This window comes from Salvia splendens, chromosome 1 (assembly GCF_004379255.2).
Source record: "Salvia splendens isolate huo1 chromosome 1, SspV2, whole genome shotgun sequence".
Lineage (NCBI taxonomy): Eukaryota > Viridiplantae > Streptophyta > Magnoliopsida > Lamiales > Lamiaceae > Salvia > Salvia splendens.
The window spans coordinates 34504463-34576551 of record NC_056032.1 but is presented as its reverse complement, the minus strand read 5'-3'; the positions used below and the strand labels follow the sequence as shown (position 1 = coordinate 34576551).

The window sequence follows — 72089 nt, the reverse complement described above, 5'->3', positions numbered from 1 at the left end:
TGGGCCCCACTGTACTTTTCATCTCATCTCTTAACTAAGAGACAACACCTGCAACTCTCAATCTCTTAACCATCACATCCCTTAACTATTCATTCAATTTCATTTTTTATTTTTATTTCCAACAAATTAAATTAATAAAAACACACTTCATTAAATAACATAAAATTACAACTTAAAATTTTAAAAAAACACATAATTAAAATCCTAAAAAAATAAAAACTACTCCCTCCGTCCCATGCTACTCGCACTTTTCATTTTAGGCCGTAAATTTGGGATTGATTTTTTTGTGTAATTAAAAAAGAATTTTAGGTGTAATGAGACATCACTTAATAAAAGAGCTTTTAACTTAAACTAACATATTAATTAAATGCATTAATTCTAACTTAAATTATAAATAGTGTAAGGACTTTGTGACGAGCCAAAAAGCAAACGTGCGAGTAGCACGGGACGGAGGGAGTACATAATTTAAAATACAATTTTATAGAAATTATAAAAACTACTCCGTCGGCGAATCATCCCCCGAAGGCGGTGGCGGTGCACTCAAGCTACCTGGAGGCGGAATACCAATTTGTCTTGTCATAAACTCAATTCCGGCAAGACGGGCTTGATATTGGGGAGACGTCATGTGGGAAGTGTCAGCCATCGTGGCGGTCAAGTTCATGGACAATAGGGTGTTAGAGCCCGAGCCCGCCTGGCTTGATTCGCCTCGGCCCCTCCTCCCTCTAGCTGCCTTCGCCGCCTTGGTCCCTTGCGGCCGACGGCGCCCACGAGAGGACCCCCCTGCATCGGTGGCCATGCCCTCAACCTCTTGTGAGGCAAACTCTTGTGAGGCGTTGCCTGACCCGCCCTCACTAGACGAGTATTGGCCACCCGCCGTGTGCTTCGTGCGTTTCGAGCTCGAGCCCGTGCTGGACTGGACACCACCAACCCACCTTTCAACGTCTCTGACCGCCTCCCAAACATCGACATGTTTGAATTCTTTGCAGTTGTCGTAAAAAAAGACTCACAAAGCCGCTCTCAGAATGTCGGCTCCACTGGCTCCGTTTTGGTAATTCGCCGCTTCATTCTTGTAGATTTCGCAAAATTTTTTGACATCTTTGTCGACTCGGTCAAAATGACTGCGGAGCATCTTCATGGTGCGGCGGCGGGCCCCCTTCGGCTTGTTCTCGTTGTAGGCGTCGGTGACCTTTTCCCAAAAACACTTGCGGGTTTGTTGATTCCCGACGATGAGATCGTACGAGACGCTGACCCAAGCGTTAAACAGAATCATCGTCTACTTGCGGCTTTATGGATGACGGCAGATATCCTCCTCCTCCGCGTTCTCCTCCTCCTCTTCCTCCACGACATCGAATGCGCGACCCCCGGAGCTTCCACTGCCTCGTGCTCCTTCCGGAGTGGGTTCATCCAGAAAATTCTCCCTAATTTGGGATAATCCCTGCGAATACCTCCGGGCGGAGGGACGAGCGTATGCATCCACATCAAAATGGGATGGTTGGTACGCCGCCGGCGTCGACGAGCCTTGGGTGGCCGGCTTCGACGAACCGGAAGCACCCAAGACATTGTACATGCCCCCCAGTCACCAAATGTGTTCAAGTCATAGCCGCCGGAGCCGCCAGAGTTTCCGTCGCCGGACATTTTGAGATGAAAATTGGAGAGGTGAGATGAAAATTGGAGAGGAAAGAGAGATGATTTGAGAAGAATAGATGTGTGTTTGTGTGTATAATGAGAATGAAAGAGAAGTATTTATAGAATAAAAAAAGGAAAACAACAAAAAAAATTACCGTTCAACGGTAATATTACCGTTTTTTTATTTTAATTTTAATTTTAATTTTAATTTTTATTAAAATTGAATTTAAAAAAATAATTTATTGCGTCAGGGGACGAGAGGGGACGAGACCGGGACGAGACGGAGGGCTGCATCGGTGTCTCGGTGCCGTCTCGTCTCTGCGAGACGAGATCAAGACGGGGCGAGACGCGTTGCGGACGCTCTAAACAAGATGACTATTCAATAAATTGTACTATATGAGAGCTGCTTTATGTGATTAGCAAGGGAGCGATACTGACAAACATATGGGAACATGCGTGATGCGACAATGTACACTCGGAATTAGTGCCTAACTACATGTTAACTTTAATTATTCCACAATAATTAGTTAAGTTTAATAATCCAAACTTCGTGCTATAGAGAAAAATATTGTTCATGATTGGTCCTATGACCAATGATCATAGGAAAAATGATGAATGGGACGTGTCCCTTTTTTTATTACAGCATAATTTCTAGAAATATTATGTGACTATAAAATAAGGAGTAGTAAATTTGGTCAAGATTTCTAAGAAGGTGGTATTATACTAAAAAAAACTAGGATCTTGTGGTGAGATATATTCAATTCTATTGCCAAGTCTACGAGAAATGAAATCGTTAATCAATCAACATATTGTGTTGGATAAAAAACATATACGTGTAGTAATATATATATCAGCAGGGGCGGACACATTAAAGGAAAGGGTAGGGCTTAAGCCCTTATCCAAAATGAGTGTTCTTATCTTTTTCATTTCTATTTTTTTTGAAATTTTCTAAAAAGTGTCTTAAGCCCTTACTATATAAACGTTATTGAAGACAAAATTATTGAAAATTGAATGATTAAAGGGCTGAACTTAATCTGGAAAAAAAATTGCAGAGCAAAGTTAACAACAATGGAAGTTGTGTCCGGGAAGAAGAAGAGTACCTAACAAAATATGATTAATATAATATTATTATATTGTGAAAATCCTTCGGAGATAGCGCCACATTATTTTGCTTTAAAAAAGTGAGCCACTCTTGGTCTTCAAATAAAACTGCTACTATTACTTGTTGTAAATAGTGCCGAGCAGTAGTATAATTTTTCAAAGAGTGAACTGCACCAAAAGGCCCTGACTGTTCGCCTTGTAACATCAGAGGCCCCTAACTTTTAAAAATACCACCACAGGGATCTGACAAAACATATAATCACAAATCGTGTATATTTTGCCATTTTCCGGACGAAAATGCCCAAATGGGGTGAAGGGCAGTTTAGACCTTTTGATTGCATTAGGCTGCACCCTATGACTGCATTTGCAGGTGCGGTCTTGTCAAGCACCTGTGTAATCATAATTCCATTTATATTTTTCAATTATGTTTCATTATTTCTTCCCTCCATTTTCGTTTCATCTACCCCTTTCAAGTTCTACTCAAATTCTGATTTCCCTCTCAAAACAGTATACGCGATTTTACCTTCTTCGGCATCGGGTAATTTAGGGGATTTCATATCTTCGCCAGCCGTTCGGGATCTCGAATTTAGTGGATTTCATCTGGATTTTGCTGAATTTAGGGTATCAAAGAGGGTTTTAGGCGATATCCGTTGGAATTTTATTTTGCAATTGTTGGTTGATTTTTTTTGGTTGTATGGTTACTGTCGGGCATTTGAAAATTATTTTTGCAATTCTTGGTCGATTTGATTTTTGTATTGTCGAACTGAATTCAGGTTGTTACGCAATGTCTTCTTCTTCTTCTCAATCGTTCGGCTCAAGCTTCAATTGGAATTGGCCTCGTCCAGAAATTGTGAAGTGTAATCACGATCTTGAGGTCGAGCTCGTTACATCTAGGACGGCTGCTAACCCGGGTAGACGTTTCTATCGCTGCCCTATATGGAAGGTTAAAACCATGTATTTTGATCGTGTTGTCCATTAATTTTGTTGGCATAAAGATTAATGAGAAATTATTATGCAGGACGATGACTGCAAGTTTTTTCGATGGTTTGATGCGAGTCTATCCCCAAGTCAAGACAGTTATTTTCAGAGAGTGAAACTTGAGCGAGACCAATTCGAAGCTGAACTTTGAAGCAAATCTCTACTCGAAGGTGTGCTGCACGAGAAATTGCGCTTGAAAACCGTGGAGTTTGAAGACTTCTACAACTGGGTATGAAAACTGAAGAGTGTGACGCATTGGCGGTGAAAATTGGTCAGATGGCAACAACTCTCTGACGCTTAAAAATCACAATCTTGTTCTTATGTATTGTAATTTTTCTACTGTTATAATAATGCTATGTCGTGTTCACTCTGTGGTTCATTTCTGAAATCACAAACTGAAATCCTGATCGACTACGCTTTGCTTTGTTGCTATTCATTTATGTCTGAAAGCACGAATGAGGTTACACAACTATGACTGAAATCACAAACCATGTACACAAATGAATACTACCAAACTGAAATCACAAATGAAGTTACTCAAATATGATTGAAATCACAAACCATGTACACAAATGAATACTACCAAACTGAAATCACAAATGAAGTTACTCAAATATGATTGAAATCACAAACCATGTACACAAATGAATACTACCAAACTATCACTGAAATCACAAATGAAGTTACTCAAATATGATTGAAATCACAAAGCGACGTACGCTATCCACAAAAATACCACCACCAAAATTTTTCCACAGAACTTTACTTCCACCAAAATACTAGTCTGTTACAAAATAGTTTGTACCATACAAATCATACTATTCATATCATCACTGACACAAATTGTTCAACCCATCCGAAACAAACCAACGTTAATAAGTAAAGGCCATCAATCTTGATCACCGCGGCGGCCGCATCTCTGAGGATGAGTCCTTGTCCGACTGCTTGGTCTCGGATTCGAAACATTAGGCTGCAACAATTAATAGTGTAGTAAGTATACATGCTTAAGCACTGTGTACAATTACATAATATAGTTGCATATGCTTACTGCATAGTACCTCTTGGCGTTGGGGATTGTTTGACGATTCAGGTAAAGTACTGTCACCATGTTCACGCGAAGTCTCCCCAACCTGAGAATGGGCATTTGTCCGAGGATCATTGCTGCATGTCCTCCTATTATGACCTTCTAGACCGCACCGACGACATTTCATCACGAAGGTGCGACGCAATGACTCACCTCCATCTGCATGAAGACGAATATGGGGCTCCTCACGTCTCAGTTTCTTCGGCCTACCACGCTGTCGCTTTGACCTCGGGGGTGCCATTTCCATTGAACCATCCGCAGTACTCTTCGGCCAACTGGCTACCCATCTGCTTTAACATAAATTCACAAATTAACACCATGCATACAATCATATATCACAACTCAATTACAATAGGTTAGGTATGCACTAACCTCAGTCATGCTATCAACATGGTCTACAATTGCATCGGTTTCATGATGCCCAATCTGAACAAATTATGAAATCACATATGAATACCAAACATAAACAACAAATCACAAACATGTACCACCGTCGTGTACTAACCTCTGCATGGCTAACCTGTTCACAAGTGTCTTCAACCTCAGCCTCAGGTTGTATACCGTGTTCACCATGGCTAACCTGTTCATTAACGTCTTCAACCTCAACCAACCTCAACCTCATGTTGTACACCGTGTTCACCATGGCTAACTTGTTCATTAACGTCTTCTACCTCAACCTCAACTCCACATTCGCATTCATGGACATCTCCTTGTCCAACAACACCAACCACTGGTTCATTCCCTTCAACATCAAACACAACAGCTTCTGCTTGCTCTGCACTACATGATGCAAATGCATCCATCAAATTCTTACGGGCAGCCTCCTCTTGCCTCTTCCATTCGCGATGTTTGTCTTCTAAACTCGTGGTCAAATACTCTTCAAACTCAAGATCCCTAGGGTACCACTCAAGCAACAGTAATGGTGCCGATGGTTTCCTCTGCTCCTCCTGGTGTTGTTTCTTCCTTTTCGGTTTACTCTTCGGCACAATTGGGTTCGGTTCGTCAAGTTCTTCAATGACCACAGTGGGTTTTTTTACTAGCATTCACAAATTTTAGCAACTCCTCCGCTTCTTCTTTTCGCTTATTCAGCAAGGCGGCCGCCTGTGTTATCTCGACAACATATATGTGAACTAGCTTTGTGCTAGTAGCCGCGACTTTGAGAAAAGGACCCAGATGTGCATCGTCAATTATGGGCAGCAATGGGCATCCTATTTCCACGCCACTACAACCAGCACTGTACGTTGGATGAACGTAATAGAACTCACATATGAGGTTCCTATTGTAACCCAACCGCACTACCATGCCTGCCAGATCTACGAAATCGAACTGACGAATCCAGCAATAGTCAAAGAATGTCAATTGCCCCCCAACATACTTCTTCTTTCCATTGATTTCGAAGATTGACCCTCCGTGATGAAAACCGACGGAAAACATCCCGGGATGGTCCCTTGTTATGGTTTGTACAGAGTTAGCAAACATCCAAATTTAAACCAACTTTTTTCACATATAAAGTCCTAAATCACAGTCCAAACAATTCTCCAAACGAGGACATCAAAATAGTTTCACAAATCAACCATTTTCGGAGCCCTAAATCACAATCAAAAACCTTGAAACCAATTTTAAATTTGAACTTACTATATTCTTCTTCCGGATAGAAGAAATCAAGCAGAGGATCGCGAATGCTCCACGTTTCTGGGTCTACGTCGATTATCTCCGGTCCCCGACCCCTTCTACTGTGTCTAGGTGATGTCGGAGGTGATTGTGACGAAGACGATGGCGTCGCCGGCTTCTTTTTTCGCCTAGAAGAACTACGAGCGGAGAACGCTCCAGCAGCACTTCGTCTCCGTTTTGGAGCCATTGATGAAAAGGATTAAAATGGCGTGAAAGGCAGAGGCTAATTATTTTGGCGAAATGGCAAATTGATGAAGTGGAGGTGGAATTGGAGGGAAAAAATATAGAGAAGCCTAGCGATATGTTTTGGAATGGCAAAAATTTGTGAAATTTCAATGCAGGTCCGATTGCAATTCATGCGTGTGAAAATAATAGGGGACAACAAGCAATGCAATCTGTCACACCAATTGCAATTCGATGTTCCGTCAACAGTGCTGCAACTGACACAGCACTGACGGCCATGCAAAAGCCCGATTTTGCCCTTACAGGCCCTGAGAGTCTAATGGTCCGAAAAAACACGATTTGTGATTATATGTTTTGTCAGATCCCTGTGGTGGTATTTTTAAAAGTTAGGGGCCTCTGATGTTACAAGGCGAAAAGTCAGGGCCCTTTGGTGCAGTTCACTCTTTTTCAAAAGTATAACTTCTTTGTACAAATTATAAGTGTAATTAAAAAATCCATATAAATTATGTAAGTAAAATTTATAATTCATCACTTAATTTTTAATATAATACTCCCTCCGTCCCCCAAAATTCATCCCGGTTTGACCTGGCACGGGTTTTAAGGAGTTGTTTGACTTTGTATTAAATGAAAGAGTGTAGTGGAGTTTGGGTCCCACATGGATGCATTTCTTTTATTTTGTTTAAATGAGGTGTGATTAAATATACTCCCTTACACCCAAATAGAATAATGCATTTGACCTAAAACTAAATATACTCCCTAACACCCATCAACCAACACCCTCCTTTAATTCACATTTTATTTTCTTCCCCAATTCCTCAAAATTTCCCAGACGAAACCCTAGCTCTTCGATCGGTGCCCCTTTTCCCGGCGACTTAGGGGACGCACGGTGGGGATTCCGGCTCCCCTGTCGCCGGTCCTCCTCTCTCTCGGATTTTCTCTCCACACCAGCCAGCTCGGACCTTCCCAACCTCTGGCCTATCGTCGAAAACTCGGAGGCAGTGGCGCCGGCTCTTGCTCCTCTCTCTCCTCCGGCGTGTTCGCGACCGTCGTTCCTTTCTCCGGCGTGGTCACTGCTGTTTCACAGCAGCCGCCGCGTTTTCTCTGCTTTTCCTCCTTTGTTACCGCCGACTGCTTGGTCGGGGAAGGCGTCGATTTTCTACCTCGCAGGGCAGTAGGTGGTTGTGCATTGATGAAGGAGGCGGTGGGTGGTTGTGTAGAGTGAAGGCGTCGGTGGAGTAATGAGGGAGACGAAAGGGTGGAATGCAAAATGCATCACCCGATTGTAATTGAGAGGGGCAAAGTGCAAATAACAAGAATGTGGAGGAGTAAATAGATATGTTCATTTTTAGTAAGTTTGAAGTGGGACAAATTTTCAGGGACGGACCGAAATGGTAAATTGAGACAAATTTTCAGGGACGGAGGGAGTATAATATATTGTATTTGTTCCATTTCAAGTGACTCATATTTTTTTAGCCATTTCAACTAAAGTGAGTATTATTTTTATTTGACTAATATCATACCTTTTTTATTGTACTTTATTTTTCAACCTATTTTTTTCTTATTCCTATTTTATTTTTTCTTTTTATTTAATAAATAAACAATAGTACTTCCTAAAATGTCGTGCTAAAAGGGGCGTTTCACTTGAGACGGGACGGACGGAGTTCATAGTAAAGCCCTTACTCGAAAAAAATTCTGCGTCCGCCCCTGATTCAGACTTCAGAGCATTTTCTAATAATGTTGGATTTAAATCACATACTTAATCGTCGACTTTGCAAATTGACTGTGAGCCACTTTGGGCCCTTTTGCATGCTAAATAAGATTGGGCCGAATCAACAACCAGACTGACCCACTAAACTTTTAACAAAGTACATGTGCACCAATATTCCAACTTTAAACCACCCCACGTATTTTGCCGGCAATCAAAACAAAAATATAAAGAAACCTTTACCAATAGGAAAAAAATTGATAGAACGGTCGTAATTATTGATATTAAAGTGTAGATGTGGCAAAATTACATCTCACCATTAATGCTCCCTCCGTCCCACAAGAATGTGCACACTTTTCTTTTTAATCCGTCCCACAAGAATATGCACTTTCTAATTTTGGAAACTATTTTCTCTCTATTGAGGTGAGATCCATTTTCCAATTACTTCTTTCTACCTCTCTCTTTTTTTTCCCTCAAACACCATCACGGCTGGGGGTTAAGGCTGACCCCCAACCTGTATATATCAAAAATCATCAAAAGAACATACATCAACCAAACCCAAAAGTGACTCGGTCCGCACGAGAGATACAAATCACAAGAGCTAACAGAGCTACTGTGGTATCCCCACAGACCGGGTACTAACCATCTAACTAACAAGAAAACAAACATAACAAAGCTATACATCAAAATAATAACAAGGATGATGGCCAGATGTTGGCCAAATCCAAAGGAAAATAAAAAACCATAAATCAAAACCACGAACCATGTGAAGTAGTCATCCATCTCGATATCTGAATCTGAAGTTCGGATAGCCCAACTGGTCCATCCTCACGAGTGACTTCAAATACCGAGGCGCTGAATCTACATCAAAGAAGGTGATGGCAGGGGTCTGGACCCCCCTACATGCCAAAAAATCGGCTGCCCGGTAGCCCTCTCGATAGATGTGAGAGAACATGACCTGCAGCTGTGAGATCAAAGTGCGAATGCGAGCCATGTGGTGTCTCACATCCGCCGCTCCTCCGCGTCCTGAAGTGAACACCGCAACCACTGCTGCTGCATCCATCTCGACCCAAACCTGCGAGAAGAACTGCATAGCCAATGTCAACCCGTGAAGAAGAGCTAAAAGCTCCGCCTCGAAGGCCGACCCAGCTACGAGAGGCGTACAAAAGGCCCCCAAGAGAGAACCGTTTGAGCCCCGAACCACTCCCCCACCGCCTGCCTGTCCCGTCGAGGTGATAAAGGCCCCATCGGTGTTCAGCTTCACCCAAGGATCATCGGGTGGATGCCAAAACACTTGCAGGGACCTCAGAACTCGCCGGCGAGGAGGAGCAAAAGGCATGAAGTCGACAGCCGGGGTGCAACCGCGCCTATGAAGGGGGACAAGTATGCCCGCCGCCACCAACGTCCGCAAATGCCGAACAACCTGCCAAATAACATGGGAAGAACGGAAAGAAATGCCGCGGTGCTTGCAGCTATTCCTCTCCGTCCAGATAAACCAGTATACCAAACAGGGAATAATGAAGCTGATGTCCAAGGCGGTGGCCCTGTGAGAGGACCTCCACCAAAAACCTAATCTAAGTGCAATATCAATGCATGTGTGAATGTGTGTACTAAGGTAAGGGAACCAGCCTTCGAAGTAATCCCAAACCGATCTCGCCAGAGGACTCGATACAAATAAATGCTGAAACGACTCGACTGAAAAAGAAGAGACACAACACAGACACTTGGATGCAAGAGAGATACCACGGGCCTGAACATAACACTCAACAGGGAGTCTATGGAGGAGGAGGCGCCAGATGAAGACAGAGATGGTAGGGGTCAGCCCAGCATTCCAGACCATGCAAAGTCCGAAATGTCTAGGGGACCGTGTCCGGATGAGCTCCCAAGCTGAGGCCGTCGAGAACTCGCCATCGCCAGTGAGGCTCCATTGCATCACATCCCGCCTGCCCACCTCAATCGGAACAACCCTGATAATATCCAACACATACAAAGGAACACCATACAAAGCCAAAAAATCATGCAGATTTTCAATATGCCAAGTATGATCATGCCAAAATCTAGAGACCTCAGCGGCAGGAAGATCAGTCCCGGGCGGACAATAGGTCCTAAGGGGGCGATCCCCGACCCACACGTCGTCCCAGAAACTAATCCGCCCTTCGCCTAGGGACCACCTGATGAGACCATGAACCTGACCCCTAATGTCCGTGAGACGATGCCAGATAGGACTATCATGCACAGAGTAAGGAGAAATGAAAGCACGGCCAGCATGGAAACAATACTTGCGCATGGTGAACTGCGCCCATAAAGAATCCTGCGCAAGAAATCTCCACCAGAGCTTGATGCTGAAAGCTTTGACGATCTCGCGGAAACGACGGATGCCGAGGCCTCCCTCATCCAACGGCAAGCAAATCTTCTTCTTCTAGCTAACCCAGTGAATCTTCCTCTGCTCCCCAACCGTGCCCCAAAAGAACCGTGCCAAGATCTGCTCCAACTCCCTCATCCAATACTCATACGGCTTGAGGACCTGAAAGATGTGAAGAGGGATGGTGACAAGGGTGCTCTTGATCAGAGCGAGACGCCCTCCAAGAGAAAGATGTCTGTGAGACCATCTTATGTCGGATATCTAAAAGGTAGCCGGCCTTCAGCCACCCCTTATAGATAGGGACACCGAGGTAAGTGAAAGGGAGGAATCCCTGCTGGAATCCACTCACCTCTGCCACCTCAGCCGCCCAAGCGTCGAACTTCTCAAAGAGGTAGAAATGACTCTTTCCCCTGTTCACCATTTGACCCGACACGGCAGAATAGTGCTCAAGACAATGTACCAGCCTCTCCACGGACTGTCTGTGCGCCCTGACAAAAATGATAATGTCATCGGCATAAGAAAAATGGGATATGGCCGGCGCGCGCCTAGCACATCTATACTCCATATCCCGTTCAAGCTCCTCGAAAAATAATCTGCAGCAAGCACGAACAACGACGGCGATAATGGATCTCCTTGGCGAAGTCCCCTCGAAGACTGAAAGAAACCTGCCGGAGCCCCGTTCACAAGCACTGAGAACCAGCAAGAAGAGATGCATCGGTCGACCATACTCACCCACCCCGGCAGGAATCCCATCATCTCAAGAACCAGGAGGAGAAAAGGCCACTCCACTCGATCATAGGCCTTTGCCATATCTAGCTTGAGGGCCAGATTAGGCGAGTTTGCCTTTTTAATGAGCGACCTGCAGATGTCATGAATCAGTTCCTGAGCCAAGAGCACATTATCACTAAGCAAGCGACCCTTTACAAAACCGCTCTGGTTCGGCACCAAAACTAGAGGATGCAGCGGTGCCAAACGCGATGTCAAGATCTTGGTGATGATCTTGTTGGTCACGTTGCAAAGGCTAATCGGCCTGTACTCTGCCCAGGTCGCCGGGCTTGCCTTCTTCGGCAAGAGTATGATGGTCGTGGCTGTGAAGCTGCGGGGCATGGGCGCTCCTAAGAAGAAGGCTGCCACTGCTGCCACCACCTCTACTCCAACGATGTCCCAACAGTGCTGGAAAAACAGGGACGAGAAGCCATCCGGTCCCGAGGCGCTGTCCCCACTGATGCCAAAGACCGCCCCTCTCACCTCATCGTAGTCTGGGACTGCACAGAGGCCATCGAGGTCCACTGTCTCTGGGAGACTGCGCAAGAGATCAAGGTCCGGGTGCTCCAAGTGCTCAACGTCTGTCGTGAGAAGCCGCTGGAAGTAGCCAACCGCCGACTGTCTGATGTCCTTACTTTACCAATTTTGCATTAAAATCCGTACCAAACCCAAGGTGCATATTCTTTGGGGACTGATGGAGTACTATGTATTATGATTAATTTATGATATTGAATCTCATAATTTAATTCTAGATAGATAATCATATAATAATCATCTCTTATTAAAATAATCACACAACTTAATCCTATATTGATAATTAGAGAGATGTAATTAAATGCAAACTCTAAATATTGTACAAACTCCAAACTATGATCTGGACTGTTAGAAAATGTCAACAGATAACAAAATAATAACAACAAAAAATGTTAACACAATGTCAACGATTGATGTTGCGTTGACATTTTTTGTTGTTGTTATTTTGTCATTTGTTAACATTTTCTGACGGTCCAGTTCATAGTTTGGAGTTTGTATGATATTTAAAGTTTGCATTTTATCATTATCTTTGATAATCATATGATAATGAATCATGACAACCAAACTTTATCTAAATGATAAACATTATAATACCGCCGTCAAAAAATAGTCTTAATTGTAAATAACATGAGTTTTAATGCAAAAATTTGTAAAGTAAAATAAAGGTAGAGAGAAAAAATGGTTGGAGTATTATTAATAGAGAATGAAACTAAGTAGAGAGAATAAACTTATTACAAATAGATTGACATTAATTTATGTGAATAGCGAAAAAAGAAATAAGACTAATTTTTAAAATAAAAAGCAAAATAAGACTAATTTTTTAAATTTAAATAAAAACTAAAATAAATCAATAAAGAATCCTTAATTACAAATTTATTATATTATACACTTTCATTACTAAGCCTATTCCATAGAACAAAATAAATACCTAAACTAGCAAATGCTCAATACATTAATTAAGTTTAAAATAAAAAGTAAAATATAAAGTTCAACAAAAATTAATCAAAGAAATTAAAATAACTCTATATTACTATACTCACTTCGTGACTTTGTCCTATATAAATAGCCTCTTTTTTTATTTTGACATGTCCCACAAAATTAGCTATTTCTTCTATATTTGGTACTGCTATATTTTTCTCTTTTATGAGGTGAGTCTCATTTACCACTAACTATACTTCAATTACATTTTTCACAATTATATATGTATTTGTTTTCTCTCTCTATTTTTAAAAAATTTTATGGGATTGGAGGCAGAATGTTGTGGATTAGAGGGCGACTAAAGAGCATTTCCGGCGACATTCACCTGATGTCAATAGGGTACATTGTTGTGATTCCTATGATACATATATGTAGTTCAACTTCACACAATATGGAGTAATTAAAATCTTTAAAATACAACTATCTGCATAGAAGAGAACATACATACACTGGAGTAATAAACTGAGAATCGAACCCATAAAGAAAGTGAGTACTTGGAAAAACTAAAGCAAACAATGAATTCATTTGATTTGAGGATTTTGACTTAAGTAGACAAAGTAAATGTAAATCCAACAAATAAAGACTTGAGATATGTACAGAAGAAAGAAGAACCACTCCTAATTTAGTTCGGATTGTTTGCTACAAATTAATGATACACATAAATCATACATGTGGAATACAATCGATAAAAATAATGTGGAAGCATACATGGATTTAGATCCATAATCTTCAATGTTTTTGATGAATTCGTAAGTGTGAAATTTGGTCTTCCAAGTATCAACGTTTAACATAGAATATGTATTCTGTATCCTATCATAAAATTGATAGGAATGAGATTCTATCTATGTATTTACATGTTATTATCTGGGGACCATAACTCAATTCTCTAACTTTATTATAGTCTAATTTTATATAACTCAATCCTCTAACTTTATTATAGTCTAATTTCATCTAATTGTCCATTCTCTCATTTTCTAACGAACTATGCACTGATGTGACAATCGGTTTAAAACAAGTGGATAAAACGATATTAAGCAAAAATAAGAACATACACTATATAGATAGATATATGTACTTTTTTTTAGCATTTGAACATATGAGTATTACTCAAAACAAAAAATGTAGTTATGAAAATAACATAAATGCATTATGCTAATAAAGATTTTTTTACACAATAATCAATTTCCATTGATAGCTTCAAATACAAAGATATAAGAACATATATTTAAGTTCAAAAGTCAAAATGATATTTTGTCTATGTGTTTTAATTTAGGGCTATCAAATCGTGCGGGTTGGATAATTATCGGGTCAACCCGTTATCAACCCAACCCAAAAAGGTCAAACCCAACCCAATCCAACCCAAAATCATCGGATTCTTATTGGGTCCTAACCCAACGGGTTCGTGTTGAATTCGCGCTGGTTATCGTGTATCCCAAAAAAAAGTCAACCCTCTGTTAATGATAGTAAGTTACTTACTATACAATATAGTTTGACACGACACGATAACAACTACAACATGATATTACACGATAAAATAAGATATTACAAAATTAAAATAATTATGTTCTTAAAAATAAAATAATAAATTTAAAGTATAATATTAAAGTATAGTAGTAATATTTAATCTAAATAATAAAATGAAATAATTAAAATAATTACTTTTTTATACACTAAAGTATAATAGTATTTTTAAAATTTATAAAAAATTAATAAATTTAAAGTATTATAATTTTTTAATTAATTAAAATATAATATTTTTAAATTAATAAAAATAACTAAAATTAAAGTTTAATATTTTTAATTAATAAAAAAATTAAAATAATTCTTAACAGATAATCCTAACCCGACGCAACCCTAACCCGAACCCAACCCAACCCGTTAACTTCGGATTCTTATTGGATCGATTCTATAAAGACCAAATCCTAAACGTGCGCGTTCGTTTCATGGTAACTACGTGCGAATATGTGTCGGATCAAAATTTTATCGAAAAAAGGGAAGGATGCTAATTGAGCAAATTTCACTTTTTGTAATTTATTTTTCAAACTTTTAAAAAATATAAGGCAGACTAGAATATGACCATCGTAATTTATTAAGCAATGAACCAATTAGGCCATCCACAATAGGAATAGCCCAGCAATAGCCCAGCCATAGCCTAGCCACAAACTCCTCCTGCCACATCATCAACACTAAAAATCCTCCTGCCACATCATAAATAGCTCAGCCATAGCCTAGCCACATCATAAATAGCCCAGCCACATCAATAGCCACATCACTCAAAATTATATAAAACAAATAATTAACAATCACACAAAATACGCAATTTAATTTACGATACATATACGAGAAAATTCAATAATATTATTAAAATTTAAAAAGTACATTAATTAAAAAAAATTACATAATTAACAAAAAAAACTACTGCCGTGCAGTCCTCCGCGCCCATAACTCTTCAATTAAATCCTTTTGGAGTCGAATATGAGCCTCCGTTTGGCGCATGTCGGCATGTGCTTGGAGGCGGCCGTCTTCATCGTGAGGTACCCCACTCCGTACGTTGGGGGCGGCCACGTCGTGGCTTGGACCGGCTTCATTATCATCGTTGGCCCAATCAGTCAGTTGTCCACCTTCATCTTCGACAATCATGTTGTGCATCATAATACAGGCGTACATTATATCTGCAATGCAGTCGACATGACACAAACGCGTTGGCCCCTTAACTACCGCCCATCGAGACTGGAGCACACCAAATGCGCGATCCACGTCCTTGCGCGCCGACTCCTGCCGTGCCGCAAAGTAGGCCTTCCGCTCATCTGATGCGCATCGGATCGTCTTCACAAAGACGGGCCACCTAGGTATATCCCATCCGCCAAGTAGTAGCCCATATCATGTCGGTTGCCGTTGGCGACAAAACTGATGGTCGGACCGACACCCTGACACTGCTCGTTGAAAAGTGGCGACGAGTTGAGGCCGTTGAGGTCTTTGTTCGAACCGGCTATCCCAAAATACGCATGCCAAATCCACAGCCGGTAATCAGCTACGGCCTCGAGGATCATCGTGGGATTCTTTCCCTTGTAGCCGGTAGTGTACATCCCCTTCCAGGCGGCGGGGCAGTTCTTCCACTCCCAATGCATACAATCTATGCTGCCTAATATCCCTGGGAACCCATGTTGTTCCCCGTGCATCCGCAGCAGATCCCGGCAGTCATCGGGGGTAGGGCTTCGAAGGTACTGATCACCGAATATTTCAATCACGCCCTGACAGAAATACTTCATACACTCCAGGGCAGTCGTCTCACCGATGTGGAGGTACTCGTCCCACATGTCTGCAGCGCCTCCGTAGGCCAACTGCCGGATTGCCGCAATGCACTTTTGAATAGGAGTGTGGCCAGGTCTGCCAGACGCATCGTGCCTAAAGCGGAAATACAGATATCGTTGCTCCAATCCGTTAACAATACGCATAAACAGGGACCTGCGCATCCTAAAACGACGCCTGAAAAGGTTGGCGTTGAACCGCGGCTCCTGTGCGAAGTAGTCTTCGTATAGGCGCTGATGTGCAGCTACGTGATCACGATCAATCACCGCTCGGCGGTGTACCACTGGTCGAGGTCGAGGTACCGCCGGCTGCAAGGCCCTCTGCATCCACTGATCAATCTCACGGTTCGTATAGGCCTCTAGCGCTTCGTTCATTATACGCTCGTACTCCTCAGCATCCCCACCACTCCCACCACTACCACCGGCGTTACTCATTTCTAGGTGTTGATCTTGTACAGAAATTAAGATAGAGAGAGTACTCGTTAATACAAGTGGTGCGAATGAAAATGACGGGCAAGTCGCGTATATATAGTGTTTCGGAAACAAAAAAAAATTAAAAATTCGCGCTAGGTGGTGCGCTAGGCGATCCGGACGCTGCAATAGCGCCTAGCGGATCACCTAGAGCATCGCCTAGCGCCACGGAACCGCCGAGTGCTAGGCGGTTTTTTTTCGCGAAAATCGCTGGGCGGCTGCAATAGACCGCCTAGCGCCGGCGCTCGGCTAGGCGGTGCGCTAGGCGCTACTGTGGATGCTCTAAAATGTTCCAACTTATCGGCTAGGCGGTGCGCTAGACGCTACTGTGGATGCTCTAAAATGTTCCAACTTATTTTGAGTTTGTGTACTCATTAGTCAAAACCACGCAAAATATCCCCAAAACAGCCAAAAAAATTTCTCCCTAAAATTAAAAACAAAAATACAAGAAAAGGAAGCTAAACGTGAATCGAATCCGATCTTGATGCAACTGGAATTTCCCGCTGACAAATTGATTTGGTGTTAGGGTTTGGAACTTCTGATTTGATCAAGCCACCGGCGATTGAGACCTCTTCAAAGTCATGTTTAAGAATTTATGGTAATCCGTCTGTGTCCAATCTTTCTCTCTTTTTTCTTTTGCTCAAATGAATCCGGTGACCTACCAATAAGTAAAGCATGTTAGAGATGCAATGATTGTTGGAGAGTTCTCCATTTGTTGAAATTTATCTGCCTCTATCGGTGAAAAGAACGGCCTCGAGGCCAATCGTTAAGGAATTTTTAGTTATTTTCATTTTCTAACACTTATTTAGGAATTAGGCGTATTTGTTTTATTTTTCCAGTATGCTTGCATTCGATTTTATAGATTCTCAATACAGAAGTACTATTAGGGTAGACAATCGGTCTTTTTTCTTTAATTAATGTTGTTATCTGTTCTGTTCCTTTTTTTGTTGGAGTTACAGTGTTTGTAATGTGATATTGCAGCATACCAGTTGTTGACTGTTTTCAGTCGAGATGAATATTTTCTAATTACTTGTGGAGATTTTTTGTATTTCGGCTCTTTTGGCTAAACATTTGTACATGGATTCGTTAAGTGTTATTATCCTCAATTTATGTCAAGCTAAGAAAAAGGAGGGAAGATATATAACTTTGATCTGTTGGTTACATCTCTCCGCAGGGGCTCTCAGGAGCCGCAACCTCAGTCCCGTCCTCAGGAAGTGCCCACAGACTCATGGTATCCACCTTCTGTCATTAGTTCATCCAGTTCCTCACGCCCCACAACACCTGGATCCAGTACATCTGGCAACTTTGGCATATCAAGACCAACAGACCGACAAAATTCTTTGTCAAGCGTTTCACCTGCTGAGGCCGCAGGCATTATTGCTATGTTGAAAGATAAGAGGTGACCACTCTATTTATTTTATTAGTATATGTTTATCAGTTTATGGCTGCCCTTGTATATGGCCTTATCTGCTAGGATGCTACATTAAAGGGGCACCCAATTTTTGATCGAAGATATCATGCTCCTTTTCGAATTTGGAAAATGTATGAGCTACTTGCAAAGGAATAATAATTTTTCTGCCATGAAACTGGTAAAATGTGCTTTCACGTTTGCAATTGGTCTGTCTGTATATATCTTGCACCGAGGTTCTAGCAAATGAATAAGAGGATCTTCACCTAAACTACTTTCCTTATCTATCTGCCCAGTAGAAGGATACATACAAATGTTAATGAATGGTTTTAGTTTATAGTGTGGGACAGTTTCTCATTGTTATCTTTGTTGACTAACAATGTCAGTGTTGATGAGCTGAGAAAGCTTCTATCAGACAAGGATGCTTATCAGAATCTTTTGTATTCTCTGGAACCTGTCAAAACACAAAATAGGGTGAGTTGCACTTCAGACTGTTTTCTAATGCCAAATTCTGCAGGGACTTTTTTTTCACTTTCAAGAGTGTAGAATGTTTATATTATATAGGCTGTCAAAAAGTATATGCAAAGTAGTATCTGAAGCAGTTGAAGCGTCACATCTGGTGCTTAGAATACTCCTTGTGTATGTTGTTATCACCTTGGGAAATAGTAAACATAAAGATAATATGGTTTTGCTATTTTGCATTTGATCATGTGTATCTTCTCATGATATATATGTTATGTACTCCATTTTTTCGGAAAGTTCTTCAACAAGTAGTTGGTATAGAGCCCATCCTATTTCTGTTTCCTTACTCTCTTGATTTCTACTTCCTGCTGATCTTGAAAAGTGGTAGGTCTTTATTTGCAATTTTGTGTGTGTGACTATATGCATATAATTAGAATATGAAATCTCATTCTCCACTCTATTTTTGTTTTTATCCACGATTATCCTTGTAATTAATCACAGCATGCTAAGTTATGCAATCTACTTATATAAAAGGCTCGTCATTTTGTCTTCCTTGCCTTTTGAAGTCTGCGGAACTGGACTTGTCTTTTAGGTTTTTTTACTTGTGACTAGATTATACTATGAGTTTCCTAGTTTTTGATTCAGTGACTTTATGTAGCTGTTCATTGTAGAAAATTTGTATAAATGTTCATGAAATTTCATTATTTCTAGCTCATCTAGTGCTCATTCTTTTGTGAGTGTCAATTCTCACTTCTTTGCCTTAATACGTGTTTCGTTTTTGTTCTGTTAAGATTGCCTTCTCAGCAAATTTTGGTTTTGCTTTTGCCCTTAATGACCTCCATCTTGTTGTATTTACTCAATCAGGTCAGAGATGAACTCAGGAATGAAACACTGCAGCTAGCAAGTAAGTTTTCTGTGCCCCACAATTTGCAGTAGCGTCATTGGACTTTCATACTACAAATGAAATTAATTTTCTGCGTCCAGGAGAGAATCTGGAAAAAGAACCACGTATAATGGAGCTAAGGAACCAGGTAAATTTTATAGCCTTAATTTTTCTGTTCACTGTTGCGATAATTGAATCAGTAATAAAACACACAAGTGCATGTAGTCTCCACATGGATTGCAAACTAAACTTTATGCTGATCTAATTCAATTACTTAAACTAAGAAACACTCCCTCCGTCCCCCATTATGTGTCCTACTTTTCCATTTTAGGATGTCCCTTATTAAATGTCTCATTTCGCTTTTACTATATTTGGTAAATGGACCCCAAAATGGTGGCTGACTTTCTCCCCTGCTTCAGCTACTCTTCCTTGATATCAGAGTGATGATGTGACTGATAACTAGATGGATTTGAATGTTGTGGCTTATTCCATTAGGCATAGGAGCTAGTTTACCTAATTTAGCTTGTAGAATGACCAAGTTGCTATTCTTTCTTTCACGTTCCAGGTGCAACTCTCCTCTCCTTAGGATTTTTCTGCAAAAACGTGTCAATTCTCCATCAATACTCTTTTAGCAAGTCGTCCCCTACAAATAAAATGTATATATAAGACTTCGGGTAACATGTTGCAGTGTATTTCCTGCAAAAAACCAGCCTACTCACTTCCTTTCTCCAATTATATGTGAAATAGCATGTTTTGTCCTCATTTTTCATAGATATCAAGTATCCAACCCACAGAGACGAAAAACTATAAGAGAAACACAAAACACAACAAAAGAAAGAATGAAAGAAAACAACAAAACTCACACACCAGTCTATTATAATTCCTTCAAAAGAAGTAAAATAACTCTTCTACAAGAGTTATCATTCATCATCATTTGTTCTTTAACTCCTAGCTTCCTAGTTTCAAAAGGGACTATATTCACCTATTTGGTTTCTGTCTTTAGTGTAGAATAATCCGAACTACAGAGTTGGCTGCTGCTCAAGAAAAATTGCATGAACTGGAAAGAAAGAAGGATGAAACTCTCAGATACTATTCTCCCGCATCACTCATCCATCGACTTCAAGGTACTCTAGACAATTGAGTTTCATCTGCTTTTCTTTTTTCCTTTATGCCTATGACATAGATATTTCATGTATATTGGTTCTAATCATCAATATCTTGCTTTATGTCTCATGACTTTGTTTTCTATGATTTTTTTCTCACGACACTAATTGGCTTGCTAAAGCAGAACAGTATATATTATTCAAGTCTTACCTCCTTGAGTATTAGTGCATTAAACAGAGTTGTTATTTTACTATACCAGATGCAATGAGTAAAACTGAAGAGGAGTCTGAAGCCTTGCACCAGCAGCTCCTTGATAGAGAAATTGATCTTTCAGCCTTTGTACAGAAATACAAGAAGATGCGACATACTTATCATAAACGCGCTCTTACCCACCTTGCGGCCAAGACTACTGCAACCAGCTGAAATGCTATGCTTTTGGAAGCTGGCCGCTTCTTGCCTCGCCCTCTTTGTACAATTGTTCTAGTAATGTAATACAATTGTTGCTTTCCCTTTTTTACATATGAAATTGCAAATTGTGGAACAGATGGTTTTGGACATTCCTCTATTAAATCTGCCAAAGTCCTGATAGTCTGTCAAATTCTCTCTTCAATAATGTGTAATCGGATATTGAACTTCATTTGCTTGTTTTTCTGCTTGTAACCTCAGTAAGTCGTGCTGCATTTATTCCTCTGATGTACATACTATGCACAATACATAAAATGCAAAAGGGTCGATTTATGTTACTTGTATTATGAGTAAATCATGAATAGGAGGCAGTAATATTTTCCAACAATTCGTATCAGACATTTTGACCACATCAGAGCTCTAGGTTTAGAAGGGACAATTGCGGCGATTGTTGATAAAAATATTTCAAACTGAGTTGGATTTTGGTTTATGGAATGTCAGATCAAAGATTCTCTACGGTAAAGACTGCCATTTACCATTGTAATTTTTTGCTTTAATAATACCACTCCCTCCGTGAATAATTGGCAGTGTTTTGAATTGACACAAATTTTAAGAAATAGGAGAATAATGGATAGTGGTATGTGAGGTTTATTACTAAAATTAGTAAAAAAAAACTGAGATATTTATTGGTTATGAATGAAAATACAAAATAAGACAATTATTGATAGAAGATGGGAGTAGAAATGAATGATAGTAATTGATAACACAAACCAACAAAGGAACATGGTAAACATACAAAAGGAAATGTCCAAATAAAAATGTTATAAGGCCCAGTATGTCACGGTGCTCATAAAAAGAACATACTATGAAACATATAGCAAAATAAATCAAAATCGAAATACACTATCTTCAAGAATATCCTAACGATAGACTTAATATATACTATCATATAAAAACAAAAAAAAAGGGATCCCCAGAAGATTATATTCATCATTCATGCCAAAGAAACGTTCCACATGGATATAAAGAATTAGAAAAAAATATTGGCCAAAACGTGAGTTGGGAACCATGAATTAAATAATAAAAACACACTAGCTTAAGATTGTACGGCAAGAAAACTAACCCCTCTTCAACTACCTCTACTGCAATTCATGTGGGTTTAATTCATAAGGGGACCCCAATATTTTTGAATAAAAGCAAAAGACGATGGAATGGAATAAAGGTCTTTATTGACTCATTCCTTTTTTCTTTTTTCTCGTAACATGCACAAGAAAATCATAGAATTGAAATACTACTAGTTTATTTGTTAATAATAAAAATTTTATGAATATTTTAATAACGTCTATAATTTTTTATTGAATTTATTACAAAATTAATTTGTACCCCCTTTTGCACATAACTTGTGATGTCAGATATATATAATCTCTACTGTAGTCTGTATATACCTATTTACATATTTTTATTAGAGTTTGTGTATGATATTTATTCTCAAGAAAAGTGTCCATAATTTTAACACGAAATAGAGTAGGTCAATACATATAGTATTATGGAGTATTAAACATGAAAACGTGCGCTACGACACTAGCATGGTCTTTAATGATTACTTCAAATATTTCAAGAATAGAGACACGCTGTCACAATGTGATTGACCGTTTTAAATTTGTTAATTTTAGTGAAAGAAGAATAATTTATCATTAGTTTCAATTAATGTCAATTTTTTTTTTATTTTAGTTACTTATTTTTACTTATTCTCTAAAGAGACGACTATTTGACCTCGTTGAAGAGTATATATAGTACTCCCTCCGTTCAATAGTAATGGAGACGTTTCTTTTTTGCACGGAGATTAAGAAAATTTGTGTTAGGTGAGTTAAGTAATGAGAGAATAAAGTGGAAAATGAAACAGGTAGAGTTATGAAGAGAGAAAAAAGTAACAGAGAGTAAAGTAAGTATGAAAAAATGTGTTAATTTTTACTAAAAAGTGAAATGACTTTATTACTATAGAACGGAGGAAATAGTAAAAATATTAGGTGAAATAAACATTTTACTAATCCACAAATAAATGAAATGATTTTTAGTTGAAAAAGATTAAAATTGTTAGGTGCAAATCTATGTCATATATGGGAACAAGTAATATTGCTACTTGCAAGCAATATATATAAGTACTATTCCAATTCTATTATAATGAGGTCATTTGGAAAGTGACCCAAAAATAAAATCGTGAGGTCTTGGCTCAAAGCGGACGACGAACCCTCATAGTGGTATCAACGTGATGTTCGGTCTATTGTTTTGCATGTTCCCTGCATTCCAAAGTGGTCTGGGTTTGTTGGGGGTGAAAATGCAATCAATATAAAATTGCTATCCTTATTCAATTAGTATGAGATCTTTTAGAAAGGGATCCAAATTCTAGTGTGCATCGATGGACCCTCATAGTAAAATCAACACAAGGTATCGTCAATTATTTATGTGTGATTTTAATCAAGAATTGTGGTGACTTGTTTAGTTATGGTTTAAGAAGATGTCTTTTAAGGTGCAAACCATCTCATACAAAAAAAATAAGTGAAGTTGCAAAGTGTATTTCAACTCTATTAGTGTAGGGCTTTTTAGAAAATGATTCAAAACAAAATTACAAGAACTTAATCACGAATGGATAATATAATATTACGTTGTAGAGTTCGATTGAATTTCGACATTATCACGATGGCAAATCACACTAAGACTGCTTAGCATCAATCTTATTTTTAAATGGAATGTGTCCAAAATATTAGTCCAAATACTTATATCGATCGATCTCCGGGAAGAAACAACAATCCTTGTGATGTAAGAATAATAATAAAAAATAATATATTTAAGGGTGCGTCATAACTGATAAATCGACAAGCGTGTTCATGAAATTAAGTCATTGTCTTACGATATCCGTTACTAGATAACTTGAGATGATTAGCTTAAATGAAACAAAACTTATCCCCATTCAAGTTGCGTTTTTTCTTAATTTTTTTCATATAATTAATTATAACTAGATGAGACGTGTTTGTTAATTCTAACTTATCTCCGCTAAAGTCATTCAATGTTTATGAGGATGAAACAATCCCGTGTTTTACATTTATTTGAAAAATATTTGAAAATTCAGATTTTCCAATCCATCCTTACTCCGGTTAAATTCATAATAGTAGTAATTTTTTTTGGTTAATGAAGGCCGTGGTATTCTGGTCATTTAATATTTACACATGGTAGTAAATTACTAATTCTGTCCCACAATAGAAGTCCATATTTAACGAGTTTTAAAAATATAAAGAAAAATGAATTGAAAAAGTTAGTGGAGTATGTGTCCCACTTTTATATATTGTTAGTATTAGTTTTATAAAAAAAAATATGAGTATAATGAATTAATGGAATATGAAGCATATTTATTATTTATAGTAAAAGTGAAAGCGAACTTATATCGTAAGATATTAAAATGGTAAAAGTTAATTCTTGGAATGGAGGTAGTAATCGATTAAATAGCGTCAATCATTTTCAATAACAACATTTATTGAAATATTGCTCCAAATTGATTGAGTATCCACTAACAACATTCAAGTTTCCAAGGTATATGCTGAAAAATAAACGTCTAAGAAAATTTTATATTTGTCCACTAAATGTATGCAATGATTAGGACAAGACATGGAGGTGGACTGTGGAGCATATAAAATTATAAATAGACCTTAAATTTACATCAATCTACACTATTTAATTGCAAAACGAAAAGGCCAAGTAATTTACGTTAAGGTGCATGACAATAATACGTGCAAAGCCAAATAAATGGAAGTCCACTTATTTTATTCTCATTTTTCTATATCAAACTTTAAAGTTATTGACTTTTTTATAAATACCCAACATCTCCACTTTTTGGTCATGAAGGTTCCAGAATTCAATCTTTCTTTCAATTTCCTATTAATCTATAGACTAGTTTATCCTAAGCACTCTTTCTGCTGTATGATTTTGAATAATAATTAATTAGTTTAATATAGTTTATATTAAATAGGGCAGCGAACTCCGGGGTTTATATGTCCGAGAATCTTTAATATTTTAAAATGAAACTGAAAACTAATATACTACTGGCATATAGTATAAATGTGAATACTAATTAAATACTAGAGTAAGCCATATATTTTTATCTACCAGGGCAACGTAATCACTGGCCATTGGAACACTGCAAGTGATTTAATTAGCTTTATATCAGTTCCAAAACTTTAATTTAACATACCTATTTGGATATTTTTTACACGAACACTACTAAATTGATTTCTAATGTTAAGAAGTCAAAGTATTTCAATATATTCCATTTATAGATTCCTCACCCACACTACCTTTAATATAGGAGTATGATCAATTTAATTACACTACTATTTCAATAAACTACTTTCTTTACTCGCAGTACATTTATTAATTATTGCTCCATTAATAATATCCGTAATCTTACAACAATCACTATTAATTTTTTAATTTCTTATTTAAAAAAAATTAAAACTGAAATATGCAGCACGTGCCACATGGTTGATCTGTGCAGGCACGTGACATGCGCGCTCACAGTGTCCACGCGCAACTGTGTTACATGCTGTGTCGGGGACTAAGCACTACATTGAATGTAATACACCCATTTTCAAACCCACAAGTATGCACATTGCTAAATTTACCGCTAGGCTGCTGTGAAGGGCTCTTAAATAAATCTGCAAAACACACTTATCAACTTTTTTATAATGAGAGAGAGTGTAGAAATTGTTTAGGCCATCCACAATAGGAATAGCCCAGTAATAGCCCAGCCATAGCCTAGCCAATGCCACATCATCAGCACTAAAAATCCTCCTGCCACATCATCAAAACAAGCAAATAGCCCAGCAATAGCCCAGCCATAGCCTAGCCACATAATATCCACATCACTATTAACAAATATATATAAAATGAAATAATTAACAATCACACAATATACGAAATTTAATTTACGAGACATATACGGGAAATATTAATAATACTATTAAAATTTTAAAAAGTACAATAATTTAAAAAAGTACAATAATTTTAAAAAAGTACAATAATTAAAAAAAAATTACAATAATTTTTAAAAAAGTACAATAATTCACTCCTCGTCGCCGTCGTCGTCTCCTCCGTCGCTGTCGCCACCATCGCCTCCGCTTCCGTCGCCGCCGCCTCTACTCCCGGCGGCTTCCCTCCGTGCCGCCTCCAAATCCTCCTGCATGCTCAGGAGCAATCTTTGAAGCAAACTCTTCTCCACGGGGTCCACCGCCGCCCGCCATTCGGCCTTCGTCTTGACCATCTGAGCGCGCGTTTGTTGACGCGCGAAGAATTTGAGATCCGCTGTGGATTGACCAAGGGGGGATGCCGACTGGACCTCCTGTGAACCCCCGGCGACCTCCCTCGCCTCCCGTTGAGCCCGTTTGTGCCCAACCGGGCGAGTACGACGAGCAAACGAACGAGGGGTCGGGACCTCCTGGGCCGTCTCAGGGAGGTCGTGGGAACCACCGCTACTGCCGCTGAAATCACCGGAATAGTTCAACCGTTGCTTCTTCGGCCAGCCAGAGTCGACACCTACTCGGAACTTCTCGGAGTCGTTCAGCAAAAGATAGCAGTTCCAGTAGGTGAATTCCTTGTACACCCCCTTCAGGGGGAAGGCTTTCTCCGCTATCCTCCTGCAGTCGTCCTCTGTTTGCCCACTGCTCATCATGCGGAGGGCGTTGGTGTACAAGCCCGAAAATCGAGAGACCGCAACCCTGATTCGGTCCCACTCCTTCCGGCAATCCTCCCCATTGCGTGGTCTCTCCTCCGGGCAAAACCTCTGGTAGGCTGCTGCTATCTTGCCCCACAGACGATCCTCTGGTTGTTCGAAACGAGAGGATCGTCGCAAACACTCACCCACGCCTTGGACGGCGCGACGTTCTCCGCGCCCGTCCACCTCCTCCGTACCGAGTTGTCGTCCTCACCCGGCTGCGAGGACTCGCCGACCCTTTTCCCCTTGCCTTTCTTCTTTGGGGCGCCCCGACCCCGCCCTGCGCCCCCCGTTTGAACGGGAGCATCCGGAACACCGGAAATATCTATCCCCAAGTCATCGAAGGAGAAAGTGTCAAACTGGGCCGGAGGCGCAACCTCCGTTGGCGTCGATGTGTGCGACGAACCAGTCGAAAAATCAAAATTGGGGCGATAGACGTCCCCCGGCGTCCCCTGTGTCGCGGGCGTCCCCTGCGTCGCCGGTACCCCCCGGGCATCATCTGCATCCCGGGTGCCCACCCCGACATCTGGACACTGGGTGCCCACCCCGACATCGCCGAAAATGCCCCCGGCGGACTCCCCCCCGCTGGTATCCCGGGCATCATCTGCTGCCACGGGTACATGCTGTAGTATGGGTGCATCTGACTCCATCCACCTCCCACGGGGATCGGGGGAGTTTGAGATCCGCTACTCCCTGAAGTAGGCTCGTTGTTGAGATCCATTTACCGTTATTGATCTTGTACAGAAATTTAGATAGAGAGAGTACTCGTTAATACAAGTGGTGCGAATGAAAATGACAGGCAAGTCGCGGGTATATATAGTGTTTCGGAAAAAAAAAAAAAAAAAATTCGCGCTAGGCGATCTGGACGCTGCAATAGCGCCTAGCGGATCGCCTAGCGAACCGCCTAGCGCCGCGGAACCACCGAGCGCTAGGCGGTTTTTTTTTGCGAAATCCGCTAGGCGGCTGCAATAGATCGCCTAGCGCACCGCCTAGTGCCGGGGCTCGGCTAGGCGGTGCGCTAGGCGCTATTGTGGATGCTCTTATGAAGTCCGAAACCATTACTCCTCCATCTCAGCAAGCTAGTCATCCAAACACACGAACCGCACCACTTTTCATTTCTCCGATTCGTATTATTTCACCTTTTCTTATCACACATTTCATAAAAAATTTGCACAACTATAATCTCTCACTCTGTGCGGCCTTTTTGAGCGCCGGCAATGACACCGGTGGCGGTCGCAATCGCTATTGCAGCAGCTACTTTTCTGTCGACGGTGCGCGGCGGCGCCGGAGTTGAAGGAGTGCTTACTCTGCAGAGAACCTTCCCGATTGATGAGGAGGTGGAGCTCGACGTTATTAAAGCTCGGGACCGTGCTCGCCACGCGCGTATTTTGCAGAGCTTTTCCGGCGGGATTGTCGATTTTCAGGTCGTCGGCTCTTTTGACCCTTACGTCGTTGGGTAACTCTCCAATTTTTCAATTCTCTCCCCTCGCCCGCCCTCTTTCCTTTTGTTTTTGTTTTGGAACTAAGTTAACTCCGTGTTTTTTTGTTTGATTTGAATTTGCTTGATTCTTTGGAGTTTTGTTAGATTTGTATTTTGGCGATGCTGAATTTTAGTTCGTTATACACTTATGCATTTGCTATCTTTATTTGTTAAAATATGGAAGTTGGGGAGTAAGGCATTTCACTAATAGTACTCATTATATATGGCTGCATGCTTAACTTTGGGGTCAATCAGTGTAACATGGTGTTACAGGCCATGTATGGTTATGTCATTCAATTGGCTCAACTTTATGTTTGATGATTGACTGAGTGCGTTCATTTATGCAGACTTTATTTTACAAAAGTGAGATTAGGAACTCCACCACGTGACTTTAATGTGCAGATTGATACTGGAAGCGACATCTTGTGGGTTGCTTGCAGTTCTTGTACGGATTGCCCAAAGAGTAGTGGATTAGGGGTAAAGCTCTTACTCTTTATACAAGCTTCCTTTGGCATTTGATTAGAGTAATTTGTGTTACGAATGCTGTGTTGTGCTTGCAGATTCCTCTCAATTTCTTCGACCCCGGTGCATCTTCAACTGTTTCCTCTATTTCCTGCTCAGATAATATATGTGCTTCCATAGTTCAAACTTCAGCTGCTGAATGCTTCGGTGAAAGCAATCAATGTGGCTACTCATTTCAATATGCAGATCAAAGTGGCACAGCTGGTTTTTATGTATCTGATATACTATATTTTGACTCAATTTTGACCACTTCTCTAGTCGTCAATTCCTCTGCTCCTATCGTCTTTGGGTGAGCTTGCATGCTACTCCCCTGCATGACTAATAGATTCTTTTAGTTGGGACTACTCTCTAGGGGTTACAATTCACTTGACTGATTTGATTGGAGAATACATTAGAACATCTTTGCCCCAAGGAAAAAATGTTGATTGAATTTAATCTATTATGCTTTCCATTTGTTGCTAGCAGTGAAGTTTATGTTTAACAGGATTTCCATGTGCTGATATGTGGAAACAGGTGTAGCACCTCTCTGTTTGGAGACTTAGCCAAATCCACTAAATCACTTGATGGAATATTTGGGTTTGGCAGGCAGGATGTTTCTGTAATATCGCAGTTGTCATCGCATAAGATTACTCCTAAAGTATTTTCCCATTGCTTGAAAGGAGACGGTAATGGTGGAGGTATATTTGCTCTTGGTGAGGTATTGGATCCAAGAATCGTTTATACTCCCCTTGTTCCCTCACAGTACGTATACCTTCTAACATAGAAATTTTATCATTTTACTGACTTTAAATCACTTACACATGACACATAGCATTTACCATGCCAATTGCTTTACAATCCAACAAAATTGTCTTGCAGTTGATCGGCTTGAAAACTAGTTGGTATTTCTTCCTATAAAAATGCATTTATGTTTGGTTTGATGTATTTATAGGCTTATAGCTATAATCCATGGGTATATTTGTTCTGTTAGTCTTTGGCTGACAATATTGGGATCAGAAACATGATTGAAGGTCCTATATCTGTCTTTTCCCTTACATGTTACAGTGACATTTTTTATTCAATGAATTATTCTGTCAGCAAAATTTAAGAAGCATTAACATGCTTTTTATATGTCCCCTTAGGTTTAACTTATGATCATGCTGAACTATTTAGGGTCTCTGTTATGTATTCATGCTGATAAACCTCTTTGGTTTAGGTACAATTTATATGCTTTATACTGTCTAAATAATCAGCACCATTAATATGAAATTATATTTCAGATGGCATTATGAACTATTCATTTGTTGACAAGAAGGGTGTTGCATTGTGATATTGGTTGGTTTCATTGAGTTGTGTGGATCTTGCAGTAGAGCCTTTGCACTTGATACTATATGCATTATGGTAGTCCTGAACTAACAGTGGAGAAACAAATCATGAGCTGAAACTGCATTGATGTTTTATATCGTTAATCCATCTACGGTTATTCCATAGCATCTGATTTGTATTACTGATGTTACAGGCCTCATTACAATTTATATCTGCAGAGCATCTCTGTTAATGGGGAACTGTTGCCTATTGACCCAACAGTTTTTACAACATCAGTAAATCAGGGAACAATTGTTGATTCTGGAACAACTTTGGTCTACCTTGTGGAAGCAGCTTATGAACCTTTTATTGCAGCTGTAAATATCTCCATCCATTTGGATCCAATTGAAGTTCATGATTTTTTGTGGCACCAGCCACCAACTAGACTAGGGTCTACAAGTTGACTAAAACAAATCCTTCGGATCCAAAACTGCTGAAACATTCTAGCTGTTATCTTAAATTGTACAGTATAATAGGACAAGACTTTCCAGCCACTAAAAACTACTAACATATATGCAGCAACTGCAAAATGCTATTTCCTGTTTGTTTTTTTGCGTGCGTCTGTTGGCTGTTCTTTTGTGCTTATCCAAATGCATGCATATTAAAGAAACAAGTAAGGATTCAGACACTAAGGGGAGTTTATCCCTTAGTCATATTGTTTCCTTTTTCTTTGTATGTAAGTTCAGCAAATGTTGGGAAGTGATACCTTATTCATATTTTTTGAAATTACAAGACTTCCTAAGGTGTTGGTTATTTTCTATTGCATGGATGTATAGATATGCAGACTACAATATTGCGAGATTATGATGATGTGTTTGAAAATAAGATCTCATAAAGTTGATTTATTTTAAAAACCTACTGTTTTTAGCCAACTTTAACTTAGATAGTCACTGGCCTCGCAGATAGCAGCAGCTGTTTCTACATCCGCCTCCTCAATTATCTCTAATGGAAACCAATGCTATCTAGTCTCTACCAGGTTTGGCTTTTGACAGCTATTATTGTGAAAAGTTTTTGGGTAAAGATTCTTGATCTGACTGGTACAAATGTGATCTAGATATCTTTTTTTGTTATTTAACCAGTGTAGCTGAGATTTTTCCACCAGTTTCTTTCAACTTTGCTGGGGGTGCATCCATGTTTCTAAAACCAATCGACTACCTCGTGCGCTCAGGCTTTGTTGTGAGTATTCCACTTCTCTATATGTTTTAATGTATTACTATTTCCTCACATTTTTGAAATAATACTTTGACAATGAAAGAATTAACTTTTGTATTTGATATCATTTTGTTTGCTATCATTGTCATGGGTTAATTACTGTTTATATTGTTGCTACCCCTGCCCGCCCGGCCCCCTCAATAGAAGCTATATTGGCCTATTCGTCACCAGGATAGTAGTTATTATTGTTTCTGTTGCCCTCTGTAGTTATTGTCAGTGCCTAAATTGTTATTTCATGTCACAAAATTTGTAAAACTTCTAATTACTTCCATTTTTTAGGATGGTGCTTCGATGTGGTGTGTGGGCTTCCTTAAAGCTTCAAATCAAGGCACTACAATTTTAGGAGGTTGGTTTTCTTTAAAGAAAATTATCTTGTGTAAATATGTATAGTGCCTGTCATCTTATTGGCTTTCAGGTTTCAATTCTAGTCATCTGAGCTTATGATCTTTGCAAGCAAAACAGAACCCAAACCAAAATTATATACTGCCAAAGGAAACCTCAAAGCAGATTACCATTGTCTCATGGAGTTTTCCCAAAACTTCAATTTTCATTTCACACTACCAATCTTACAGTCTGCACAAAATGCACAAGCTAAACATAGATTATGTACTGATCAAGAAAATCATAAAATGAATTGCATCTATGCTGTAGTTTTTCCTAAAGCTCTGCCCTAACTTGATAAAGGGGTTTGAACTGATAGTTAAAGCAACAGGGAGCTTCATATAAGTATAGGCCAAAATATTGCTTGAGCCATGCCTAGAGCAGGTCCTGGAGTTCTGTAAGTGGAAGGTCTCGAGAGGGGCGCGAATTTGGACCAAGTTATATTGAAAATAACTGAACCGATTGGATCAGTTAGCAAATGTCATTGCCACTTGATCGATTCAAACTCGCTCTCGCTCGTTTCCTACCAATGTAATTTGTAAATTCCCAATTTTGCACTACTTTAACAGTAAAGCGGCAAGTTCGGTGTCGGTCCCACAGAGAAGTTGGTGTGTCGAGAGTGTGTGTAGTGAACAGGGGGTTGGCTGCTGCCACGCTTTAACTTGGGAGTTTTTAACTACTGTTTTTACTCTAGGCAGAATTAAACTTACTAACTTGATCAAGGTAAAGTTAACTACTGGGTCAAGTGAATTGTAGGTGAAAACGTAACAGTAAATGCGAGGATGAAAACGTAATAACTTTGATTAAACTAAACTGAGAGCAGTACAGCGTGAAATTGAAACTAAGCTAATACTTCGGAAAATAAGAAAGCAAGTAAAACCGAGAAGAATCTCGGCAGGTAATTTAGGAATACGCCGACAGATAACAAGTATTCTGCAGCGCTTCTTTAATTCTCTTTTCTAACTACGCATTACTTTAGCTAAGCTAAGTTATTCTAGAGAACTGGACTAAGCTAGAGAACTAAACTAAGCTAAACTAGACGGAAAGTAAAAGATCGGATTCTTTTTTGTGATGACACACCCTCTATTTATAAGCTCGATTCGGCCTCCAGCTGGATAACGATCTTGACAGGGAATATTCACTCATGCTGAGAATGAGCGACTCATTGATTGCTACGTGCCCTTCTTCTAGAATGACGACGCTTTTGAGTAACAGATTCGTGACTCAGCTCCGTCCTTGCGTCTCATAAGCTAGCACGTGTCCCCTTCTAGAACGTCTTCCTTGATAACAGAATGGTGCGCCACATCCAGCTCATTTCCTCACGTGTTCTTCTTCTAGAAGCCAGCGGTCCCCGCCTAACTGCTTGATCACTCCCCCTTGATCAACTCCCCTGATTCTTGGCCTTTTATCGCCTTTTGTACTTGCTTGATCAGTTCGGCCTTGCTGCCTTGGTCAAGCGGCATTCCTGCACATTTAACACTTGTTTTGCACGATAAACCGATCAAGCAGCGTACATTTTACCCTTAAACCGATGCATGAAATGAGCCTTATCAGTAAGACTACTAGTATAGATGCACACAATTAGATATCCCATGAACCATTTTTGTGCTTAGACAACTAAGGAGCACTCATCTCTGTTTCTGGCTTGTTGCACTGTGGCAAATTCTCTTGACATTGGATCCTTGCCTCTAATATGTTGTCTGCTGGTTCTGCTGCTATGGCACCAAAATTTGCAATAGTTTGTTATGAATTAGGAATTATTGTCGTGCGTCTAAATTGCATGATTGTACAGTTGATTGAATTATTATATCAAATTAGCTCTCCATTCTTCAGTTACCTTTCCTTTTAAATCATATCCGGATTTTATTTTCTTAAGTCCAAATTGTTATAAAGATTTTTCCTCCATATGCTATCAATTTTAAGTATTACTCCAAATCAGCTGTTGGAAGAAACACTTGTCTTGGATATTAGTGACGTGTACCAAACCGGATATTTTTTCAATTAATTTAGAACTTAAGGTAAGTATGCAGTGTTCTTTTGCCAGAATGTTATGAATCCACCTCATAATAATCTCAAACTTCCATATGTGAGAATTGTACGAATTATGTGCTATTTTCTTCGTTACCAGATCTTGTTCTCAAAGATAAAATCTTTGTCTATGATTTGGCTCAACAAAGACTAGGATGGGCAGACTATGATTGTAAGTTTAATTTCCCAACCATATTCATTCTCTCTTTTGTGTGTATCTTGCTGATGGTAACTTCAATTTTTCTTTTTCCAAATATTTGCTCTTTTCAGGCTCTTTATCAGTGAATGTTTCATTAACTCCTAGTAAAGACGAATTTATGAATGCTGGACAGCTGAGCGTGAGCAGCAGCTCATTTTTATCAACTAGCGCCGCCGCACTGTATATATTTGTGGTCATTCTTGTAAATCATTTTTCCTTGCCATTTTTCTATTTCATATAGGTGTGTTGCTCATCGTTTCCTATCAATTGGCAGCAAATGTGTCTTTCCCCCTTTCTAAGAAAGGATGTATTAGGAATATTTTACCATCTCTTCATCTAGTTTGTTCTCCCCTTTTAGGGATTAGTCTAGTTAATTCATTTTTTCACGTAGCTCGATGTATATATACCGCAGATTTTCAGACCTGATCTGCTAATGTTTGGAGATGAAAATCCATCTTTATGCTGGAAACATAATCCATCACTTACAATTATTTCAATGAAAATGACTCATTTTCCTTTTTGATACGACCTACTCTAGTTAAGATGAATCATTTTTACATTAATACACTATTATCATTAAACGCTTCTAAATAACTACCACGACATCCAGTGAGTTAATATGGATCACATGAATACAATGTATGAAACTGCGAGAAATACAATAGTATCTCTGAAAATGAAATCCGTAGAAATGTCCAACAATACATCATAAAATCCTGAAAATCTATAGAAACTTCAACTAGCTTCATCAGTCCAAAATTTAGTGCAATGGGAAAACGTATGTCACCACCGATCACAACATTATGCGTTGGTGTTGACTATAACGGAAATCAAGCCTACTCTTTCTATCTGTTTCTGATTTCCTGTCATTCTGTTTTACAACATTGGGTAGGTAGATCTATCTAACCATCACGACTGGAATTAGTTCAACCAGACTACCAGAGCGACCATGTTACAAAGGTGACTTTCTCCATGATCCAAGACAAAGTGTCGGAGGACTAACATGAACTCCAAAACAGTTCCACTCACCTCCACTTCTCCTGAAGCTCTTTCTTCTCGGACCAAACCCAGGTAATAAAAATTGCAATAACAAGGGCACCAATAGTGATTAGAAGCAGAGCGTAGCTGAAATCCTCAGTAAGAGAATCATATGTTCTAGAAGGTGCAAGCCGAGTGAAAAAGAGATCTGTGCCATAAACAAAAACAAGGGTGGTTGACTCCAGCTTTGCCGGAACTGTTACAATGCCTCTGAGACCTTCCACCTTAAGAGTATGAGTTACATAAGACTGCAGAGATGGAAGAAATATCGTTAGAAAATTATGATGTGCATCAATGAAAAAGGTTAAAGTTCCAAGGAAAGAGAGAAATCTTCCTATCCTAGAAAATTGTATATCTACCAACTTCGATGATTGTCAGCTTAAATTGAGATTCAAAATACTTAAAATTTTCTCACTTTTGACCCAAAACAAAAAATACAAGTTCTTGGTAAATAATGTAAGCAGCCATAGAGGCATAGACAGTAGCCACAATCAACCTGTATGTGCCTGAGATAATAAATAACAACCTGAGAACATGTCCTATGATCTGGAATTCCCGTGTTAGTTGAGCTGAATCATAACAGTCTAAACTGTCATACTCATGCTAAAGTATAACATAGCCATGAAAGAAACTAACATTAATTCCAAGAATAGCTCTATTCTATAAATAAAAAAAATCCTTGGCCATGATGGCTGACCAATGTGCAATGATAAGATCATCAAATATACCCTACTACTCAAGACAGGTAGAGACACACATTCAAACAGATTATATTACTGTATACACATCCTGACATCCATACTTGAAAAATAAAAATCATATAGTATAATATAGATATATAGATATATGGAGTATATCACAAGCAACAAGTATCTAACTCAGTAATAGAGTGTCTCTTTATACACCAGCACAGTTTAACTGCCAAAATGCAAATATGCACGAGAGATTTAGTGATGCAGAGTAATGAAAAAGATGCTGAAAATTAAGAATATTCCAGTTTTAGCCATAATCTCTAAATTTCACCACCTGAGGTATAATTGATAATGAATCAGTAAGAGGAATAATTCCTTCTTCTTTCTCGGCTTGAGTAGGATTAACGGTTCTCCGGGGGTCTAAGAACCGCTTATCAAGAGCCAACACCTAATAATCAAAGACAAGGTGGAATGTTATCAACTGATTCCAGGTCAACCTCCTATAAATAAGAAATAGTGAAACTAGGCATGCGACATACAGAATAAAAGCTCACAAAGATAAAGCCACAAATAACAATTACTACTGATTCCCATTAGAACTGACCTGATCACCAATTGTGCCAAGAAGAACCTGCTTGGAAGTTATACCTTTGGCCGTTAATGTTACCGCCATTGTTTTCAGAGAATGTGCAAAAAAATACGATTGAGACTTTGTGGAGACTTCAGGGCGGGAGAAAGCTGTTATAGGAGAGGTGAGATTATGCGTCCCAAGAACAAGCTTCAACACATCTTTGTTCTCCTGTATGTCACAATAATTTATTATACCACATATCTACAGAAATATAAGAGAATCAGAAGATCAGAAATGAAGGAATACCGCACGAGCTTGGTCATATATTTCAATTACAGACATCTCATACCGATGTGCTCTTAGGTTGAAATAGTGATACACAACCCAATTTTCACTGAACACCTTTATAGAGATCAACAAGTAATGGTTAGTGTGAGCAATGTAAAGAAGTTTTATTTATTAACTTTGAGGACAAAACTATGAAGCTTGACTGCAGCAAGAAAATTCTGTGCTCAGTTCAGTTTCTTTTCTACAGTTACAGCAACAGAAAGAGACTTACAGCATGAACAGGGCCTACAGAACCATGATGGGTCACTCTGTGCAAAATACGACCAGTTACCGTATCAATCAAATAAGCAATCAGATATGATTCATCCGGGGTAACAGAACCAATAGGACCAACATCTTTGGGTGCAACAGTTGCCAAAAACAGTAGATTTTTTGAAACATATTTGTACATGACTTCCTGGTCTTCTGTCACCTTTGCTTGTGTATGAACTACCTGAAATAAACATAAACCAGAGGAAATTTTATCAACTACTGAAACCAGCAAAATAATTTCACAGTATAACTCTCTTGAAGGAAAATCAAAAGTTTCATAAACCTAAAATTCATGTTGTCACAAAAAAGAGGATAAACGATAAAAGGAGCACCTCATTTAAACTTCTTGTTGCAGTTGCAGCAATCTTTTCTGACTCTGAGGGGAACACAATTGACCATAAGTCCCTCGAGTCAAAACAGAAGTTATCTGCCTCCTCTAGAACACAATTTTTATGCACACTATGACCCCTTAGAGTACCCTCTTCAGTTTCAGCAGAGTACCAGTATATGTTCCCTGATTCTCGCTGAAAAATATCAAGAGCCTCAGCAGTTCTCGGATATAAGTGAGCACGCCTGTTAGCATCTAATAGCAAATGCAATCGCTGCTCCAGTGAATCAGTAAAAGACAATGGAATAATGTGCACAATGGAATGAACAGGTTCCATATGATTGCGCTCCTCCCCAGTGTACGCATCAACAATAGATAGCAATCCAGCAGAATCTAGACTGTCTCCACATCTTCCAACAATCAGAACAGATGGATTCTGGTCCAAAGCATGATGATGAGGGTCCTGCCACTGATGTAAACTAATCCCTCTAGGACTCTGACACGTCTCTGACTTGCGAAGAGTCCTAAGTAACCGAGACCACACAATTCTCCCATCTCCAGTGTGCAGTGCAAAAAGTTTTCCTGCTCGTGTAAGTACTATAAGAAGCTTCCTGAACCCATTGCGATCCCGAGTCATCTTGCTTTTCCCAGAGCTTAGTAACCTCATCTTCTGTATGGCGGCCACATCATCAGGGGTGGTTGCTATCATTAGAGTTCCTTTAAGCTTCAGCAGATGACCCTTCCATAAGAAAAAGAATATAAAAGAGAAACCATTAGCGCACTGCTCTGCTTTTTCTAAGAGTAGAAAGGATAGATCAGCAGATGCAATATCATACACAAACCACCCATTTTTCAACAAGCTAAGGTATTTACTTTATCCATTTCATCCATGATGCACACAGGGTATCCTTTGGGATAGCACATGAAGTTGAAACATGTTCTCAGCTTACCCACAGTGTATAAAACAAACATACTGTTAGTTAGAGTTAAATAGTTTACAGTAGCATGACAAATGACTAAGAGGTGCAAATTCTATTAAATCAAAGCAGGGGCTTATTATGCTTTTTTCGAACTATTGTTCCTATAGCATAAAAAGATTTTAACCCCCAAGAAAGGTGAGTAATGTGGTCAACAAGTAAAATCTGAACCCATATGAAACTCTATAGGCTTAGCCATCTTTGCGAATAAACAAAATATATCATAGAAAATAAATCTACTAATGCCTTAGTGTTGTGAAGTTTCACCTTAAGCCATTCAAAAAGGTTGTTCTCTACTTTTGCCACTGATACACCATCCTTTTCAACGGGTAACACTACGGGTTTTACATCTACAATGGAAGCAAGTCCATCTTCTCTACTCCAGACGATCTCGCCCTGCTGTAACAAAAATAACGAATCGTCTTCCATGACAATCAAAACCCTGAATCCATTTGACCTGTCCACCCGGACATATGTATTGATGAAAACCTTTTGTACTTTTCCCCTTTGATTATCCAAATGAATTGTTTCCTCAAGTAAATTGGACGTTCCATCATCACTATCAAGCTTCACAGTCAGCAGAATCTTACCATCACGATGCTGAACCAAAGCAAATGCTTGCTGGCCTCCTGGGAGAAAGAGAGCATCACTCACAGCAGTTGCATGACCAAGTTCTTCAACAACCTTCAACTCGCCTCTACTTATAACTTTAATAAGGGTTACAGAATTATCAGTTTCTAAAATAAACGCTCCTGGAATATTTGATGGTGATATAACAGCTGCCCTTCGAAAATCTTGGATGAGATGAGAGAGAAGTGTCTGGTGGAAGCTAATCAGCCCATCGTGGAATTGTATAGTAACCAAGCTTGTACCAATAGAATCTATTGCTACTGCTGTGTCGTCTGTCACAAGTGACAAGTCCCCAGAAAAACCATCGGTAAACTCCATGCTCTTATATTTCAACAGCTCGCCACTCTTAACATCTAATATATAAGCACCGAACCGGTGGGTACCAACAAAACCCACTGCAGAGATTGTATCACTCCCATCTGTATAAATTAATTGTTGGATATTGATCCTGGAAAGCATCAGAGAAAAATTCAACCATATTCTAGATAAAGAAAATATAAAAGATGTTGGTATTTCGAGTTTATAGGTGATCAAACCCTTCAGAAGCTAATTCCTTTTTCCAGATAAATTCACCATCAATGCTTGAGATAGCATGAATAAACCCGTTTCCATAGATAAACATTACATTCTCCCTGTCAACCTTAAAATTAGCCTGCATCAAAAAGATATCATGTTATACCAATTCCTGCAAGTCTATTTAATGATTTGAACCAAGGAGCTGAATGGCCAACCAAAGTTGGCAAAAAAAGCATAAATTATATTTGAATCTGATATTGATCAGGAAGTATAGCCACTGTTAGCTTTTACTTTTGATTTGTTAGTAGATTTATTTCTTTATTAGTAGGAGTCCTTTTCGATTCAGTTTCAGTAGTACTCCCTTTGTCCAAGTTAAGATGACCCCTCTTTTTCGCACGTGTTATGGGAAAATGATAATAAATAGTTAAAGTGAAGAGAAATTAAAGTAAGAGTCAGAATAATGTAGAAGAGACTCTCCTTTATATTATTCGCCCTCTTACTTTACTTTCTCTAAACTTTAACTATTTATTACTACCTCCGTCCCACAATAAGAGTCACATTTTGCCATTCCGGTCAGTCCCACAATAAGAGTCACATTTCACTTTTACCATAAATGGTAAGTAGACCCCACATTCCACCATCTTATTCCACTCACATTTTATTATAAAACTCATACTTCCACCTGTCCGCGAAGAGGAGTCTCATTTCTTTTTGATACGGGTTTTAAGAAATGTTAAGAAAAGTGGGTGGAAGAAAGTTTGTGGAATATGGGTCCCACTTGTATATATTAGTTTTAAATGATATGGTAGTAGAATGAGTTGGTGGAATGTGGTGCATTTTTACTATTTATGGTAATTATGAACCGGAACTCCTATTCACTGACGGACCAAAATGGAAAAAAGGGACTCCTATTCGCGGACAGAGGGAGTATATATAAGTGGGACTCATAGTCCACTAACTTATTCAACCCTCTTTTCTTTTCATTTCTTAAAACTCGTGCCCACACCAAATGTGACTCCTATTGTGGAACAGAGGTAGTATAATTTTTCCAAAACACGTGTGGAAAAGAAAGGGGTCATCTTAACTGGGACGGAGGGAGTAGTTGTTATCTTTTAGAATAAGTTGTTATCCTTTTGTTATTTAATTATTCTATCCAATTCTTTATCAGTTAGGACTCTTTGTAATTCTCTATAAATACCTCCTTCGAGATTGAAGAAAGGTATCCAAAGGGACAAGATTTTGTGAACAGCAGTTCGCCATGGCCTTGTTAAGAGGATTATTTCTCTGTTATTTTATTTATGTCAATAATATGGTTATTTTCTGCTTCGTTTCTGTTTCTGAGTGTTTACTATTTCGTTTTCAGCCCTTGGTGTTATGCTTTTCACTCCATATCAGAATCATGACTAGAATCATGGCGTAATGGAGCCTCTGGATTAAACATAATTCCTTCATGCTTTGCTGCTTAAAATTTGTAATTCCTTCATATTCTAGAAATACTTGAGCAGTAATCCATTATCTCAGAATAAATCAATTCAATATTAAACCAGTAACAATTAACAAAGAGTGATATACTGGTTCAGTGAGTAGTAAAAGTGAGTGTGTGGAAACACTTAACATAACAATTCGCAAAGATCATACAGTTTGGCCCTTCTGCACTTAATGATCCCACACCAGAGCAGTAACTACATATAGTGTAGATTGAACCGAGTTGGGTAACAAGCCAAGGGATGTGGGCTCACACCAAAATGACAACAAGAATATATCCTTTGTAAACCTTGAACACTAAATTCATTTTAAAATGGATCACGTTTAGGGAAGCATAGTTCCAATATCTTACGTTTCAAATCAACTGCATAGTCACTTAGTCAGGAATGTCCACATTCATGTCAACAAAAAATCATTTAATGTGATGCTAATCATCCCACAAAAAAACTGACTGTTTAGTATTTAAAGACCCATAGGACATCACTTTAGGATAGTTTAAGCAACTTTCACTAACCGGCACTAGCAATAATGGCTTCGAAGCGTTTGGGCCAAGAAGAGTTGACTCCCACACCATCTGACCATCAGGAAGGTTCCAGGCTCTTAAGATACTTCCCCCAGATGACAGAGTAATAACATCTGCAAAGAGTTGAATGTAACTTAAAAGATAAGGGATCTACAGCAGTTTATTTATTTAACCGAACAATGGGCAAATAAAAAACATTCATGATATTATTTGAGCGAGTTATAGCAAGCTGATCAACCAATCTCCAACACCAAAAGGAGGTAAATATATCCACTCTAAAGCTAACAAATTACTATTATCATATCATGTACACTAGAGCTAACAAACAAGCATAAATAAGGGCCAGGCTTACACTTTCCGAGAGCTATATCGATTTGATCGATGACGTCAGTGGGTGCCAAAACATGCCTCCAAACTGCGCCACAGTCAAAACATTACTCAACCGATGCGGCACATTACATTGCAGAGTGAGCAACGGTCATAACTTACAGAGCTAAATATAATTTGAATTTGAATAAAAATACACTCACAAATGTCGCCATGGCGAAGATCAAGCGAGGAGATGACGTTTTCCTCAGTGGATACGACAACGCGCTTTCTCGCCGCCTTGTGTGTGTGGAAAACTGCGTGCTTCACTTTGCCTATATACTGTTGATGCCTGCGCAATTTCGAAAAATTCAATCGTCAATTACAATAACGAGAAAATCGGGTTTCTAGGCCAATTGGCCTTTAGAGCATCTCCAATGCTGACGGACGTCAAATAGCCGTCAAATAGCCTTCACACTGCCACATCATCAGCACTACAATTCTCCTGCCACATCAGCTTGCCACATCAACTGGACATCAAATAGCCATCAAATAGCCTTCACACTACCTATCCACATCACTAATAACAATTATATAATTTAATTTACACTTGTATCAACATACGGAATTTAAATTACGAGACAAATACGGAAAATTCGAATAATAATATTAAAATTTTTTTATTACATTAATATAAAAAAAAGTACAATAATTAAAAATATTACATTTAAAAAATTACATAAATTTGCATAAAAACTACCGCCTTGCAGTCCTCAGCGCCCACAACTCTTCAACTAAATCATTTTGCAGTCGAATATGAGCCTCCGTCTGACGCATGTCGGCATGTGCTTGGAGGAGGGCTTCTTCATCGTGCGGTACCCCACCTCGTACGTTGGCGGTGATGACGCCGTGGCTTGGACCTGCTTCATTATCGTCGGTGGCCCAATCAGTCAGTTGTACACCTTCATCTTCGACGATCATGTTGTGCATGATAATACAGGCATACATTATATCAGCAATGCAGTCGACATGCCACAAACGCGTTGGTCCCTTAACTGCAGCCCATCGAGCTTGAAGCACACCAAATGCGCGCTCCACGTCCTTTCGCGCCGACTCCTGCCGCGTCGCAAAGTAGGCCTTCTTCGGCTCTGATGCGCACCGGATCGTCTTCACAAAGACGGGCCACCTAGGGTATATCCCATCCGCCAAGTAGTAGCCCATATCATGCTGGTTGCCGTTGGCGACAAAACTGATGGCCGGACCGACGCCCTGGCACTGCTCGTTGAAAAGGGGCGACGAGTTGAGGACGTTTAGGTCGTTGTTCGAACCGGCTATCCCAAAATACGCATGCCAAATCCACAACCGGTAATCAGCCACGGCCTCGAGGATCATCGTGGGATTTTTTCCCTTGTAGCCGGTCGTGTAAAACCCCTTCCAGGCAGCGGGACAGTTCTTCCATTCCCAATGCATACAATCTATGCTGCCTAGCATTCCCGGGAACCCGTGCTGATCCCCGTGCATCCGCAGCAAATTCCGGCAATCTTCGGGGGTAGGCTTTCGGAGATACTGATCACCGAATACTTCGATCACGCCCTGGCAGAAATACTTCATACATTCGATGGCAGTCGTCTCACCGATGTGGAGGTATTCGTCCCACATGTCTGCCGCGGTGCCGTAGGCCAACTGCCTGATTGCCGCAGTGCACTTTTGAATAGGGGTGTGGCCGGGTCTGCCAACCGCATCGTGCCTGAAGCGGAAATACAGATATCGCTGCTCCAATTCGTTAACAATACGCATAAATAAGTCCCGCCTCATCCTAAAACGACGCCTGAAATGGTTGGCGTCAAAACGCGGCTCCTCTGCGAAGTAATCTGTGAACAGGCGCTGATGTGCAGCGTCATGATCACGATGCACCACTTGTCGACGGTGGACAACTGGTCGTGGGCGAGGTGCCGCCGGCTGCATATAACTCTGCATCCATCGATCAACCTCACGGCTCGTATAGGCATCAAGCTCTTCGTTCATCATACGCTCGTACTCATCCGCATCCCCACCACTACCACCGGCATTACTCATTTCTTAAATTGATCTTGTACAGAAAGTAAGGTAGAGAGAGAGTACTCGTTAAAACAAGTGGTGCGAATGAAAATGAGGTTCAACGCGCGTATATATAGTGTTTTGCGAAAAAAAAAAAAAATATATTTAAATCCGACGCCGGTTTGGCGCCGATCCGGGAGCCACAATGGCGCCCGTGAGGATCGGCGTGGGAACCGGCGTCAGCGCGGGAATCGGCATGGCGACGCCGATTTTGACGCCGATTTCGCCCACGCCGGTTCCAATGGTTCGGCGTCAAACCGGCGTGGGCGAAAAATCGGCGCTCCGGTGGTGACGCCGACCATTGGAGATGCTCTTAAAGTTACGCAAATGTACCCACTCTGTTATCTATTCCAGTTATAGGAAACACGCCAACCTCATTGGCGTTTTGTTTTAGTGAAAACGCCAACTAAGATGGCGTTTTATAATGTCTCGTATTTTGCCCGTATTGTCTCCCATTACAGTTACGTTAAAACACGCCAATTGTGTTGGCGTTTACTACCTAAAAACGCCAATTGCGAAGGCGTGTTTATGAAATAAAAAACACCGACGGAAATTGCGTATTTTCTAAAAGACGCCTTCGAAGTTGGCGTCTTTAAGTACAGAAACGCCAACTACATTGGCGGGTTTACGTAAAAAACGCCAACCCCAATGGCGGGTTTTTACAGACTGTTATAGCAGCCCCTCATCTTCCAAATCGCGAAAAACACACACCACACACCATTCGCGATTTTCCATAGTAGCAGCGCCTCTCGTCGGGAATTCCTCCTACTCTCCGTGATTTCGCCCTCCATTTATCAATCGGTACTAGTTTTCCCCAAAATCTTCCAATTTATTTGGTTAGTATACTTATCTTTTACATTATTAGAGTAATTGTTGGATACTTAGCTAGGGTTTGTAATGGGTTGCAATTTGAGTTGAAATATTGTGCATATGGATTATTTGTATGACGTTAGTGTTGATTATTATGTTGGGTTGTTTGGATTTAAGTGAATTTGTGTATAAATTTGATTATAAACCAAAATCGTAGGGTTTTAAAACTTGAAAATTGGGCAAATTGATTTGGTTTATGTGGGTGTTGGTTAGTGTCTTTGTTTGTAGTTTGAATTGTTAATATTGTGTATATTGTTAGGTTGAAATTGAAATTGAAATGGTTAGGTTGGTCAAACTAAAATTGGGTAAGTTGAATTTGTGGAGAATTGATGTATATTGTGCATTTGAACGGTTACTTTTGTGTAGGTGAATTGTGTTATGATGTTGAAGTTGTGTATTGTGAATTATTTGATATAGGTGTTCCATTTTGTGATATTGTATAAAATTGTTTGTAATTATTGAATTTGTTTAGGTTTGTTTATTGTTTAATTTGGAATATGAATGTGTGTAGGTAATTTATGGCATCTTCTTCAACTTCTCGTCGTCGGCTCTTATGTGGTCCTGAGGACCCCTCCGTATTATATCTGCAGAGACAACACGTCTCTAATAACATATGGGCAGGAGTGCCATCGGAAGACGTACGGTGTAGAAGATACGAAGGAATCATATGGGATGTTCCCATAAATCCTCGTGTTTTGGCGGTTATAGATGAGATGGGGTTCGGCGGGATGTTGAGGTGTGGTCAACCGAAAGACATTGACCACCATCTTATCACCGCTTTGATCGAACGTTGGAGGCCTGAGACTCATACGTTTCATTTTCCAGTCGGTGAAGCGACTGTGAGCTTAGAAGACGTGGAGGTCTTATGGGGCCTCAAAACTGACGGTGAGCCTCTGACGGGTTACATCCCCACTAAGGATGTCGGATATTGGAAGGATGTTTGTTTGGATTTTCTTGGCTTTATTCCAGATGCAGTTGATCTAAAAGAAATGAACTGGAAGCAGACAAGCTTATCAAACCAACTGCGGATTGAGCTGAGTGATGACCACGAGCAATACATGTACAATCAACGTGCTCGTGTGTATTGTCTGCTGTTACTGGGTGGTCTACTGATCCCGAACGCCACCGGTAATAAAATTCCCTTCTTCTACCTTCAGTTTTTCATGGATATAGAACAATGTGGTAGCTATAGCTGGGGAGGTGCGACTCTTGCCTGCTTGTACCACAATCTATGTGAAGCTGCATTTGGTAAGAGGACCGATGTCGGGGGAGCTCTTACATTGTTACAGCTGTGGGCTTGGGAGAGAATCCCAATTATTAGACCGCAGATGCTGAACCCCACGCCCGTAGACTACTTACCATGTGCAGTCGCGTAAGTTGTCCACTAATTACTTTTTTAAGCATAATTGTTATTGATTTTTGTGTTGTTCGCTCATAATTTAATTTTTGTAGGTGGACTGGTCGGGCCTCTTATGTAAAAGCACCCGGACATTGCATTGAAACTTTCAGAGATCAGTTCTCAACAATGCATGCCAATCAGGTAATTTACATAACCTAAATTATTGCTAGATTGCTGTTTTTGATTGAACTTGTTTTGACTAAATAAGTTTCATATTTAGTTTATTTGGAGGCCGTACGTCAATCGAAATCTGGCGGATATTTGTGTTGCCGGTCGTCCTATATGGACGTCGATGACAACACTAATCTGCTGGAATATGGTTGAGCCACACATGCCACAGCGAGTGCTGCGACAGTTTGGGATTGTCCAACCGTATATCCCGCTTGTCGACCGGTTCCACGGAACTGATTTTACGAAACAGGATCGCCGTGGCAAAGCAGGTCGGAACTGGGTTGAGTGGCACGCCAAGCATATACAAGATTGGCATAATAGGCACGACACGGTGTATGTTGATTTGGAGTACTCATTCGAGCCTGTTGCTACTGATGAGTACATGGATTGGTTTCGCCGGATAACCGTGGTGTACCTAACAAAACCCGGCGTGCATGCTCCTGAGGGCTTCCATGAAACGGCGGCCTCTCATCACTACGCGGTAAATTTCAACAACTATTCTTTATTTATATTCATATGATGAAATGTAATTAACACTGAAAATTGTAGGTGGATACCCTTCACAAAATACGCCACTTTCTTAGGGAGCAAGACATGTCAGGACGGCCGGATTTATTCACCATTTCGAGGATGGTTGAACATGGCCTCCAGATATGTGGGGAAGCTGAGACGATGGACTACCGTCCTTCCCAGCGCTCTGAGATGGACATCGAGGTGCCCGTGCGGCAAAAAGCGAAGCGGCGTGGAAAGAAGAAAGTTGGTGGACAGTCGTCATCATCAAGGATGGATACTCAATTGGTTGATGATTCTGATGACGATTTTGAGGCTCCTCCTCCACCAAGATCTGCCGTGCGGGGTCGTCACTCTGTCAGCCACACGGGTGGTACAGGAGAAGATATCGGTCTCAGCGATCAACAATCTCCACCTCGGTCTTCTGTGAGAGACGACTTTTTTGATGTTGATTTAGAGAATGCTGTCGTTGAAGATACTCCTCCGTCCAGAATCCCTAAGACCAGTATCGGGAAGGGAATCCGTAGTCTGTTTATGCGGAAAAGGCGAGACGAGTGATTTTTATTGGTGTTGGTTGTAATTTGATACATTCTATATAAATTGGTGTTTTTTTATTGATTTGACCGCTTCATATTAGTAATTTGATATATTCTATTGATATTGGTGGTTTTCATTGATTTCCCGTATTTATATTGTAAGTTGATAAATGCGCGGTTTTTATATTAGATAATTGGGCTATTTGCAAACACGCCATTCAAGATGGCGTTTTTAAGTTGGTAAATAAATTGTGCAAATTTTGCACACGCCGTGGCTGAGCTACTGAACAAACACGCCAACCTGATAGGCGTTTTTTTGATAACACGCCACTTATGATGGCGTTTTTAAATAACGCCACTCACAATGGCATTTTTATAACTAAAACACGCCAACTCCATATGCGTTTTTTAATCACGCCACTCACAATGGCGTTTTTAAGATGGGCAAATTTTTGATGGCGTTTTTCCAACGCGGAGGTTGAGCTACTGAACAAACACGCCAATACCAGTTGGCGTTTTTAAAACACGCCACTTAGGTTGGCGTTTTATCACAAACACGCCAACCGCATAGGCGTTTTTTAGTAAAACACGGCAATCGCATAGGCGTTTTTACCAAACCACGCCAACTTCAATGGCGTGTTTTAGTTAAAAAAACAGCCCAAGCCAAAATATAAGTATAACATTTCGTGTGTTTCGATTCAAGCCAAAATGTAAGTATAACATTTCGTGTATTTGCAGATGTTGGTGGAGGTGGAGGCATAAAATCGTGAGAGGCATCATCAGTGTGGCTGATAGAATGACGACCTCGAACTGCAGATCTTGATGGAGGTGGAGGCATAAAATCGTGAGAGGCATCATCTACCAACTGAGTATCCATCCTCGAACGAGCATTCGGGCAGTTGCGTCTGTCGTGCCCTGGTTGACGGCAATGTTTACATCGGCGTTGGGTTCGTGGCTGGTCAGTTTCACGGACATCCATCTGATTACGAATCCTAGTAGTACGGTATCGACCGCGACTTTTAGGCATTAACTGAGCTCGTGAACATTGCAAAGTCCATTCAGGCACGGCCCAATAATCTTGGTGTCTGATTGGATTGAACACCGTAGAATATTGGTGTACCCAAACACTTGTGCGGTATACGTTATCAACAAGCGACAGCATGGGCTCGTTTCTAAACCGCGCAACTGCCGCTGCATGTGAACATGGAAGTCTCCACATCTGCCACTTTTGACATTTGCAGTTCGACTCCAAGTACTTTACCTTCCACTTATTACCACCCTTTCCACCAATTCGACTCTTTGTTCGAACCACATAAAGCCCTGCAATTGTGTTTGGGACTCTCACATTATGTAATTGACCTTTTACATCAGATTTACACACCTTTGCATGGGCCCACGGGGTAAGTGGTGTGGCACACTGTGTTGCTGCAAGTGACCGCTCATTAAACCATTCTATTGTCCTCCAAAATATCAGATCAATGCAAGCTTTAATTGGGAGTTGTCTTGCGCCTCTCAACACATTGTTGTAAGATTCCACCATATTAGTGGTCATCTCACCCCATCGTTTGTGTTTGTCATACGCCAAACTCCATTTTTCTAACTCCACGGCATCAAGGTACTGCACGGCCTCGTCGTTGATGGTTCGAAGTAAACGACGTCTGTTCTTAAACTTGCGTTTCTTGGTAGCAATACCAATTTTCCAAACAAGTCTTTTTACCATGATGCCTTTATGATTCTGCAAAACATTCTTTCTAACATGTACCAAGCAAAATCGGTGATGCCCCACATTGGGTTCTTCTTTCCATATGGGAGAATTCATTGCATCTATGATTCCCACATGCCTATCTGATATTACACATATTTCATGCTTTGCCACGTGAAGTCTAATACGTTCCATAAACCAATTCCAACTTTGTATGGTTTCCTCATCAACAATGGCATATGCAATAGGCAAACATTTCTTATTAGCATCAAATCCAACGGCAATAAGAATTTTACCTCGAAATCGTCCACGTAGATGAGTTCCATCAACGGTTAAAACTGGTTTGCATAGTTGAAAAGCCTCCACAGCTGGACCAAAAGCCCAAAATACGTACTTGAAAACCTTGTTCATACCGTTGCTTGATCTGTCATCATGCAACCATTCGACAATTGTGCCAGGATTTTGTCTTTGCACCTCATTCAAATAAGCTGGTAAAACTTTGAAATTCCACTCCCACGAACCATACACAAGCTCAATAGCTGTCCTCCGAGCATACCATGCTTTCTTGTAACTAACTTTCACATGAAATCTATTTTCAATATCCGCCACAATTGCTTTTACCTTGTAGCAAGGATCGTTTTCTATTTGATTGCGAACACTCAACGCTATCATACCCGACGTAAGATTAGCGTGCCCATTATAATTACGATCCCCCATGCAAGTATGAGCAGTGCTAAACACTCTAATTTGCCAGTGTTCATCATGCTTCCTCAGTGTTGCTCGGCACTCCCACAAACATTTAGGTAAGGACTTATCTTTCGGATTTCCTTGTGGCCACTTACAAACTGCATGCCATCTCTTTCCTTTACTTTCAACGACTGTATATTGGCGGATTTTTTTCAAATGCCAATGAGTGACAGCTGACTTCAATTCCAATTTGGTTTTAAATTTAGTATGCAACCCGACATTGCTCGGATCTTTTTCACTCCAATAATGCACATTGAGATCATCAGACTCAAAGTTTTTTGGATCAAAACTATCATACGGACCTGGTAAGGTGCGAAAATAGTTCATACCAGGCTGTGGGAACTGTGGAACTACTCTTTCTCGTACTGCTCTTCCTCCAGTTGATGTTTCTCCAACCACTGTTTCTCCAACCGGAATGGATGTGCTTGGAGCAACAAATTGGTCCTCATCCGACGAAGCACCATCTGAATCTGTACTATCCGGGTCGACATCTTCAGAATCATAAGGTGATTGTGGATCAAGAAAGTCGGCTTTATCAGGACCAATTATGGCCTCAATCACATCACAGTTGTCACTGTCCCCTAAATGCACGCCTCCAACATCAAAATCTTGTGTTGTATCGAAGCATGGTTCTTGGCCTCTCGTAGACGTACCACATCAAAATCTTGTGTTGCAGCGAAATATGGTTCTCGGCCTCTCGTAGACGTACCAACATCATTACTCATGAGAAGATGACTATGTTGTTGAGTAATTGACGAATACTCAACATACAATTCAATTTGACCTCCTGTAGTCATACTCTCACTAAACATTATTGGCATGTATACTTCTTCTAGTAAAATACCTATATACGTGATTGAAGATCCATGCCATATATGACGTTTCCATACTATTTGAAGTTTGTTTTCAAATATGTTTATCCCCATCCTTTCACAAATTGTTTCCACAAGCTTATCGTAGGAAATACTTTCATCCAACATAATCAATCCTTTTGCAAAAGGAGGATCATATGAAATAACTGTTCCGGGAATTATCTTTCCACCCCAATATAAATAGACACACCACGTCATACTATCTGCATTAATGTCAAACACAAATATTGGTCAAAAATATTTCTTTACAGTACACTACAATATATACTATCATAACAACCTATCAAATATGGGTAAAAAATTAGATATACTACAACATATAATACCATAACAATTGGTCAAAATATTTCTATTAATTACAATACAATTTATAATACTATAACAAACCAGCAAATAATTATATAAATTACACTACAATATATACTATCATAATAATCCAACACAAATATTAGTACACTAATGTTTGGAAGAATAATGAGTACAAAATTCGATATACTAACCGATTACGAGGACTAATATTTGGAAGAATGAGCCACAATAGAAATCTACACCCTTCAATCCGACCAAGGCAAGATTTTTCGCGTTTTTCAGTTTTGGGAGGTTTTTTCGCCGTTTTGGAGAGGGAATGTGACGATGGTTTTGCGATTTTGGGGCAGATCTGGAAGATAAGGTTCAACAGAAAAACGCCTACGCAATTGGCGTTTTTTTCTAAACACGCCAACGAAATTGGCGTTTTTTAGTTAAACACGCCATCGAAATTGGCGTTTTATAACATAAAAACGCCATCATCATAGGCGTGTTCAATTAAACACGGTAACAAAGTTGGCATGTTTAAATTTAAGTATATTGGTTGAAAATACATCCAAAATACGGTCAACATATAACACGCCAACACAGTTGGCGTTTTTGCGTAATGACGCGCCAATGTCACTGGCGTTTTTATTTATAAACACGCCAATGAGGTTGGCGTGTTTCCTATAACTGGAATAGATAACAAAGTGGGTACATTTGCGTAATTTTAAAGGCCAATTGGCCTAGAAACCCGATTTTCTCTTACAATAACAGCAAAAATCATGATATGGTAACTAATCGTACAAGCATCGGGTGAAGAGAGAGACCAATCCATAAGGCCGACTTGGTCTTCATAGAGAGAGAAAGCGGTGTAGGAATAAGAGAGAACGATGAAAAGAAGCAGATAAACCCTAATCGCCATATTCATGACGACGATTCGTCAAAATTCCCGAGAAGACAACAAAAGCACAGATCTGAGGGAAAGAGGCAATGTGCACAAGGCAGCCCCTTCTGTCTACTCTCTACACTGCATCAGAGTTTTCCTTTTTCTTTATTTTTTTGGTTTCGTAATTAGCTTATTAAATCAAAAAAATTGCGATATTTTTTTATTGTAATTGAAATTCTCAAATACAATCTAAATCGATTAGTATTAACTATTAAAGCAATTTACTCCATATCCTAATCATTTTGTAACTATCTTGAAAATATTCAAATTTTCAATAAAATATCTATAGATTTAAGAAGAAATTATTTTTTTATATTAGATATTGTATAATTATTTTGAATAAAACTCAAATTATGAGTATGGAAATTTGTTATAATTTTCCATATTATTTCTTTTTTACTACTATGATATAGTAGTATTATAATTAATAACATATACTTTAATTTAATTGAATTTAAAATTTAGGAGCATTGTAAATATACTACTTCCTTCGTTCCATAAGGCCATCCACAATGGGGCGCCCTAAGGTGCGCCCTAAGGTGCGCCCTAAAGCCCGCCCTATGCAACGTCAGCATATTATTCTCATGCCCTTCCACCTGCAGTGGGGCGCCCTAAGCATTTTACTATTGTTTTGTTATTTAATTTAAATGTTTTCAAATATATAAATGCAAACTTATTAAAAAACACAACGATTAACTAAAAGAACGGCAAAAAATTCATTGATTAAAAAAAAGTTACACGAGTTAGAAATAAAAAAAATGACTATCCTACAAAAGCCCCAACTTCCGGCTCAACTCATCGCTCAACCTCTGGAGGCGCTCGGCTTGGGCCGAATCTGTACACTTCATAATGGCGTTGTGCGTATCCAACAACGTCCGCGCCATCGAGGCCGTTGCCAAATCCGCGTAGGCAAGTGTCGCCTGGATCGTCGCTAGGGTCGGGGTCGGGGTTGGGGTCGGGATCGGCGATGGGGGGCGGCGGCCGAGGAGGATGTCGCCTTCGCCTTCCCCTTGTTCTTCGCAGCCTTAACGCCTATGGGACGCCTCCGGGAGGACATCGGTGTGCCGGAACTCTCTTCCTCCGTGCACGTCTGGTTGAGGTCCACCGGACGAGTTCCGTTTTCGCTGGTCGTGTAACCACCAGTGTCGGTGGTCTTCGTCCTCTTCGCCGCACCGGTGTGCAGAATCCCGCCTTGGAACTTCTGTTTGTCCCTCAAGAGCACCCAGATGTTGAAATGCTTGAAGGCGCCGTACATGGACTGGTACGACAACAGCGCTCTATCGCGCACGTCGCTCAAGCTCTCGCCGCTTCCCTGATCCCTCGAGCACTTATCGTACTCCGCCGCGAACAGGTTGACTTGCTTCTTCATCTAATCTCAGTGCTTGCGGAGCTGCTCCCGTTGGCGTTTGTACGCGCTCGGCGGCTTCGCCTCATTGTAGCGCTCGGCGATGCACTCCCAGTACGCGAGCTGCTTCTGGTTGTTCGCGAATATAAGGTTCTCCGATATATCCACCCAACACCTCGCCAAGACGAGGGTTTCATCCGACTGGTAGTTCGTACGGCAGGGGGCGTACTCTTCACAAGTTATCGGAGGTGGCAACTTGTGCGCCCGGTGCTTGGTCCGCTTCTTTCTGGCGGGGACGAGGGAGGCGGAGGGGGCGGCGTCGGCGATGGCAGGGCGAGTTGGAGACGGCTCCATGTCGGAGAGACCGTACGAATCCGTACTGAAGTCCGGATCATACTGCGTGTTGGCGTCGAACGACCGATATTCGCCAGGTTGTGTACCCTGCCACCGTGCGCCATCTCCAAACATCGGGCTACTAGGACTTGAGTATCCACCGGAATCCATTTTATAGCGTAATTTGAGAGTTTAAAAGTTAATCGAAAAGTTACAAATGAAAATTGAAGCTGGGGTATGTATATAACAAAATTTTCAATTTTTTTTTAAAAAAAACTCTAAAACGTGTTGCATCGTCCGCTCCATCGTCCGCGTCGCCCACAGTGGGCGGACGATGACGCGGACAATGCCGCATCGTCTGCGCTTCGTCCGCGGACTACGCGTCAGGCGCGGACGACGCATCGTCCGTCGTCCGCGGTGCCACAGTGGCTGACGATAGCATGCCCGATGCATCGTGCGCGCTATCGTCTGCCCCCTTGTGGATGGCCTAGTAGATGACATACATGAAAATGGTACGGAATTTTAGGAGATGTTGTTTTGTATGTTAGGTATTAAGAGAAAATAATATGTTTATATTAATGTGAGAAAGATTTTTTTTTTTTAAATATGATATTTTTTTGGGACAAACTAAAAAGGAAAGTGTGACATTGTTATGGGACGAATGTCAAATCACTAACGGGACAAACTAAATGTATGTTTATCATTTAGAACTATCATTTATAACTAAAGGTAAGTAGACGTCACCACGGTTCGTGAACCGCCGGTTCACGGTTCGGAACCGGTGGTTCCGGTTCAAGAATTGGTGGAACCTGAACAGGCCCGGCCAAGACCTCACGGTTCCGGTTCATGAACCGTGAACCGGCGGTTCACTTGAACCGGCTGAACCGTCGGTAGTCATCCGGTTCCGGGCCGGTTCGGGCGGTTCGGCGGTTCATCCGATTTTTTTTTTTACATTGTAAATTGTAATTCAAGTTAAAAATGTAAAAAAAACTTGCGTAAATAAAATTAGAATGAAGCGATGTACAAATGTAATTTTATTGATACAAATTACAACTTCAAAATTACATATTACAATTTTAAAATTACAAATTACAAGTTAAAATTTACGAATTACAACATAAAAATTAGAAATTACAACTTCAAAATTATAAATTACGAAAGACTTAAAGTCTTCATTACAATTTACAAAATTACATATTCGAAATAAAGGGGAGATGCCTACGTATCCTCAATGCTCAATTGCATTTTGGAATCAAAGTCCACGTAGTTCTCTTACCTTGCTTACCTATTTGGCTTGATCGGAGGAATTGGCGCCTACTCTTCTTCGTCGGGGAAGTAGTCTTGGTCGGGTTGTACTACTTGATTGTCCCAATCCGGTTCTTGGTCTCTAATTTCGGCGGAGCACCAATCATCAAGTAACATGGTGGCTTCCATGTTTTGCCCGGTGAGTCTACTTCTTCTGTCGTCCAAGACGTTGCCTCCAACACTAAAGGCGAACTCGACGGCGACAGTGGAAGCCGGAACCGAAAAGATCTCCTTGGCCATTGATGCAAGGATGGGAAAATCTTTCTCGTGTGATCCCCACCAATCTAGGACGTCGATTTGATGGGGAACGGGACCTCCTTCTTCCTCATTGAATGAAAAGTGTGAGTCAAAATATAAATCTAACTCACTTACCGAATGTGCCGTCCTTCCTCCGCTGCTGAAGCCGTATAGGTCCGCCAATTGGGATTGGGCGTCGGGGTCATCAACTTGGAAGAAGCCAAAGTTATGTGTTTGACGGGGGGGTCTAGGTCGAACTTGGTGGGTAGTGTTGTACTTGGCTTCGTAATCGTGAAAGAGAGCCCGCAAGTCGAACTCGAAATTTCTTTGGAGGCTTGGGATGTGGGGGAGGTTTATTTGGAATGTTTGGGCAAGGTTTATGTAGTTGTCGTTGTCCTCGTCAGTTTGCAAAGCTCGGAGTGGTTCAAGATCAATAGAAGCTAGATTGTTGTAATAAAATTCTAAAATTTTGAAAGTACCAACTAGTTTCCACTTTGGATCCAAAACTTTGGCAAGCAAAAAAACCGTTGGGATCTCATTGAAATACTTGAGCCATTTTTCAACCATGTAATATAAAACACACATTAGCTCAAGATTGTTTGTGGAATTTTTCATTGCAGTTTTAAAACCAAGTGATATGATCATGCAATGTTCTAAAACACGAACGGATGTGCAATAATACACACCCGATAACTCCATAGTGGCATTTCAAAAACCTTTGAATAATTTAAATAAACTCATGCTTTGTTCCCAACAAGAATATGTTAGATATAAATCATCAACAGGGTAAGTTCTATAAAAATCAACTAAATATTCTATATGCTCTAATGTAGATTGCAACATGTCATATGTAGAGTTCCATCTAGTAGACACGTCTAAAGTAAACTTTGTGTACCTTATTTTCTTCGAGTGGCAATACTTCTTCCATGCCTTGCCAATTTGAGGCTTCCAGTGGATCAAGGATACAGCTGTAGTAATATGTTGAATATGTTTAAAATATGACAAATACATCGTTGATGAAAATACTTACCACTTATCACCGGGGAGCAAGCCGCAATTAAATCGGATATACTTGCGGTGTTGGCGGTTGCGTTATCAAAACCAACCGAAAATATCTTGTTGCATAACTCATACTCATTCAAAACTTGAATAATTAAAGAAGCAATTGCTTGTGCGGTGTGTGGGGAAGGAAATTGTCTAAAACCAATCAAACGTTTATTTAAAGACCAACTATTGTCTATAAAATGACAAGAAATACCCATGTAAGAATTTCGTTGGAAAGAATCCGTACACACATCGGAGCAAATATTAACTTTGTTCCCCAAGGTGGATAGAAACTTTGCAATTTCCATTTTTTTATCAAAATACTGCCGGTTGTTAGATCTTTGAGCAGTAGAGGGGAGAATTCTTTTTGCAGCAACATTAAAAGCTTGTTGCATAGTCATTTCATATTTTCTGTCATTAAAAAAATTGAACGGCAAATGTTTCATTGCCGCCCATCTTACCATAGTATCGGTAACATTTTTGGGGTCATATTTAAATAGAGGCGTACCTGTTTGAGACGATGAGCCGGAAGGGAAGTTGATTTGGCTTTGGGACTTAGTATGCCCATATTCCACGGGGTGTTTTGTCTTCAAATGGCGATGGAGAGTACCATATCCACCACCGACTCCAAATGGATAGACTTTATCGCAATAATTGCAATATGCTTTGAACTCACCTGTCTCCACGGTAGTGGTCGGATCATTAGGATTTGAAATTACAACCGATACCTTCTTGTAATGTTTGGTGAAGATATCGGATTTCAACTTGGGAGGCATCTTCTTCTTTTGTCGTCCTGCGGAAGGAGGAGGAGCATCAGCCTCCTCATCATCATTTTCGCCTACGTCGCCGGTGCTAGAAGGGGGGAATTGATGCGATCCATCATCGCCTTCGTCCGACGATAGATTCACATCGTACTCGAACCGCGAAGCCGAATGTGAATGCCTATGCCCCCCTTGTTGGTCGTCGTCGCCGAGGGCAAGTAACAAGGCCGCATTTCGATCTTCTTCCTCCTACGAGAATTATACGACTAAGTAAAAATACTAACATAAAAGTAAAACACATAGTCCATAGACACATATTTAATATAAATGAAATTAATACTAACATATAGAGAAATTTAATATAAATGAAATTAATACTAACATAATTGTAAACTTATAACATATAACATATTAAAACTTATAACATATTAAAACTTACTAACATAAAACATAAAACATATAAAACATATTTAATACAAACGAATTTATTACTAACATATAAATAAAACACATTAAAACATATAATACTAACATAATTGTAAAACATATTAAAACTTATAAATTATTAAAACATATAACATATTAAAACTTACTAACATAAAACTTACTAACATATTAAAACTTACTAACATATAACATATTAAAACATATTAAAACTTATAACATATTAAAACTTACTAACATATTAAAACTTAAAACATATTAAAACTTACTAACATATTAAAACTTAAAACATATTAAAACTTACTAACATCTTAAAACTTACTAACATATTAAAACTTATAACATATAACATAAAACATATTAAAACTTAGAAGTTTAGAACTTACATGTACTCGAAGAGCGGCTCGCCTTCCCACCCCCTCCGCAACTTGTGCTCTAGTAGGGGCACGACGACGACGAGAGTCACTTTGATCTTGGGCAATTCCCTTGCCCCGATCACCACCACGACGAGATGAAGACATGATATTATGGAAATTGGAAGTAGAGAATAGAGAATAGTGTTTATGTGAATATGATAACGTGAACAAGAACAACGTGAGTAAATTATGAGCGCAAATAACGTAAACAACTTGAGAGAATGAGGATGGAGAATAGAGAACTTGAGATTGAGAGAGAAATTCTTATTAACACAAGAATGGGGTAAGTAGAAATGAAGAGGGGGGGGTATTTATAGGGGAAAATTGTGATTAAAAAAAATAAAAAAAAAATCAAATTTTCAAAAATCACGGCGAAACCGCCGGTTTACCGCCGGAACCGCCGGTTTTCGATGGAACCGGCGGTTTTGAGGACCGTTTGAAATTTCAAATTTTGAAAAATGCGGTGGGAAACCGGCGGTTTTGTCACCGGAACCGCCGGTTTTCGGTGGAACCGCCGGTTTTATCGGTGGAACCGCCGGTTTCCGTCCACGGTTTTAGTCAAAACCGGCGGCCGCGGGAGTGGTTTCTGAAAAGGCTAGGGAGTAGGCCTGAAATTGTGTCGAAAACCGCCGAACCGGCGGTTCCGAACTGGCGGTTCCGGCGAAACCGGCGGTTCCGAACCGCCGGTTACGGTTCGCCAAAAATTGGAACCTGAACCGGCCCGTCGGAACCGGCGGTTCCGATGCCGGTTCGAACCGCCGACGACGGTTCCGGTTCCGGTTCGGAACCGCCGGTGACGGTTCCGGGCCGGTTCAGCCGGGCCGATTCGGTTTAGTGATGTCTAAAGGTAAGTAACTTTTTGTGTGAATGTTATGAATCCATCTCATAGTCATGTCAAATCCATAAGAGCTGAACAAATATACTAGGTTGTTTTCTTGTTTTCAGATCTTGTTCTTAAGGGTGTGTTTGATACTAATATCAAGAAAAAGACTACCATGAAAATAATCAAGAATTTTGACCAGATATATGCAGAATATATTTTCTTTTTTAGGTGTTTGATATAAATCAGTCTCCAACAACTTTCTTTTTTTCGGATGTTTGATAGATGGTACTCCCTCCGTCCTAGAAAGATTGTCTCATTTCAAATTGACCAAAAATAGACATTGCATAAGCCCCCCATTTCAGAGAAATTACACCCATTTGCCATCCCTCATTCATTTCGGTCAACACAATTTTCACCCACCATTCAATATTATCTCCTTTATCTCCCCCCACCTTCACCCACCGAAACCCTTCTTCCTCTACTCCACGCCTTCAATTATCGTTCATTACTCCTCTTCACCTACCATCCAACCCACTCTCTCCTTAAATCGCAACCCTATCGCTCACAATTTCCCCACCGAAACCCTAATTTCTTGTGGCGGCGGGTGTGATGGCTTCTAATCCCAACTCATCCCCTTCCTTTTCATCGGTGGATCTGGACGACCTCATCGTCCCAGACACGCCTGAACATCTATGGCCCACGCACTCCTCCATCGATGGCTCATTCCTCGGCGGAACCCTAAGCGACACCGTCGTTCCCGAAACTGAGCTTGAGTCTTTCATCCCCGATAAGATTTTCGAGTACTTTGGCTCTGAAAGCCCCTACTACGGTCCACCACCACCAGCCACCCCCTACTACGATCCACCACCACCAGCCACCCAAAAATTCACACCAAACTATACAAATCTCATATTCATTATCCCATATTCATTCTCATCTTCATTCTCTCATATTCATTCTCCCATATTCATTCTCATCTTCATTCTCTCATATCCATTCTCATCTTCATTCTCTCATATCCATTCTCATCTGCATTCTCTCATATCCATTCTCAATCTTTCTTCCACTCCTACATCATAACAATGTCCGGCCAAGGCGATGACCCCCCGCCCTCCCACGGTTGGAACCTCGAATGGTTCATTTCACAACCTTTTCCTAGTCTGGAAACGGAATATTCGGCCCCCCCTCAAACCCAAAGTTCGGGCGTTCCGGGTGGCTACCGGCCATACCCAATCGACGACCAAGGTGCCCCCTCGCAACTTCAATCGCACGAGGTCATGATATTGGGCCTCCAAAGACAATTGGGGGTAGTGCCGCCGGATGAGTAGTCGTCCACGGGGGTATTTTTAGCTTTTAATTATGTAATTTTAAATTTTTAGGAGTTTAATTATGTAATTTTTAATTTTTAGTATTTTAATTATGTAATTTTTAATTTTTAGGATTTTAATTATGTCTTTTTTTATTTTATTTGTAATTTGTAATATTTATTGTGGTTTTTTAATGAATTTTAATATTATGGAAATTTTTTTGTTTAATTGAATTTTAAATTGAATTGTGCTCCTCCTTGCGGAAGAGCACAGCTGTGGGTGTTGTGCTCTTGCCAGAGAGCAGACATAAAAAGTGGGGTCGGGCCCACAACCGTGCTCGCTGGCAAGAGCACGGTTGTGGATGCTCTATGAGTATCCACTATAGAAATAGTCCAGCCATAGCCCAGCCATAGCCTAGCCACAAACTCCTCCGACCACATCAGTAGCACTAAAATTCCTCCTGCCACATCATCAGGACAAACAACTGGACAAGCAATAGCCCAGCCATAGCTTAGCCACAATAAACAAAATTATAAAAACAAATAATTAACAATCACACAAAATACAGAATTAATTGTACGACACAGATACAGGAAAACTCAATAATAATATTAAAATTTAAAAAGTACATAATTAATAAAAAAGTACATTAATTAAAAAAAATTTACATAAATCTAAAAAAAACTCCTCCTCCACACACGAGCTCCCCCGCCTCCGCCTCACTCCTCGCCGTTGTCGCCGTAGCCGCCGCCGTTGTCGCCGCTATCCGGGACCCCAAAATCTGCGGCATCTGAGCCCTCCCTGTGCCACGGCGGTGGCTAAATCGGCCCGCATACTCACGAGCATTGCGTGGAGAAAACTCTTCTCCTCGGGGTCAGTTGCCGCCCTCCATTCAGCTAAGATCTTGTTCATCTGAGCTCGCGTTTGTTGACGCGCGAAGAAGGCGAGCTCAGCTGTCGACCCGCCAACAGGGAGGGATTCCGACTGGGCCTCCTGGGAGGCCTGGCGAGCCCATTGCGCCCGCCTTTGACCAACCGGGCGAGTGCGGCGAGCAAACGCGGGAGGGGATGGGAACTCCTGTGCATCCTCGGGGAGGTCGTGGGAACCGCCGCTGCTGCCGCCGTTGTAATAACCGGTATAGTTCACGCGCTGCTTCTTCGGCCAGCCAGCGTTGACACCTGCCCGAAACTTCTCGGAGTCCATCAGCACCTCATAGAAGTTCCAGTAGGTGAACTCCTTGTAAAGCCCGGGCACGAGGAAAGCTTTCTCCGCCATCCTCCTGCAGTCCTCGTCAGTTTGGCCACTAGACTGCATGCGGAGGGCGTTGGTGTACAAGCCCAAAAATCGGGAGACCCCAGCCCTAATTCGGTCCCACTCCTTCCGGCACTCCTCCCCGCTGCGTGGCCGCCCCTCCGGGCAAAATGCCTTGTAGGCTGCTGCTATTTTAGCCCACAAGTTGACGAGCCTCTGATTGTTCGAGGCGAGGGGATCATCGCAAACATGACTCAACTTTATTTTACCCCAAATAATACCCGCAAGTGTACGGGGTTATCGTAGCAAATAGCAAGCAAGAGTATATTGTATCCCACAGAGACAATTAAGTGTCAACTTAAGTACCACGAACTAATTTCAACTACTATCCAGACGATCAGAAATTTTGGTTTTAAAACTAACAACTACTGAAAACATGTAAATGCAGATATTAAAGTAGAACACTTAACAAGAAAGCAATTAAGAAAGCTGTGTAAGATGATGGAGAAATATGCAGAATTCAAGGATCCGATGCACAACTCATAGCCTAACCCAATTAACATCGTTTTACCATTTAAAGTCTCCAGAATTGTTGAATCAATCACAATTGTAGATTAAACCCCCTCCCGAGGTGAGAAATCTGTAGATTAGGTGTAATAAGCGAAGTCCTCTTCTAAATCTTAGACCTAACTCCCAAAAGTTTGATTAGACTAAAGATCCCACTCATAATCTCAACTCTCCCGAGTTTTATTGAATTAAGGTGTGAATTATTCCTCTTTCAAGATTAAATATTTCATCTCCCGATTACTCTAAGAAATCCTACACTCCCAATTGGTGATCAAGCAATTGATAGGAAAAAGCACGAGAATAATTCAAACAATTACAAGAGCAAGATAAAAACGAAATTAATTAGATTAAAACTATGAATCAATGCATCTTCACCAAGAATTCTACATAAAGTGTTTACTTACTCATGTTCAAAGTAGAAAACAAATAAAAACTAAGGCAAACAACAGAATTCATGATACGGATTACAAATGGAGGAGGAATTGAAGCTAGAATCTTCAATCTTCTTCCAAGAGTGCTTCCTAGAGAGAGAGAGTGTGTTTTACGGCTGGTTCAGAATGTCCTTTCGTTGCCCTAGCTTTTCTCTTTTTATTTCCCTTCAGAAATATCACGTATGGGCTAAAAATCGTCAGTCAGACGGACCCGGTCGGGTGGAACTATTGCACATAAAATCCACCCGGTCGGGCAGAAGTCTCTGGACTCTTTATGAACAAAATTGGCAACCCGGCCGGGTGGAATTATTGCACATACAATTCACCCGGCCGGGTAGCTCCCGGCAGTCCGCGCGGCTTTCGTAGATCGGCCATATCTCTTTCATCCGAACTCCGATTGGGGCGTGTGAGGTACCCACGCGAAGTTCTTTCGATGATGAAGACAATGGTACTCTCAAAATAGGATTTGGACCCCATATTGATAGGCAGATTAACGTTTGAAGTAGACCCCAGTCACGGCTTGGCTCATTTTGACCATTTTTTTTACCAATTTTAACTTCAAACACTGGATAAACTCATCAAAGCACCTTTATAGTGAAATATGGACGTAAACTCAAGTAATATGCATTTAAACACCAATTATCATCACGTTTAATGCCCAATAAAACAGTTAAAATACGAGTTTATCAACTCCCCCAAACTTAATCACTTGTTTGTCCTCAAACAAGAAGCAGACAACAATCGAATATAAACTCGTACACATAAGTTGGATCTCATCATTGCCTCAGTTAATAAACAATAGCATGCATCAATAACTTCACACACATGTAAACCAATTGATCATTGCTTCAAGTTACTAACACGTATGCAACCTTGTCAATTTGCCCTCACAAGATAGATATGTAGAGTAATTCTCCGACTCTCAAAGTGTATAGGTAAAATACAAGCTCTCAAAATCAATCAATCATGCATAGTTTACCATAGGCTTGCTCGAAATCTAACCTCTCATCTACTATTTTGTGAGTTGTGACTATAAATCAAGGATCTGAAAGGTCTTATTTGTAGGTTGTAATGTAGGCTTTTTGGTTAGGTTAGGAAAATTTGGCCAAAGTGACTTATAATCCCTTTCGAAACTATAATAACTTCGTTCTTAAAACAACTCAACTCCTCAGTATAGACTCTTCTCATCTACCAATTCTCCCCCAAACTTGGTTTCTTACGCATTTCTAGACTTCGTCTAGCTTATACCCCCTCTAGGCTTCGCCTAGCTTATACCACCAAATTATTCTTTTTTTTTACAACTCTTTTTTTTCACAACTAAAAGCATACATCCACTTTCCCAAAGATATTCAAGTCAATACTTCATCTTTAAACTCTTCTTATCATCCAAAAGTGTTCTTTTCCCCCAAACTTATTTTCAAGCATATATCCAACCCCAAGTTATCAAATAATAGGCTATTAGGCTCAAATATGGCTAACAAAGGATTATGGTTTTTATTTTAGGGTGAAAGTAAAGACAAGGCTAGAACGGATGGCCTAACGTCACTTCCTAAATCTATACTCACTATGTAGACTCAAGGAAGATCACGAGCAAGTTCTAGAAACATATAACACAATGACGATAATTACACATTTAGAAATATATAGGCTCAAGTCTCACAGGGTTATGGCAAAGGACAATACAACGAGCAATTCACTTTAGGAAAATCACAATAAGGACATACAAGCATGCTTGGTCATATCAATAAGTTTTCACAAACATTTTAACATATAGCATCATTAGCAACTCATCCAACAAACATGCTTGAATTCAATTCAAATTGCTCCGACCCCATTCAATTTCATCCAAGGGAGTTTATTAATCCTAAACTAAAATCCTAAGCAAAAATTTTAAAACTACCCAAAAATAACATGAAAACAATAAACATGCTCATAGGTTCACCATCCACCATATCACCCCCCCAAACTTATTCAAAGCTACGTAAAGAAATAAGTTTGAAACGATGGTGGAGAGGTGATGCCTACTGAGCAAACACACTAAAAGAAATACATAAAACAACACAAGATACCTTCCATGGGTTGCCTCCCATGCAGGGCACCTTTTTATCGTCGTGTGCCCGACGTCTTCAAATATCAACCGAGATCCCCTTTCATCCCAGAGTTACCTCCAGGTGATCGCTTGGCTCCTCTTCCATGAGGAAATAGATCGTTCCACGTCTTGGTGAGCCACCACTTTTCAGGCTCTCTCGGGATAGGCTCCTTCAGTGTTGGAGCAGTTATCTTTCTTCCCTTGACATCAGTTGGTATTTTACCCCCCATCCTAGGGGGTTCAGTAGTGATCACCGCGTGCACCGGTGAAGGGCAACTATGGTCTGCATCGATCCATGCAATTGGCTCCGAGTCAGTGGAAGCCATCATCTCCATGTGAAGCTCATAAAAGTCCTTCTGCTTCACTTTTCTGACTGCACTCGATCCTCCTTCTTCAGTAGTCTCTTGGTGCTTCAGACGCACCACCTTGCACTCCCCAGTTCTTCCATCCATACTTCTCGGTTTGTGGGAAAACGTCTGACTTTATTCTTCCATGAAGATTGTCAACTCTCCCTTTTTCACATTTATATTTGCCTCGACAGTGGCAAGGAAAGGACGTCCTAGCAGTAGGGGGACTCCCTTGTCTTCTTCCATGTCCAAGACCATAAAGTCGACGGGAAAAATAAATTCCCCGACCTTAATCAGTAGGTCTTCCACGATGCCCTCTGGATATGCGACAGATCTGTCTGCCATCTGTAGTGTAGCTGAGGTGGGCTTCGAAGTACCGATGTTCAGTTGCTTGAACACTGATAGTGGCATTAGATTAATGCTCGCGCCTAGATCGCAGAGAGCATTCTCCACCATATAGCCCCCAATGAGGCAGCCGACAGTGAAACTTCCAGGATCATTCAGCTTGGCAGGCAGTTTCCTTTGCAGCAGAGCACTACAATTTTCAGTTAGATTAATAGTGTCAACCTGCCCCCAACTGGTCTTCTGGGCTATCACCTCCTTCAGAAACTTAGCGTACTTAGGCATCTGCTGCAGTGCCTCGATCAAAGGAATGTTCACATGCACCTTTCTGAAGATGTCCACAAATCGAGTGAACTGCTCATCTTTCTTCTTCTTCTGATTCAGTACATGCGGGAATGGCACCTTTACTCCAGAAGTGGTGCCAGTATTCTCCTTTTCAGCCTCCTTTTCCTTCTCTGCCACGGCAGCCTTGGGCTCAAGAACGGTATCAGATGTGGTCGCAGGCAGTGAGGGAGCTTCATAAACAGTGCCACTCCTTAGATGCACAGCTTTGCATTCTTTGGGATTTATGATGGTGTTCAAAGGGAATCTTCCCGATTGAGTAATAGTACTCACAGTCTGGGAAATCTGGCTGATCTGTGTGTCGATGTTCTTCAGATGAGTGGCCATACTTTGCACATATGTCTCAACCTTCTCCATCCTTTGATTGCTCTGCTCCATGAGCTTGTTGGACTGTAGCATGAAAGACTTGAGTATGTCTTCCGTGGTCATCTTCTTCGGATCATTAACCACTCCATCAGTAACTGTGAACCCCGGGGGTGGTTGCAGAGCATTATTTGGGTTTCCATAAGAGAGATTGGGTGCCATTTGTTCCCGAACTGATTATATCCTCCACCCTAAAAGTTGGGGCGGTGATTATTGAAGTACCGGTTGTTGTCCCCTTGATTCACATAGTTCACGTCCCACATTTTTCCTTGGGGTTCTTGAGACGGATGTCCCATTGCAAAGCAGTCAAATTTCATAGTCAGTGCATCCAACTTGTCGGATAGGGCACTCATAGGATCATGATCTGTAGTAGACGCTACCCTATGCACCTTACTCCTTTCGTTGTTCCATCATTCGTCATTAGATGCAAGCTCCTCTATTACTTCCATGGCTTCATTCACTCCTTTCGTGAGAAAATTACCGCCTGAGCTCAAGTTCAATTCCCTTTGTGCTTCAGGCACACATCCCTTGAAAAATGTAATAACTTGGACTGTCGGGGTTAACCCATGCTTGGGACACCGTTTCATCAAAGATTTAAACCTCCCCCATGCGTCTCTGATATTCTTTGTAGGAGTCATCTGAAAGGCAATGATCTCGTGTTGTCTCTTTATAGCTTCACTAGGGGGGTAGAATTTCTCCAAAAATTTTTCCACCATAGCATCCCATGTTCTAATTGATCCTAGCTCCAAACTCTCCAACCAATCCTTTGCTGAATCCTCTAAAGAGAAAGGAAACAGCCTTAGTCGAACCTGCTCATCTGTCACTCCATTCATCTTTGTTGTGTTGCAAATCTGAATGAACTTGGTGATATGCTTGTTAGGGTCATCTGTGGATTTGCCCCTAAAAGCAATGTTCTCCGCCATCTGAATCAGTCCTCTTTTCAGCTCAAAAGTATTGGCCGCGATGTTGCTATGGACAGTTGGATTTGCCTGGCCTTGGTATACATATTGATTCTGCACAGGCACAGGTGGTCCACGGTTGACCTGTTGACGCAACTCCTCCAGCTGTCGTAGAAGCTCAGCATAATTAGGAGGAGGAGGTGGTGTACCGTTGTTACCCTCTTCGTTCTCCATCAGACTAGGAGAAACAGGATCAAACTGAATATGATCCTGAACTGGTGATCGGATGGGTGAAAGATCCCTTTGATTTGAAGATGCTCCTGCGCGGGTAGGCGAAGAGGTATGAATTTTCTGCGTGAGCCTCCTATATACGTTTCTCTTCCGGTTCGATGCTTCGATCACAGAGTCGAAAGGTTCTAGAGGCAAGCCTTTAGAACGTGTGTGCATACACCTGAACAAGAAACACAAACGTGAGAACTAAAAAAAAATAGAAATTAAACGAAAAATGAAGTAGTAATCTTGATTATTATCACGATATCAAGCTATATAACACAAAATTATCCCTGGCAACGGCGCCAAAAAGTTGACTCAACTTTATTTTACCCCAAATAATACCCGTAAGTGTACGGGGTTATCGTAGCAAATAGCAAGCAAGAGTATATCGTATCCCACAGAGACAATTAAGTGTCAACTTAAGTACCACGAACTAATTTCAACTACTATCCAGACAATCAGAAATTTTGGTTTTAAAACTAACAACTACTGAAAACATGTAAATGCAGAGATTAAAGTAGAACACTTAACAAGAAAGCAATTAAGAAAGCTGTGTAAGATGATGGAGAAATATGCAGAATTCAAGAATCCGATGCACAACTCATAGCCTAACCCAATTAACACAGTTTTACCATTTAAAGTCTCCAGAATTGTTGAATCAATCACAATTGTAGATTAAACCCCCTCCCGAGGTGAGAAATCTGTAGATTAGGTGTAATAAGCGAAGTCCCCTTCTAAATCTTAGACCTAACTCCCAAAAGTTTGATTAGACTAAAGATCCCACTCATAATCTCAACTCTCCCGAGTTTTATTGAATTAAGGTGTGAATTATTCCTCTTTAAAGATTAAATATTTCATCTCCCGATTACTCTAAGAAATCCTACACTCCCAATTGGTGATCACGCAATTGATAGGAAAAAGCACGAGAATAATTCAAACAATTATAAGAGCAAGATAAAAACGAAATTAATTGGATTAAAACTATGAATCAATGCATCTTCACCAAGAATTCTACATAAAGTGTTTAGTTACTCATGTTCAAAGTAGAAAACAAATAAAAACTAAGGCAAACAACGGAATTCATGATACAGATTACAAATGGAGGAGGAATTGAAGCTTGAATCTTCAATCTTCTTCCAAGAGTGCTTCCTAGAGAGAGTGTGTGTTTTGCGGCAGGTTCAGAATGTCCTTTCGTTGCCCTAGCTTTTCTCTTTTTATTTCCCTTCAGAAAAATCACGTCTGGGCTAAAAATCGTCAGTCAGACGGACCCGGCCGGGTGGAATTATTGCACATAAAATTCACCCGGCCAGGTAGCTCCCGGCAGTCCGCGCGATTTTCGCAGATCGGCCATATCTCTCTCATCCGAACTCCGATTGGGGCGTGTGAGGTACCCACACGAAGCTCTTTCGATGATGAAGACAATGGTACTCTCAAAATAGGATTTGGACCTCATATTGATAGGCAGATTAACGTTTGAAGCAGACCCCAGTCACGGCTTGGCTCATTTTGACCCTTTTTTTACCTATTTTAACTTCAAACACTGGATAAATTCATCAAAGCACCTTTATAGTGAAATACGGATGTAAACTCAAGTAATATGCATTTAAACACCAATTATCATCACGTTTAACGCCCAATAAAACAGTTAAAATACGAGTTTATCAAAACACTCACACATGCCTTGGACAACGCGACGTTCTCCGTGTCCGTCCACTTCCTCCGTGCCGGGCTGTCGTCACCAGCCGGCTGCGACGACTCGCCGACCACCCTCTTCCTCTTCTTCTTCTTTGGGGCGCCCCGACCCCGCCCTACTCCCCCCGTTTGAACGGGAGTGTCCGCATCCCCGAGATCTATCCCCAACTCCTCTAGGGAGAAAGTCTCAATCCCAGTGAACTGCGTCTCCGCTGGGGTCAATGTGTGCGAAGAAGCAGTAACAAAATCAAAACTGGGGCGATAGACGTTGTCCCTCCCGGCGTCCCCTGCATCCCCGGGTATCCCGGCATCATTTGCATCCCGGGAGCCCACCCCGGCATCATCTGCATCCCGAGTTGCATCCCCGGTATCCCCTGCCCACCCGGCATCGCTGGGCCCCCCGGCATCCCCTGTCATCCCGGCATACCACCCTCGGATGCCATCTCGGGCATCATCTGCTGTCAAGGGTACATGTTGTAGTACCTGCCCATCGGACCCCATACACCTCCCACGGGTACCGTGGGAGTTTGAGACCCGCTCGTCCCTAGAGTAGGCTCGTTGTTGTGCTCCATTTCGCCGATTTGGTCTTGTACAGAAATTAAGATAGAGAGAATACTCGTTAAAACAAGTGGTGCAAATGAAAATGACGTGCAAATCGCGTATATATAGTGTTTCGAAAATTAAATATATAAAAAAAAAATCTGTTGGCCGATCGCTCACCGATCGGGAGCCTGCAATGGCGGCCAGCCGATCGGCGAGCGCATCGGCCAGCGCTCGGGAATCGGCATGCGCTCGCCGTTTTTCTCGCCGATTTGGCGCTAACCGGCTGCAATAGTTCAGCTCGCGGATCGGCGAGCGCCAGAGATCGGCTAGCCGGTGGGCTCGCCGCCATTGTGGATGCTCTAATAGAGTCTTGGGCTTGTGTGGGTCCCACTCATTTTCAAGGGCCTCCATGAAATGAATCTGGGTATATTAAACACACGTGTTTGACCAAAAAGGCATCATTTTCTGGGTGTTTCAGGGTTATCAAACGCATCCGAAAGATAAAAATTTGTCTATGTTTTGGCTTACAAAGGCTACAATGGGCAGGCTATGATTGTAAGTTTATTTTCTTGACCAAATTTAAAATCATTTTATAACGTATGAGGGCATCAACAATGGGGCATCCTAAGGGGCGCCCTAAAGCCCGCCCTATGCATCGCCACGTCAGCATTTTATCCTCCTACCCTTCCATCTGCAGTGGGGCGCCCTAAGCATTTTTTTTATTTGAATATTTAAATATCTATAAAAATTGGAAAAAACCTTCATTTCATTTAATACATTACAATACGAATTAAAAAAAAATGCAAACTAAGCGACGGCGGTTACGGGCCCACACTTCTTCAATCATGTCGTTCATAAGATGAGCATGGTCTTGTTGGTTGCGCGGTGAGGCCTGTCTAGATAGAACCTCATTGAAGCCCGTAGGTAATCCTTGAGTGGGGGGCGGGGTCGCCGTGCTGGAGGAGCTAGACCCACCTTCATCATCGGCCCAATCGGTGACCCTTCCACCTTCGTGTTCGACTATCATGTTGTGCAAGATTATGTACGCATACATGACATCGGCGAGGACTTCCTTGAACCAGAGACGCCCCGACCCTTTCACTATTGCCCACCGTTCCGCCTCCTTCCGCGCCACATCCTTCCGCGCCGCCTCCTGCTTTTGCGCAAATAAAACTCTCTTCTCACCCATTGGGCAGCTAATCGTCTTCAGAAAAACAGGCCACCTTGGGTATATGCCATCGGCCAAGTAGTACCCCATGTGGTATTGGCGCCTGTTGGCAGTGAACTCAATGGCCGGGCCGTTGCCATTGCATTGCTCGGTGAAGAGGGTGGATGAGTTGAGGACGTTGATGTCGTTGTTCGACCCGACTACACCGAAGTAAGCATGCCAGATCCAGAGCTGATGGTCAGCGACGGCTTCGAGGATCATCGTCGGGTGGCTGCCATTGTATCCACTAGTGAATTGGCCTCTCCACGCCGTCGGGCAATTCTTCAACTCCCAGTGCATACAGTCGATGCTCCCTAGCATCCCAGGAAAGCCGTGCGCCATCTCGTGCATCTTCATCAGGCTCTGGCAATCTACAGCAGTCGGCCGTTGCAAATATGTGTCGCCGTAAGCCTCCACAACTCCCCTACAAAATCTATTCAGGCACTCGCGGCCTGTTGTCTCACCGACATGGAGGTACTCGTCGAACATGTCCGTCGTGGTGCCGTAAGCCAACTGACGGAGTGCAACTGTGCACTTCTGCAACGGCGTAAGTCCGGGTCTGCCAATGCCATCTTTCCGATACTGGAAGTATTCATCACGTGACTCCAACGTCTGGACAATGCTGAGAAAAAGGTAACGAGACATTCTAAACCGGCGGTGGAAAACAGTCGGGCCCCACCGTGGTTGCTCGGCAAAATAGTCTGCAACTAGACGTTCGTGAGCTGCGGCGTGTTCGCGGAGGACAAACGTCCGACGTCAAATAGGCCTTGGGATCTGCTCCGCCGCTGCCTCCGCCTCCTCGCGCTGCATTTCGGCTAAACATTCCGCCATTGCGTCTTGAATGGCTGCATTTAAGGCTTGAGTCAAGGTCGGACTACCGCCCTCCGAGGAACTCCGGTCGTCTTCGTGGTTCATTTTGGTTTGTGAGAGATGAGAGAAATGAGAGATGGGAGAAATGTTCGTATGAAAAATAGAATGAGAATCGAGGTTTAAATAGACAAATTTTAAAAAAAAATAAAAAACGCGTTGCATCGTCCGCGTCGCCCATAGTGGCGGACGATAGCGCGCCCGAGGCATCGGGCGGCCTATCGTCCACCCCACTGTGGATGCCCTGATCAAAAAATTCTAAGTATTAGTATTGATGATAAATTTGAATTTTCTTTTTCTAGTTTTGTTTGCTCTTTTCAGACTCTTTATCATAGTATTAACTATGTTGATAACTCCAAATGAAACAATAATAATCAAATGATGAGTACAATGAGACAAGCGATTACGTGGTTCAAAAATATCTACATCCACGGGAAAATATACGATTTCTACTTTATATCACAAGACGCACAAAGAGTGCAGCAAGATCTGTCCCTCTGTTGCCAACTGCGCTACGCCCCTGCGGGCTAGACGCACAAAGATTGATTTCACATGAAATGAAATGGAATAGAGACTAATTTATGAGTTATCTCAAAACAAATCTAATAAAAAAAACTGTTAATTAAAATTTACATCACTCGCTCTATTTTTCTTTATCATTATCTGTAGGTAGTTTGTTAGGAGTAAAGGTTGTCACTCATTTAAATCAAGCACGAGAGGTGCTCGATCTTATAAACTCACTCACACAATCTGCTTGAATAAAATGCATCAAAGGATTACCCGATAAATTTGGAATGAAACTCTCGAATAATTATGAAGAAGGATTACAGAACATGAATGGAAAGAAAAGAAAATAAAAATATAAATCCTCCGTAGAGGCCTACGACTACTGCCGTCCTAAACTGATCTTACTTCCAAGATGATTTCTATCTCCTAAGAATCTCAATATTTAGGGCATCCACAATGGGGCGCCCTAAGGCACGTCACGTCAACAGTTTTATCCTCCTACCCTCCCACCTGCAATGGGGCGCCCTAAGGCGCGCCCTATATGTTTTAATATTGTTTTGTTAATTAATTTAAATGTTTTCAAATATATAAT

The 72089-nt window shown here is 40.8% G+C and overlaps 5 protein-coding genes across 6 annotated transcripts; 3 read left to right on the top strand and 2 right to left on the bottom strand.

Annotated features, from left to right (window-relative positions):
• Positions 1-17143: 17143 nt before the first annotated feature.
• Positions 17144-21260, top strand: LOC121748100 (vacuolar protein-sorting-associated protein 37 homolog 1-like). The gene is made up of 7 exons (XM_042142318.1): positions 17144-17364; positions 17941-18165; positions 18561-18648; positions 19501-19540; positions 19621-19667; positions 20523-20643; positions 20883-21260. Exons 1-7 carry the CDS (start codon positions 17348-17350, stop codon positions 21044-21046), a joined length of 702 nt encoding a protein of 233 aa, XP_041998252.1. The 5' UTR covers positions 17144-17347; the 3' UTR covers positions 21047-21260.
• A 6607-nt stretch (positions 21261-27867) lies between these two features.
• On the top strand, positions 27868-34424 carry LOC121748079 (aspartic proteinase 36-like). Of its 2 annotated transcripts, none has more exons than XM_042142294.1 (10): positions 27868-28245; positions 28617-28746; positions 28830-29080; positions 29305-29532; positions 30290-30452; positions 31038-31111; positions 31215-31311; positions 31627-31693; positions 33857-33928; positions 34027-34424. In XM_042142294.1, exons 1-10 carry the CDS (start codon positions 28007-28009, stop codon positions 34194-34196), a joined length of 1491 nt encoding a protein of 496 aa, XP_041998228.1. In that variant the 5' UTR covers positions 27868-28006; the 3' UTR covers positions 34197-34424. The 2 variants fall into 2 exon arrangements, with proteins under 2 accessions (XP_041998228.1, XP_041998233.1); XM_042142299.1 differs by having other exon boundaries at positions 27903-28213.
• Positions 34425-34546: 122 nt separating this feature from the next.
• Positions 34547-51765, bottom strand: LOC121748063 (ER membrane protein complex subunit 1-like). The gene is made up of 12 exons (XM_042142275.1): positions 51644-51765; positions 41846-41973; positions 41668-41730; positions 41307-41428; positions 39328-39443; positions 38429-39239; positions 37189-37923; positions 36816-37037; positions 36563-36658; positions 36290-36484; positions 36020-36133; positions 34547-35241 (listed from the first exon to the last, which is right to left on the bottom strand). Exons 1-12 carry the CDS (start codon positions 51742-51744, stop codon positions 34981-34983), a joined length of 2964 nt encoding a protein of 987 aa, XP_041998209.1. The 5' UTR covers positions 51745-51765; the 3' UTR covers positions 34547-34980.
• On the top strand, positions 45867-47498 carry LOC121748093. The gene is made up of 3 exons (XM_042142308.1): positions 45867-46128; positions 46208-46639; positions 46708-47498. The coding sequence occupies exons 1-3, from the start codon at positions 46114-46116 to the stop codon at positions 47224-47226; spliced, it is 966 nt and encodes a 321-aa protein (XP_041998242.1). The 5' UTR covers positions 45867-46113; the 3' UTR covers positions 47227-47498.
• A 12832-nt stretch (positions 51766-64597) lies between the features above and the next one.
• On the bottom strand, positions 64598-65671 carry LOC121778503. The gene has a single exon (XM_042175902.1). The coding sequence runs from the start codon at positions 65669-65671 to the stop codon at positions 64598-64600; it is 1074 nt and encodes a 357-aa protein (XP_042031836.1).
• Between the last annotated feature and the right edge of the window lie 6418 nt (positions 65672-72089).

Bases quoted from the DNA above. Each gene is read 5' to 3' on its own strand.
- LOC121748100 (XM_042142318.1), top strand. The intron at 19,541-19,620 runs GTAAGTTTTCTG...TTCTGCGTCCAG, and splicing joins TGAAACACTGCAGCTAGCAA to GAGAGAATCTGGAAAAAGAA. The intron at 19,668-20,522 runs GTAAATTTTATA...TTCTGTCTTTAG, and splicing joins TAATGGAGCTAAGGAACCAG to TGTAGAATAATCCGAACTAC.
- LOC121748079 (XM_042142294.1), top strand. From the start codon at position 28,007: ATGACACCGGTGGCGGTCGCAATCGCTATTGCAGCAGCTACTTTTCTG. The intron at 29,081-29,304 runs GTGAGCTTGCAT...ATGTGGAAACAG, and splicing joins TCTGCTCCTATCGTCTTTGG to GTGTAGCACCTCTCTGTTTG. The intron at 29,533-30,289 runs GTACGTATACCT...CTGATGTTACAG, and splicing joins ACTCCCCTTGTTCCCTCACA to GCCTCATTACAATTTATATC.
- LOC121748093 (XM_042142308.1), top strand. The intron at 46,640-46,707 runs GTAAATTTCAAC...TGAAAATTGTAG, and splicing joins CGGCCTCTCATCACTACGCG to GTGGATACCCTTCACAAAAT.
- LOC121748063 (XM_042142275.1), bottom strand. From the start codon at position 51,744: ATGAATATGGCGATTAGGGTTTATCTGCTTCTTTTCATCGTTCTCTCT. The intron at 39,240-39,327 runs GTTTGATCACCT...GATGCTTTCCAG, and splicing joins AAGGAATTAGCTTCTGAAGG to GATCAATATCCAACAATTAA. The intron at 35,242-36,019 runs GTGGTGAAATTT...CCATCTCTGCAG, and splicing joins CATTATCAATTATACCTCAG to TCTTATGTAACTCATACTCT.
- LOC121778503 (XM_042175902.1), bottom strand. From the start codon at position 65,671: ATGGCACCCAATCTCTCTTATGGAAACCCAAATAATGCTCTGCAACCA.